This window comes from Monodelphis domestica, chromosome X (assembly GCF_027887165.1).
Source record: "Monodelphis domestica isolate mMonDom1 chromosome X, mMonDom1.pri, whole genome shotgun sequence".
Lineage (NCBI taxonomy): Eukaryota > Metazoa > Chordata > Mammalia > Didelphimorphia > Didelphidae > Monodelphis > Monodelphis domestica.
Window position 1 is genome coordinate 34,414,638 of NC_077235.1, and position 69,721 is coordinate 34,484,358.

The 69,721-nt window shown below is 41.6% G+C and overlaps 2 long non-coding RNA genes and 28 other non-coding genes across 31 annotated transcripts; all 30 read right to left on the reverse strand.

Moving 5' to 3' along the window:
• Window positions 1–4,218: 4,218 nt before the first annotated feature.
• On the reverse strand, window positions 4,219–14,907 carry LOC107650330 (uncharacterized). Of its 2 annotated transcripts, XR_008914745.1 has the most exons (4): window positions 14,548–14,907; window positions 8,301–13,019; window positions 5,506–5,597; window positions 4,219–5,232 (listed from the first exon to the last, which is right to left on the reverse strand). It is a non-coding gene; the product is annotated as an uncharacterized LOC107650330 (long non-coding RNA). The 2 variants fall into 2 exon arrangements; XR_001625483.2 differs by having other exon boundaries at window positions 5,506–13,019.
• On the reverse strand, window positions 4,830–4,888 carry MIR7388A (microRNA mir-7388a). The gene has a single exon (NR_127684.1). It is a non-coding gene; the product is annotated as a microRNA mir-7388a (primary transcript).
• Window positions 6,134–6,190, reverse strand: MIR7386O (microRNA mir-7386o). The gene has a single exon (NR_127683.1). It is a non-coding gene; the product is annotated as a microRNA mir-7386o (primary transcript).
• On the reverse strand, window positions 8,681–8,738 carry MIR7371P (microRNA mir-7371p). Its single transcript, NR_163007.1, has one exon. It is a non-coding gene; the product is annotated as a microRNA mir-7371p (primary transcript).
• On the reverse strand, window positions 10,190–10,249 carry MIR7386N (microRNA mir-7386n). The gene has a single exon (NR_127682.1). It is a non-coding gene; the product is annotated as a microRNA mir-7386n (primary transcript).
• MIR7386M (microRNA mir-7386m) lies at window positions 13,950–14,006 on the reverse strand. Its single transcript, NR_127681.1, has one exon. It is a non-coding gene; the product is annotated as a microRNA mir-7386m (primary transcript).
• A 4,175-nt stretch (window positions 14,908–19,082) lies between the features above and the next one.
• On the reverse strand, window positions 19,083–19,141 carry MIR7386G (microRNA mir-7386g). Its single transcript, NR_127680.1, has one exon. It is a non-coding gene; the product is annotated as a microRNA mir-7386g (primary transcript).
• Window positions 19,142–19,236: 95 nt separating this feature from the next.
• On the reverse strand, window positions 19,237–19,295 carry MIR7386F (microRNA mir-7386f). Its single transcript, NR_127678.1, has one exon. It is a non-coding gene; the product is annotated as a microRNA mir-7386f (primary transcript).
• Window positions 19,296–21,712: 2,417 nt separating this feature from the next.
• MIR7371L (microRNA mir-7371l) lies at window positions 21,713–21,771 on the reverse strand. Its single transcript, NR_163006.1, has one exon. It is a non-coding gene; the product is annotated as a microRNA mir-7371l (primary transcript).
• A 545-nt stretch (window positions 21,772–22,316) lies between these two features.
• On the reverse strand, window positions 22,317–22,371 carry MIR7386L (microRNA mir-7386l). The gene has a single exon (NR_127677.1). It is a non-coding gene; the product is annotated as a microRNA mir-7386l (primary transcript).
• A 713-nt stretch (window positions 22,372–23,084) lies between these two features.
• On the reverse strand, window positions 23,085–23,142 carry MIR7386Q (microRNA mir-7386q). The gene has a single exon (NR_163005.1). It is a non-coding gene; the product is annotated as a microRNA mir-7386q (primary transcript).
• Window positions 23,143–24,771: 1,629 nt separating this feature from the next.
• MIR7371K (microRNA mir-7371k) lies at window positions 24,772–24,830 on the reverse strand. The gene has a single exon (NR_163004.1). It is a non-coding gene; the product is annotated as a microRNA mir-7371k (primary transcript).
• A 668-nt stretch (window positions 24,831–25,498) lies between these two features.
• MIR7386E (microRNA mir-7386e) lies at window positions 25,499–25,557 on the reverse strand. The gene has a single exon (NR_127676.1). It is a non-coding gene; the product is annotated as a microRNA mir-7386e (primary transcript).
• A 93-nt stretch (window positions 25,558–25,650) lies between these two features.
• Window positions 25,651–25,711, reverse strand: MIR7386D (microRNA mir-7386d). The gene has a single exon (NR_127675.1). It is a non-coding gene; the product is annotated as a microRNA mir-7386d (primary transcript).
• Window positions 25,712–26,698: 987 nt separating this feature from the next.
• Window positions 26,699–26,755, reverse strand: MIR7386K (microRNA mir-7386k). Its single transcript, NR_127674.1, has one exon. It is a non-coding gene; the product is annotated as a microRNA mir-7386k (primary transcript).
• Window positions 26,756–28,024: 1,269 nt separating this feature from the next.
• LOC130456085 (uncharacterized) lies at window positions 28,025–42,003 on the reverse strand. Its single transcript, XR_008914391.1, has 3 exons — window positions 35,462–42,003; window positions 29,639–35,367; window positions 28,025–28,609 (listed from the first exon to the last, which is right to left on the reverse strand). It is a non-coding gene; the product is annotated as an uncharacterized LOC130456085 (long non-coding RNA).
• MIR7386J (microRNA mir-7386j) lies at window positions 28,168–28,225 on the reverse strand. Its single transcript, NR_127673.1, has one exon. It is a non-coding gene; the product is annotated as a microRNA mir-7386j (primary transcript).
• On the reverse strand, window positions 29,213–29,271 carry MIR7371M (microRNA mir-7371m). The gene has a single exon (NR_163003.1). It is a non-coding gene; the product is annotated as a microRNA mir-7371m (primary transcript).
• Window positions 29,762–29,818, reverse strand: MIR7386I (microRNA mir-7386i). The gene has a single exon (NR_127672.1). It is a non-coding gene; the product is annotated as a microRNA mir-7386i (primary transcript).
• On the reverse strand, window positions 31,578–31,636 carry MIR7371Q (microRNA mir-7371q). Its single transcript, NR_163002.1, has one exon. It is a non-coding gene; the product is annotated as a microRNA mir-7371q (primary transcript).
• Window positions 32,866–32,925, reverse strand: MIR7386C (microRNA mir-7386c). Its single transcript, NR_127671.1, has one exon. It is a non-coding gene; the product is annotated as a microRNA mir-7386c (primary transcript).
• On the reverse strand, window positions 33,031–33,089 carry MIR7386H (microRNA mir-7386h). The gene has a single exon (NR_127670.1). It is a non-coding gene; the product is annotated as a microRNA mir-7386h (primary transcript).
• On the reverse strand, window positions 35,247–35,304 carry MIR7371N (microRNA mir-7371n). The gene has a single exon (NR_163001.1). It is a non-coding gene; the product is annotated as a microRNA mir-7371n (primary transcript).
• Window positions 36,972–37,030, reverse strand: MIR7371O (microRNA mir-7371o). The gene has a single exon (NR_163000.1). It is a non-coding gene; the product is annotated as a microRNA mir-7371o (primary transcript).
• MIR7387 (microRNA mir-7387) lies at window positions 37,546–37,604 on the reverse strand. The gene has a single exon (NR_127669.1). It is a non-coding gene; the product is annotated as a microRNA mir-7387 (primary transcript).
• MIR7386B (microRNA mir-7386b) lies at window positions 38,663–38,719 on the reverse strand. Its single transcript, NR_127668.1, has one exon. It is a non-coding gene; the product is annotated as a microRNA mir-7386b (primary transcript).
• MIR7386A-3 (microRNA mir-7386a-3) lies at window positions 38,867–38,926 on the reverse strand. Its single transcript, NR_127667.1, has one exon. It is a non-coding gene; the product is annotated as a microRNA mir-7386a-3 (primary transcript).
• On the reverse strand, window positions 39,029–39,089 carry MIR7386A-2 (microRNA mir-7386a-2). Its single transcript, NR_127666.1, has one exon. It is a non-coding gene; the product is annotated as a microRNA mir-7386a-2 (primary transcript).
• MIR7386A-1 (microRNA mir-7386a-1) lies at window positions 39,341–39,401 on the reverse strand. Its single transcript, NR_127665.1, has one exon. It is a non-coding gene; the product is annotated as a microRNA mir-7386a-1 (primary transcript).
• On the reverse strand, window positions 39,508–39,565 carry MIR7386P (microRNA mir-7386p). The gene has a single exon (NR_162999.1). It is a non-coding gene; the product is annotated as a microRNA mir-7386p (primary transcript).
• Window positions 42,004–69,721: the final 27,718 nt, after the last annotated feature.

Below are 69,721 nucleotides of genomic sequence, written 5' to 3' on the forward strand. Positions count from 1 at the left end.
AAGAGGCAGGGGAAGAGAACTAGATTGTCAGATATTTGAAATACTTTTTACCAGTATTATCTCATGATCCTTAGAATCAACCCGGTGAGGTAGATTCTATGATTACTTGAACTCAATTCAGAAAGTATAGGAAAAGCATTCTTTATCTTTCCCCTTAACCAGCTCTACCCCTACCAAAAAGTGATTGAAAAGGGCCAAACAAAGAACAATAAAAAGGAAAGCTATCATCAAAAATGTGGAATGTCAAGTGAAGCAAATCGCCCTGGCCATGTCCAAAAATGCATAGCTCGTCCTGCATTGTAAATGTGTCACCTCCATATCAGAAAGGAAGGGGCAAACTTCCTCTTTTTCCCTCTGGAATTCCTTCTCTTTATGTGGATTTCATATTAGGTGGCAAGAGTAACCCTCTCCAGTAAGAGTCTCAACCAATAATGAGGGGGGGGGGGTTGAAAGGAAGAGTTCCTTGTCCCAACTACCTCTGAACTCTTCTTGGCTATCTGGACGAAGGTTCTTCTCCATCAGCCACTGTTGTGTTGGTTTTATGCCATATCTGATACAGCTGAGGCACAAAGAGGGGACCCTGGTGAAAGGATAGATGGGTTTTCCTTTTACTGCCTTGTTAAATAATAGGAAATGGTAGTAATGGTGTGCTTTGGATAGAATTGGTGGGGGAAAACCCTAAGTATCTCTGATTACCAAGCTGAAGGAGCTGAGAGTTAATTGTCCTTATCCATCCTCCCACCCAGGATTGGAATGAGCTTTATGTTGTCTTAATTTCAGGCAGCAGAATGACCTTAGATGACAGCTATTCCATTCCCCTAAAACACAATGAAAATCTAGAACAAAGCTCACAAATAGATGGTCTCTGGGACCATTTCAGTTCAATTAGTTATATGCAAATGTAAGCTAGATTTAGGTAAAATATCCACATAATTAGAGCTAGCATTAAATAGCTTGGGTTTCCTAAAATAGCAGTACACCTCATGGGATTGCTAGGGTAGTGTTTCACTTCGGACAGCGCCTCCATAGTCATGGCTGTTTACCAACAACCTCCAATTTTTCCTTTCTACATAATTAATGCAATGAAGAACATTGGCCATATGAAGTAGTTGGAGAGATGGCTCATTCTTCTGAGACACCCAAGTCTATCTGCCACTATGTTGTGAAGTGCTTCATGAAATGAAATAAGAGTTCAGCCTCAGGAACACAGGCCTATAAGATCTCAAGCAGGATTTACCTCTTCTATTCCTCCACCCACAGAAATGGATCGAACCATCCATCCCCTATCTAATACTGTAGAGCTAAGAAATGAATGGACAAATGAATGCAATTCACTTCAAGAATGTTTAAAAAGAATAACTTTCATATTCCCCAATTATTCCCCCAGCCAACAAACTCAAACATGTGTACATACACTGTATAACAGTAATATGAAAACAAGAATAGCAAATTCAAATCTGTACAATTGTATAGTTGGTGAATCAGATACTACTGTGGCCAAGAATTGAGGACTGAGCAGTTCCTTGTCCCAAATATCTCTAAAATTCTGTTGTCTCAAAAATGGATGGTTCCTTGGAAGGTTTTCAATTCAGCATTTATTGGTTGGAGGCAAATTTAAGCTGGATGGAAGGAAAATGGCCACATAATGGAGCCAGCCTCAAAGAGAATGGGTTTCCAAACATGGCCATACTTGGTCTCTCCTCTCACAAGATATTAATCTACAGCCACCAAAGATTTGATCTGTGTCCAACAGTGCCTCCATATTCATGCTATTTTAGCTACAGAGTTCCTGATCAATAGCTTCTATGGATACTTTGCTTTATACAGAATTTATAAAATGAAGACAGATGGAGGAATGGTTGCAAGATCATTGCTTTTTCTCTTTAGTCCACTTATTCCTCTGAGCCGCTCAAATCTAGCTTGCTGTATTGGCGAGTGCTCCATGAAATTGATGGAAACAAAGTCCAATCATGTGAACATGGGCCTACAATATCTCCCACAGTTTTTGCCTCATCTAATTCAGTACGGTAGTGAGCATCCTATGCTTTCCAATCTCAGAGACCAAAAGGGACTTCAGAAATCAACCTATCGGTTCCCCTGCCATAAGAATGAAGCTTACCTTCTACATAATGGAGAAATGATCGATTGAACTGAATTAGGGAAAAGGAAAGATGCAGGGGAAGGAAATAAGCAGTTATAGTTGCGTGGCCAACATTCTTCTAAGAGCTTATTACAAATTCTATCCCATTTCATTCACAACCACCTTGAGGTAAAGGCTACAATTAATTAAACTCCATTCAAAAAGTATTTCTAAATGCATTAACTTTGCTCTTCAAATCTTACACCTCAATCAACCCTGCCAATTCTTCCTCTTCTCACAAGATAAAGGGAATTTTAAAAAAACAATTAGAGAAAGAGTCTGGTAAAAAGATGAAGAGTGAAGCAAATTATCTCAATGGCCAGGTGTAAAAACTCACAGCTTATTGTGCTCAGTATCCCCATCACCTCTCCATCAGGAAGTAAGGAGTCTACATCGCCATTTATTTGCCAGAATCCTTATTCTCTGAGTGGACTTAGTGTAGGCAAATATAGGCTCAATAGGAAGAAAATTTCAGAGCTATGTACAATAAGGAGCTGCAATAAGTAGCAGTAGAGACCCCCTCCAATAGTATCAGGTTAAAAACATTCAAGGAAGGTCTGAACCAACAAGAGTAAGGGGAAATGCTTTTCCCAGTCTTCTCTGAATGACGTCTTAGCTATCTGGTGAAAAGGCTCTTCTCCAAGGGCCCCTGATACATCCTTTATCATAATATATATTTATATCTAATATACTTAAGGCACATGAAGGGCCTAAAGTCAGAAGAGATGATTTTACCTTGTTATACTTCTATTGCAGAGCCAAATAATGGAAAACTGAAGCAATTTTGTGTTCTGGATGGTGGTGTTTAAAAAAAGAACCATAATATCCCAAGATCATGAAGGCAAATGATCTCATTAGTGGTACTTATCCAACTGCAAACCCAGAATAGGAATTAACTTCATGTTGTCAAGTCTTCTCTTTGAAAAGTAACCCCAGAGGTCATCTCTGGGGTTACAATCCCCTAAATAAAGACCCAGAAGGAAGAAAATCTTGAACAAAGTCAGAAATAGATGGTGGGTATAAAAAATATTCAATTCATCATGTAGTGATTTAGAGACAAGTTACATGCAGAGAAACTGTCCAAATAACAAGAGCTAGCCTAAAACAAAATGAGTTTCCAAAGATAGCAGAACTTACACCCTCTTCTGATGGAAGATCAGTCAAGACTCTAGATTCACCATCATCAGGGGCTTCATAGAGGAGAGATCCTTTCTACTTGGGTCCTTCCACACTTCTGGTTGTTGAGGTACCAAGCACTTAACAACATCCTCTCAACGCTCTTCTTCTTTGCCTAGAATCTACAAGGGCAAAAATGGTCCACATGAGGCAGCTGGAGAAATGGTGGAAGGATTACTATTTTATTGAGATATCAAGTGCTGAATGAAATTGGTGAAAGGATCAAAAGTCCAATCATGGGAAAAGAGGACTACAAGATCTCCAAAAGTTTTTACCTTATCTAAGCCACCGCACAGTAGAGTTTTCTGATTTACAATCTCAGAAACAAGTCACCTCAGAGATCAACTGATCAATCACCCTGTCAAAGAATTCAGCTCATCTATAACGTAACTGGGAAATTATCAATTGAATTGAATTAGAAGATGGGAAGAAGGGGAAGGGATCAAAAACTTAAGATTGGCAGCTGAGTGTCTGTTGAGCTTTGGACAAATATTCTCATTTGGTGCTCACAACAAGCCTGTGAGGTAGGGGATATTCTTTATTAAACTCACTCTAGGAAATATATATAAAAGGATTAACTTTCATTCTTGCCTAATCTTCCCATTCAATCATATCTAGTGCCCCTCCCATAATGATTCAAAGGAAAAAGGAAGATCAATAGGTCATAAATGCACAAAATCAAGTGAAGGAAATCTCCCATGGGTCATGTCCATACAGGAATATCTCATTATGCATTGTACATGCCACTCACCTTTCTATCAGGAAGTAAGGAATCCTCATCCTCTTGGTAGCTTTCATAGTTCTGTATGTCAAAACAAGTAGGACCAGATATATTAGATTACATTAAAGGTCCCCTCCAACACTACTGTGGAAATATCCAAGAAAAGTCTAGATCATGAGAAAGAGCAGAGTAACCTTATCCCAACTGTCTTTGAACAGTTAGTTCAAGAACCATTATTGTGTTAAATACAGTTTTAGTCGTATCTCCTACAACCAAGGCACATGAAGGCGCATAGTGGCAGGATAGATTTTTCTTACGTTCCAATTGCAGTCAAATGAAAAATTGAATATGCTTTGGATGGCATTGGATAAAAAACGACCCATAGAATCCTGGAATCATGAAAACTAAAAGATCTTAGTTGTCCATATTCAACCTCAAACACACACACACACACACTAACACACACAGTATAACTTTAGAAAAATCACCTTAAGTACCACCCCTCATTGTTCTTTTCCAAAAACTCCCAATTCCTCCTGTATCACATCTCCATCATGAGGGTGGGTAGCATTTGAGAAAACTACATTGTGACCTGATAACAGGAAATCCTCCTGACATTCAAAGCTATGCACAATTTTAATTACCAGCATTAAATGGCCTTAGGGAATTCTCTAAACCACATCCACAGAAGAAAGTTCAGACTCAAAATAATCCAGGATTTAGACAGCAACACTCCCTTTTCCAAGCAGCGCCGAAATCCTTGTAGTCTCATGAAGTTCGTCACCAAATGCCCCAGTTGTACATGACATGACTTTTTATCATTAATTATAAAATGTGATATCTGTACAACTGGGGCCTATGGATGGAGGGCATGTCAGGAGATGGGTTGTCGTAATGCTTTGTCCTTCAGAGCCAGTCTCTTGGATGTTGTAGTAGTGATGTTGTGGAAGTTGCACAATTAACCAAGATGTAGAGAAAATACCCAAATAATTAGAACTAGCCTAAAATAGAATGAGTTTAAGATGGCAATACTTAGATCCTCTTCTCCCAGGAGATCATCAGCCAGAGTGTAGATCCAGTATCATCAGGAGTGTTTAACATGGCAGAGATCTTTTCTGCAAAGTCCTACAACATTTAATTTGCCACAAAGAATCTTCCCAACGTTCTACATGGATACAAATCTTCTGTGTAGAATCTATAAAATGAAACAGTTTTGGCCATGAAAAACAAGTTGGAGGAACAGTGAAAAGAACTTCACATGCAAAATTAATTAGAAAAAGGAACAATTCATTTTATGCCATCTAAAATGTGCCAAGCACTGTGCTAAATGTTTTTTTCAAATATTATCCCAATAACTCTTCCAGGTAGAGGCTACTATTAAAGTCAATTTAATAAGTATGCATAAAAAGCAAAAACTATCTAAGAATCTAAACTAAAAAGTATCTAAGAGTTTTGGAGGTCAGCGTACCTTGTCCCAAATGCCTCTGAAATCCTGGGTGTCTGGCTAGGAGGTTCTTCTCCAAATGCCACTGTTGAACACAAGGTGATGGTCATCATAATCTATAAAATGTGATTCAACAACTGGGTCAGATGGAAGGCATGGTCACGGGAACAAAGTTCTCTTAGGTTACTATGTTCCTTGTAAAGATCCAAATAATAGAAAATGGTAGCAACAGTGTTGTGTTGGGTCACTTATTTCCAAATAGTACATATATATCCTCAAGAGTTGACCTTATCCACTCTTATACATGGGGCAGGAATTGGCTTTCTCTGTGCTTGGACAATGACCTCGGGATGCAGCAATTCAATTCCTCTATTTGAAGTTGAAGGAGACTCTAGTACAGTGTGAGAATGGGCTGGCCAATGTCAAGAGATTCAATTCGGCATGAATTGTTTAAAGGAAAATTTAAGTAAAATGTTGGAAAAATGTCCAAATAATTAGAGTAACCTAAAAGTCAATGGGTTTCCCAAGACAGCTTAACTTTGATTACCAGAGTATTAATACACAATCATTACAGGATTGCCAGTCGCTGTCTGTGTCCAACAATGCCTCTATCTTCATGGATGTTTAGTTGCAAAATTCTTCACCAGTAGCCTCTATGGACACGATCCTTCTTTTCACAAAATTAACAAAATGAAGGACTGTGTCCACATGAGGCGGCTGGAGGAATGGTAGAAAGATCATTACATTCTTCTTATCCATGGAGTTGTAATCCATAGTACTGATGAATGCAGCAGAAGAAAATGAAAAGGCAATCATAGGAATTCTGGCCAATTACATCCTGCAAATTTTTACCTTGTCTAATCCATCACAAGCTAGAGTTTCTTCGAGTTCAAATCTCAGGTGAAAATGCCCTCAGAAGCCAACCAATCCATGCCCCTGCCTGAATAAATTTCAACAACATAGCTCAGAAATGAAAAGTCAATTGAGAATACAATTCAATTCACCCAAGTGTATGCGAGACAATTAACTTCATAATCTCCATTTTTCCCTACTACCCCCAGCACACACATACACATTTCCAGTAGGGAACTTAAAAAAAGAAAAGATCCTATCAAATGTACATGAATGAATGAATGAATGAATATACATAAATGAAGTCCTCTTCCTGGTCATGTTAAAAAAGTGAACTAATTTTGCATTTCATGTCCATAATCACTGTCAAGATAGGAGTGGAATTCATCCTTAGTCCAAAAAAGTCCTAACCTCTTTTAAGGAAATGGAGTTAAGATTTGACAGGCTATCTCTCAACATCCAGTAAAATTGGTTACATAGTTGGCAGTAGGGACCCTGACCTCACTTCCATGGGAGACTTCAAGGAAAGTCTGAACTGTAAATCATGTGGGCATTAAGAGGACAGAACTCCTTGTCCCAAACACCTCCCAAATCCTCCTTGTTTGGCGAGAAGGTTCTTCACCAAATGCCTCCGTTGTACAAGGCGTGACTTTTATCATTAACTATAAAATGTGACGTCTATACAACGGAGGCAGATGGAGATCATTCTGGCAAGAGGAGATGGGTTGGCTTGGTCCTGGGACCCTCAAGCTGAATGTTTTCAAATATCCACACTTAACACTTCAAACACAAGGTCACGTTATGTTAAATCTTGGCATACAGAGTGACCCAAGAGGTCAAGTATTCCATTCTCCCAAATGGATGGTCAATGTAATGATATTCAATTCAGCTTATATTGCAAAATTAACCAGAATGTGGTGAATTTTATGTTAATACGACGGGAAAATGCTTACATAACTAAAAATAACCTAAAATAGAATGTAGGGTGTATAAGGTGTTCAGAAAAGACTAGCTAGCACCTCTGGTGTGAGGACTTGCCAGTATCCCTTTTCAGGACTGCTCATCCACTTTTGAGTTTGAGCGTCCAGCTTTCACCCATCTCTCACTATACCTCCAAGAAGCTCCACACAGTGGCCACACAATTCAGCCTCAAACTCATCAATCAGCGAGTTAAAAGACACCTATCCCAAGTGTGTGAAGACCTCCCTTGGCATAAGGGGCAGATGAGAACAGTTTGTTCCCATGGCCAAAGGTGGCTTGAAGCAAGCTTTGTGGGGCATCTGGAGCTAGGTCAGACAAATTTAAAGTTTCATATAGTGGAAATATCCACATAATTAGAGCTAACTGAAATAGAATTTCAAGACAAGAGGGTCCTTTTAAACCTTAGAGAAATCGATCAGAGTCTGAATCCACTATCATTGGAGGTTTGGCAGGATAAAGAACCTTTCGACAAAAGTCCTTCCAAATTCAGGGGAGTTTAGATACAAATTACTCTACCAACATCCTATATGGATACTATTCTTTGCACAGAATCTACTAAATGAAGAATGCGTGGCGGAGAAATGGTGAGAGAACCATTGCTTTTTCTCATTCTTCCAAGCTGCTCAATTATAGCTTGTTGGGTCAAAAATATGCTGGATGAAGTTGGTGGAAGAGTAGAGTCCTGGAAACTCAAGTCCTCAAGATAAATTGCCAAAGAGTTTTTACTTTATCCAATCCACCATCAAGTAAAACTTCTAGACTAAGAGACAATAAATGGTGACCTCAGAAGTCAACCAATTCATTCCCCTTTCCTGCAGAATGTGAAATTATCTATAACAAAACAATGGTCTGTTGGATTCTTTTAAATTCAATTCAACACATATATTTCAAAGCAGCAATTTTCCCTCCTGTTCTAGCTCTCCCAGCACACACACACACATATACCATAAAACAAAAACAACAAAGAAAAAAGATTTAAATCTTACCAAATACATAGTAAATTTAAGCAAATCCCCTCATTGGCTGGGTCCAGGAGTATCCTTCTTCAGTTTAAATCTATCACCTCTCTGTCAAGAGTTGAATGGCGTACTTCATCTTTCACTCTCTGGAATCCTGGCGCTCTACGTGTATTTGCTAGCAGAAAATTCAGGCTTAATGTCAGGAAAACTGTGGTTTCAGTCAGAGTTATCCATGAATATAATGAGCTGCATTTGGAGGAAGTAGGGTCTCCCTGGCTCAACATCTCTGGAAGTCTTCAAGGAAAGTCTAGAGGAACAACCATCCAGTTTTTCAGGTTGCTGATCCTTGTCCCAAAGGTCCTTGCATACTCTCCAGTGTTTCGCTGCCAAGTTCTTCGCCAACAGCCACTACGAACAAGGAGCTCTTCAGGAGAGAATTCACAGAATAGAGCACCTTGTGCAAATGTGGCAGCTGGAAGGGATGGAGGCAGGATAGGGGCTTTTCTGTTAGATCTGCTTATGCTTCTGAAAGACTAATTGTGACCTGTAGTGCTAGAGAAAGTCTGTTAAAAGAGCAAAGGTACAATCATGGGAAGTCAAGCCTGTTAGACATCTCAGAATATACCAATCAGTGCATCAGATGCTTCTATGTATGACATGCAGCCTCAGAGATGACGGTGATCGAAGAATTCAGCCAATGCATCCTCTGTCTAAAATAGGATGGTCTTTTACAAAATGAATGGTCAATTCTATTCCTACGTTTATTTTTATAACCTTTATTTTGTCTCCTCCCACTTCATTCCTCCACCCCAATTTAAAAACAACAAAATAAATAATAAATCTCTCAGAAGAAACATATACTCAAGAGTAAATTGGCCATGCTCCAAAACAAATACCTCATTCTAAAATTTAAGTCCACTAACTCTTTAAGTTTTGAGGTGAAGACTGGACTCCATATTGGTCCCTTTGAATTCTGGGCCTCCCCAAGTATTTGCTCAAGGAACATTCAGATCCCTGCAAAAGGATATTAAGCTGAATGAGAAGAATAGGAATATGCCTTTTGCCTAAATGAAAGTCTTCAGAGATAGGTCTGGAGAACAAGAAACATGGATTTTAAGAGGCAGTGTATAGTTGCCACCTTCTCTGAAATCATGGGCTAGAAGGTTCTCCTCTAAAAGCTATGTTTAATGTTTAACAAGTTTAACAAAATCTATAAAAATGTACTATTTGGGAAAAAACAAAGCATGAGGGAACAGAATATTTGGTCTGACCTAGTTAGGTTCCAACTGCAGAACCAACCAATCAAGACCTGTGACAAAGACACTTTGTTGGAGGATGGCCTTGGTTGGGAGGGGCGGGGGAAGTCATGGTACTAGGGAATTCTTCGAATTCTCTATGCTCCTATCCAGTATGGGAGGTACCTTTTTGTCACAGGATATCAGAAAGGAAACTAACTTTAGAAGCAATTGTCCAATACCCTTCCCTCCCCAGAACAGAACAAAGCATAAAAATGGGGAGTGCATTTGTGTTCCATTCCACATGAATTGGCTAGAGGCAAATTTAGTTGCAAGTTATGGAAAGCTGTACAAAAAAGTTATTCCAAAACAGAACAGTAAAGGAACAGAACAGATAAAAGGAAGAGCCTTCCTTTATCACCCTGAAGGTTTTTTCCAGTATACTCTTGTTGTGCAATCATCAGGGGGTTGTGTTCAGTAACCATAATTATCCAATAGCCCATCTGTACCTCCTGTTCTTTTCAAATAAGATCCTTCTTTGAGGGTCCATCCACAAAATGAGGTGCTTTATCCAACGGGTGACTGGAAGGAATGGTGACATCATTGTGGCTTCTCTTGCCTTGTCCCAACAGTCCCTCCAAACTGCTAATGGTTTGGCTGGTAAGTTCTTTCCCAGCAGCCTCTATGGATAAGGCCCTTACTTTTGAAAGAATGCACAAAGTAAAGTGACTTATCCACCCAGGGCTACTGGAAGGGATGGTGTTGGGACAGTTCCTTTATCTGTGGATATGAGCGTGCTTTCCTCCACCACTTAGACCCTGAAGTACAGGCTGGATGTGCTGGATGAAGTTGACTGAAAGATGATGGATGTTGGATGAAGGCTGGAGTGCTGGATGAAGTTGACTGAAAGAGAAGCAAAATCACGTGATCTCCAAATTGGAAGATTCCTCAGAGCTCTTACCTGATCCAGTCTTCTACTCCACATCTTTCTATGATTTCCAATTTCAAATGTAAAAGTGACCTGACAAGTCAATCCATAGACTCCCAGTGCAAATGGGGATGTTGATCTACAACAAATACAGAAATGAATGATCAGTTGAATCCAATTTAATGCAATTCAGCAACCATTTCAAACCCTCTCACTAGCTGCATCCCATTTGTACATACTGCCAAAATTTTTAATCCTAAAAGCCAAATATATATGGTGAAATAAAGCAACTGACCTCATTGGCACTGTGCAAATCTCATTCTGCATCTTAAAGCAATCACACCTTAGTTTTAAGGTGAATAATCCTCTAATGATGGTCCTCTCCATACATCGGTAAGGCAAATTTAGAATCTTCTGGACCATCAATCATCAAGGGATATTATAGGGTAGGAATCGTGGTCTTGGGAGTTTTGGTTGCAAAGTGCTTTGCCATCATCCTCCATTATTCAAGCAGCCTTTAGGCAAAATGCAGTATCCAAATAGGACATCTAAAAGGAATAGAAGAGAATAGGTGCTTGAGATAGGAAGTTGTAAGCTATGGTTCTGGTGAGGGCTCGAGGTAACAGTTTGGATGCCCACTCATCAGGGGGTTAGTAGGCTAGCAGACTTTGTCACAACATTGTTCATATTCTTCATTGTTTAGCTACAGAGCACTTTTACCAATGGCCTCAGTGGACCTCATTTTTCTTTGCTCAGAATTGTCCACAGAAGGGTGGAAAGGATCATTGTTTTGTAGAGAATTCACAGAACAAAGAACCTTGTCCAGATTTGACTGGAAGGAAAGGTCCCCAAGAGTTTCTTTTCTCGTTCATATGTTCACTATTCTGAAGGACTGATAGCAGACATTAGTACTGAAGGAAGTTGGCTGGAAAAGCCTAAATGTAATCATGGGACTGTAGGCATGTTACAGATTTTTCAGAGACCTTGGATCCAACTAATGAAGCAATCAATATAGCATACACTACTCCATTCCCCTAGATCGCAGTGACCTAATAGTTCAACTAATCCATCGCCTTGATAAAAAAAAGAACATCTTTTGAAACATAGGTCAAAAATAAATGGCCAATTCAATTCTACATGGATTATAACAAGCACTTAGTTTTCTCATCTTCTGACTGCATACGCCTTCCACATTTCAAAACAAGAACAAAAAATAAAAGCTAATCCTTCATAATGTACAGTCATTTGAAGTAAATTCACTCATTGCAGATGCCCCCAAAACTTCATTCTGAAATAGAAGACTGTCGGCTCCAAGTTAGGATAATATATATACATCTTTGATCCTCAAAATATTGGTTCTCAATATACATAGAAGAGGTCAATTTAGTATTGATATCAGAGATGCCAGTATCTTTTGACATTCAGGGCTTGCATGAGGAAGGAGTAGGACACAAGGAATATCTGGACAAAGCAACAAGAGTTGCAGAAGTGGTTGGTTCTTGTGACAACCATCTCTGTACTCTTGGATATTGAACTGGGAGGGTTTTTCTCCAACAGCCACCACTGCACAAAATGTAACATTTCCTATAATCTAGAAAATGGAGCAGGTAGAACTGGGCACGCGGAGAAAATGGTGGCAAGAATGCTATTCCTGACGTGGAGCTCTTCAATTGAAACTAATAGCTAAGGTATGCATCGGATGCGATGGTTAAAAAAAATTATACCACAGCCTAAAAGATCTCTCTGATGTTGGACTACTTCAAATTCAGTGTAAGAAAAACCTTTTTTGTTATAGAACCTCCAAAAAGAGAGTAACTTCAAGGCCAGCCATTCGATTCCCCTAAGAAAAAAAGGCGGAAAATCTAGAACATCGCAGAGAAATGACATGGATTGGTGAGAGGCAAATCTTAGGGCGAATCAATAGTTATTCTAAACCAGAATCCGTTTGCTACAAAGACAATACTGCTCTCCTAAGATCCTTGAAGGTCTTCAAGTAGGCTCTGGATGCACAATCAGGGATTTTTTTACAGTGTTCTAAGCTAGCTTTGTCCCAACAGTCTATCTGTATTAAAGTCCGTTTGGTAGGAAAGTTCTCTGCCAACAACCTCTATGGATGAGGTCCTTATTTTAGAAGAATCCACAAAATAGATTACCTTATCTAACATGGGCAGCTTGAAGAAATGATGGCAGCATTGTGGCCTTCCTATTACCTTGTCCCAACAGTCTCTCCAAACTTCTTGTGGTTTAGTTTGAAAATTCTTTGCCAATAACCTCTATGAACAAGGTCCTTGTTGTAGGAGAATCCATAAAATGGGAGGCATGGTGGTTAAGTAGTGGCGTTTCTCTTAGATATACTCCTATTTCTCTTGTCAACCAATCATACTGGTAAGTGCTGGATGAAGCTGGTTAAAAGAACAAATGCTGAGCCATGGGATCTCAGCCCCAGAAGATTCCTCAAATTTTCACCTGGGCCAATCCACCACTCAACTTGACACCATAAGAGTCTATGATCTTCTATCTCAAACATGAAGGTGACCTTATAACTCAATCCGGCCATCCATACTTGTTGTAAAGGAAGATCATCTATACAAAGAACAGAAAGAAAGGGCCAGTTGAATTTAAATCAATTTAATTCAACAAATATTGTTAAAGCATTTATTTCCTCTTTCTCTCATTTCTCACACCATGCTTGGTAAAACAGCCAAGAGAAAATAAAATCCTAGTGCCAAATATACATAGTCAAACAAAGCAAATTCCCTTCATTGGTCATGTGCAGAAATGCAAGATTCATTCTACATTTTCAATTCATCACCATTCTGTTTCAGAGAGGGCAGGGTTAGGGTCCTCTGTGCTCATGATCCTATATATATAGTTTTTTTTTCCTTTTTTGAAAGATCTATTTAGGCTCAATACAGTAACAATTGTGCTAGCAATAAGATTATAAGCAATGAACTCCATTTGAAGAAAAAGGAAATTCGCACACTTCTTCACAGAATGAGGAAAGTCTGGACCCACAATCATCAGGGCTTTGCATAGGAGGAAGTGATTCTTAATCATACTCTAGAGCATTCTCAACCTCTCAATTTGTAGCAATGAGAATACATAATGCATCAGATATTTACATTCCGAGTCATAACCGTAGCAAAATTAGAGTTTTGAAGTAGCCACCAAAATAATTTTTTGGTTTGGGGTCGCCGCAACATGAGGAACTGCGGGGTCACGGCATTAGAAAGGTTTAGAACCACTGCTCAAGAGGTTGTTTGGCTACTAAGTTCTTTACATCTGTTTTCCAAGACTTTTTCTGGGCAAGATCCACAAAATGAAGCCTTTTTATCCAAATGAGAGTCTAGAAATGGAGGCTGAATGCCTTTGTTTGTTATACTCATACTTCTGGAGCAAGCAGTTCTAATCTGTAATAACCACCAAGTGCTGGAAGAAGTAGAGCCTGGATAGACACTTGACTGTGCCTCCAAAATCTTGGTTGTTTAGCTGCAGAGCACGTTACCAGCAGCCTCTATGGACCATACACTTCTTTGCATCAAATTTACAAATTGAAGCATATTGTCCATGTGAGGCAGCTGGAATGGTGGTGTTCCTTCTTCTGAATCACTATGTTGTAGTTTGTAATACTAGAGTGCCAAAAAAAGTTGGTCAAAATGACAAGACTTCAATGCCGTGGACAGAACTACAAGACTTCCAAGAGACTTACCTCATCTAAGCCACCACCCAGCAGAAACTATGATTTTCTATGTCAGAAAGGTGACCTCAGAGGAAAAACAATAGATTTCACTACTTGAAGAAGGTAGGTCAAAAATGGTCAACTGAATTCAATGGAATCCAGTTTAAAACAACATGCGTACCCCCACACACAGAAGAAAAAAGTACCTTCTTTGGCCATGGCCCATCATTTACATTTTAAATTCCTCGCCTCTCTGTTGAAAGGTAGCAACTTCACTTCCTATTTTGACCCCCAGAATTCTGATACTTTACAGCAGCAAATTTTGCCTTGATGTCTGAAAAACTATGATATCAACCCAAGCTATCCTTAAACATAATGGGCCAAAGTAAGAGGAAGTATGATTCTTAGAAGTCAACATTAATGAAAGCTTACCTTGGAGAAATTTCCGTGGGGAGCAATCTTTGTCCCAAAGGTTGTTCCACAGTGTTGAGTCTGCAGCGATGCTTGCCAGCAGCTTCAATGAACAAGTAGTCCATTTTGATTTAATTCACAAAATAGGAGCATTTTTGTCCGTAAGAGGCAGATAAGAAAGGATGGAGGCAGGGGAGGCGCTTTTCTGTTTGATGTCCCCAGACTTCTGAAAGATGAATTGTAGCCTGCAAGAACAAAAGTACAATCACGGGTAGTCAGATCCATTAGACCTCTCAGAGGTTTTACTACATCTAATGCACCTAGATTGATGCTTCTATGATTTCAAACCTCAGAGAGGAGAGCAGCCTTGACTAATTAATGCCTATGCCTAAAAACAGAAGTTAGTATATAGTATATATATATATATATATATATATATATATATATATATACTATATACTAACTATATATATATATATATATATATAGGTCAGAAAAGGAATGTCAGTTCAATGCAATTCTATGTGTATTTACACAAGGATTTATTTCCCACTTCATGCCCCTTGCCCATTTCAAGAACAAAAAAGCTCAAGAAATTTGATGAATATACCTAGAAAGAAGGAAATTGGACATGTACCAAAATATTCCCTTTGGAATTGTAAGACCACGAATCAGGAGGCAAAGAGTATACTGAATTTTGGATCTTCCCAAGTATTTTAGAAAGGCAAATTGATGTGAGGAAAAGCCTCTTAACATCCTGAGCTACACACACGTGGAATGATCTACAGAAGGGGGAAATTTATATGGACCCACGAGCACCTTGTGACCTCCCGCATGCCATACAAACACATCTAAGCCTTGTTGGAAGTGTTCAAAGAAAGTCTGGAAAATCATCATGGGTTTCATGGGTAACATCTGATCCCAACCACTCTGAACTCCTGGCAACCAAGCTAGAAGGTTTCTCCAACAACTACTATAGTAGAAGATACAATATTTCAGAATCTATAAAAAGTACCATGTGGTATAATTGAGGTATAGAGGGCATGGTGGCATGAGTTTTCCTTACAGTAAGATTCACTTCTGCTTCCAATCGAGAGCCCACCAACAAACCAGTAGCAAATGTATTGGATGGCAGTACTTTAAAAAATGGTCATAAGAGATCATAGAATGGGAAGATCTTTCTGACAGTAGAGCACATCCAGTGAGAAATCCAGCAAGGGATTGTTGTAGAATCTCAGAGATGAGGCAACTCTTCCTTTCCCACAAGAAAACAAGGAGTAAAACACAGCATAGAAATACATGAATAGAATTCCATCACACATGGATTGACAAGAAGTCTAGTTTGGAATGTATATTGAAAGATGTCCAAATAATTTTAAAAGCAGAATAGGTTTCCCAAGATGGCAGTAGTGCCTTCCTTGCCTTGTTACATGTTCATTACAAATTTAAGCAAGGGGTGGCAGGTAGGTTTCTGGATTCAAATCTGGCCCAAGACAAGTCAAAAAGCCAATAGCTATGTAGCAGGGGCAAGTAGGTAGTTCAGTGGTTTGACAATCAGGCTTAAGAGACAGAGATTCAAATCTGGCCTCAGACACTTCTAGCTGTGAGACCCTGGGCAAGTCACTTAACACTTGCTGCCTAGCCCTTACTGCTCTTTTGCCTTAGAACCACTACACAGTATATATTCTAAGGTGGAAGGGTTTTAAAAAGAATTTAAGCAGTCTGCATAAACTTTTTTTCATTAACCTTATCCTAGCAGACCCTCCATACTTCCTATTGTTTGACAATAAAATTCTTTGCTACCAGCCTCTATGGAAAAGGTCCTTATTTTAGCAGAATCCACAGAATATATAGTTCCTTATCAAACTGGTGCCATGGAATGAGGGTAGGTCAGTGCACTTTCTGCTAGATATAGACATACTTCTCTGCTAACTGTACCCTAAAGTACTGGTGAGTGCTGGATAAAGTTGGTTAAAAGAATAGTAAAATCATGGGATCTCAGGCCTGGTAGATTCCCAAGGGCTTTTACGTGTTCTAGTTCACTTATCAAAATGGCATCAGATTGGAAGATTTCTGGTGTAAGGTATTAGGCATGTGCAAAAATGCAAATCTCATTCTACATTTTAAACTCATCTCTATTTAACCCCAAAGCAAGGGGAGGGCATTGTGATCTTCTCTATGTATTTATAAAAGGCAAATTTAGAGTTGATATTTAGACCGATAGCCAACAGGAGGTTTGTTTGGGGGCAGGGGAATGATTATCTCTGGGTGAACATCCTCCATATACAATTGTTTGACTTTAAAGTTCTGTGCAAACAACCTCTATTGCACTAGATACTCATTTGGAGTAAGACACACAAAATGGAGGCCACCGTCCTAATGGGTACCACTGGGAAGCTAAGTATGATAATCTTTTCTCTTTAGACTGTTCATATTTCTGGAAGTGACCAGTTCTAACCTGTTGTACTAGCGAGTCTTAGAGGAAGCATAAACCAAATAAATGGGCATTCACCAGCGGATTCACAAGTTGTCAAACCATGTCCCAACAATGCCTGCAACCTCTGGCTATGTAAGTGTATTGCATATAACCAACAGCCTCAATGGACCAAACTCTTCTTTGCTCAAAATCTACAAGTTGAAGAATGTGGTCCACACAAGATGATTGTAGGATTAGGGATAGATGGTCACCATTTTGTTATTCTCATGCTCATTCTTCTGAGCCACCATTTTGTACCTTGTCCTAAAGAGGGCTAGAGGAAGGCAGTGAAGACAACCAGGGGACTCAGACCTAAATTTAACCCACCAGACAATGAAACTTAGGGGTTTGTGAGTTCAAATCTCAAAAATTAATTTTAGCAGAATCCAATTCAACTCAGCAAGTACATTTAAAAGTATTATTAACATACTCTCCAACATAAAAATACACAAAAGAAAATGAGAACCATTACATCAAATAGCCAGGATCAAGTCTCCTCCTTCACCAATGGCTAGCTAGTTGTGCATTTTAGGTTCATATCACATCTCTGTCAGAAGGGATATTAGGGTTTCTTAAAGTAGTTTTCCTTGTCTTTGAGGTCTCTCTGGACCCTCTGATGTTTCACTACAAAGAGCCTTGCAGCAGACTCTTTGCCCAAGTTACTCTTCTGTAGAAAATTCACAAAATGGAGCACTTTGTCCAAATGTGATGTCTGGAAAGGATGGGGGGGCCTGTCTGCTTTAATATTCTCATATGCCAAATTGATCACTATTAGCCTATAGCTCTGGAGGAAGTTGGTAAAATGAGTAAAAGTATAATCATAATTGGAAAGTCCTGTTAAGATTTCCTACAAGATTTTATCTGATCAGATGCACCAATCAGTACAGAAAACATTTCTTGTATTGTCACTCATTTTCCATTGTCCCCAACTGCACCCAAACCATCCCTCTTGGGGGAAGTCTTTTATGACATAGATCAGAAATGAATCATTAATTCTAACCAATCTGCAATTATTTTCATAATTATTTCCTCAAGTTCTACTTCATCTCCTGTTCCTATAAGAAACGAAAAAGAAGTCCTTTGTTAAAAAAAAATAAGACTATTGCATTAACTTCCCTTACTGGCCATGTCCAAAAATGCATCCCATTCTAAATTGTAAGCCTCCAAGATGTTGGATGGAAAATGAATAGTGCACTTCACATCTTTGAGTCCAGGGAATTTTAGTTCTTCTGTCCAAGTCTTTGTGAAAGCTATCTATAAAAATTCCATGATATTCCATGCTATTTCCAGCTATTCCATGATAAGCAAGTAGGGATCCCTCATAATCGCACTGCCAAGAGTGGGTTCAAGTAAAGATCAGGCAAATGATCATGAGGGGGTTCTGGGGGTAGTTAAGTGTTACATGTGCCCACCATATTGGAATATTAGTATGTCTGGCTGGAATGTCTGGCTCCAAAAGCCATTGTTGCACAACTGTTTCATACAATCTAGAAAATGGAGCATCTGGTAAAAACTGGGGCACATGGAGGCTTGATGGCAGACTACATGCTTTGCTTTAGTTCTGATCTTACTACAAGAAGCAAATAATGAAAATTGGTAGCAGGGGAGTGTTAGATGACATTGGCAGAAAAGAAACCATAAAATAACACGAGGATCACAAAGCAGAAAGATCTCTCCTATATTGAACCATATCCAAAATCAAATTCAACAAGGGAATTACTGTTTTGTTGTGTTGAATAAGAAAGGAAATTTCAAAGGTCAACTCTTCAGTCTCCCTAAAGAACAAGAAGGCAAGCCTAGAACATAGCATAGTAATGCCTGGTGAATTCAATTCCATGTGGATTGGCTAGAAGCAAATATAGGTTGGAATATGTGGAAAGATGTCAAAATAATGAGATATTATAAAGCAGAAAAGAGATTTCCTAAGATGGTAATAGTGTCATATTTACCTCCGTGATGGGTCTTCCACAGGGGGATCTGGATGCACAGTCATGAAGAGCTTTTCTTTGTTAGCCATCATTGTCCCAACATAGACTTGGTATTTCCATTGCTTGGCCAGAGAGTACTTTCTCAACAGCCACCAAGGATAAGGTAATTTATTTTGCTGGAAGGCACAAAATAAGAGTGCCTTATCCAAGTGGGGCAACTAGAAGGAATGATGGCAGCGCTGTGACCTTTCTCTTACCTTAATCCAATGGTCTCTTTGGTTTGGCTGGTTTTCTTTCTCAACAGCCTCCCAAGGATGAGGCATTTATTTTGGAGGGATGCACAAAATAGAGTGCCTCATCCGAGTGAGCCTGATGGAACAAACGGTGGCAAGAAAGTTAACTTTCTTTTAGATCCTCTCAGACTTCTCGAGGTACCAGTTTGGTGAGTATTGGATGAAGTTGGCTGAAAGAACAAAAAGAAAACCGTGTGATCTCTGGCTTATAGGATTCCTCAAGAGTATTTGCCTGATCCAATCCTACATTCTGACAAGTACATCATTTTATGACTTCCAATATTGAATGCTAAAGTGACCTTGCACATCAACCCATCCAACCCTGGTGTGATGTAGCCAATCTAGGGGGAAAATAACAGAAATTGATAATGGTAAATTGAATGTGATTAAAATTCAATACAAGTAGGGATAGCTAAATGGATCAATTGATAGAAAGCCAGGTGTGGAGACAGGAAGTCCTTGGTTCAAATCTGACCTCAGACCCCAGGCAAGTCACTTGATTTGAACTGCCTAGCCCTTGCTACTCTTCTGCCTTGGACCCAATACTCAATATTGACTAAGACAGCAAGTAAGGGTTTAAATTCCATGAGTATTTTCAAATGCCATTTATTTTATCCCCTCACTAATCATTTCCTATATCCCACTGCATGAAATTACCAAAAGAAATAAAATTCTAACAGCCAAAATGCACAGTCAAGTTCTGTGCCAACAACCTCCATTTCACAACACTTTGTAAAGAACTCACAAAATGGAGCCCATATTAAGTGGCTGGAAGGAGTGGAATTGGGAGAGGTGTTTTTCTCTTTGTGATGTGCACTTTCGGGACCAGCCATTTACAATCTGTAGTACTGAATGAATGTTGGCTGAAGCAAAACCCAGATGGACACCAACCAAGGTTGATAAGGCTGGCAAATGTGGTGTCAGCTGTCATCTAAACCCCTGGCTGTTTAGTTGCAAAGCACTTCACAAACAGCCTCTATGGACCAAATCCCTTTATGTTCAGAATCAACAAATTAAAGAACATGATCCACATGAGGCAGCTGGGGGAAGGATAGAAGGAATTAAGAGGTGGACTGTTGCTTTTCCCTTGAACATACTCATTGGAGTTTGCCCTACAAGGAGCTAGATGAAACTGGAAGGTAACAGAAGCATGATCAGGGGAACTAGTGGGTCTGTACTTTTCAGAATCAGAAGAAAGTGACCTCAGAGATGAAACAATCCTTCCTTCTACCTGATAAAATGAAGCCCTCACATATAACAGAACAGAAATATTCCCCTGAAAAGCAAGTAAATTTAAAAGGATTCTTTTTCTCTCCAACACACACAATGCAATTGAACAATTAAAAAAAGAAGATGAAAACCATCATATCAAATGTGGACTTGGGCAAGTGAAGCAAAACTTTCTCATTGGCAGCATCCTCAAAACAGCCAATCCCTTGTCAGGAGGCAGGTCTGTTTTTTTGCCCACCCCCCGGAATCCTAGTGTTCTCCTAGTACTTGCAAATTCAGGGTTAGGTATTCTGTGCTCAGTCCAAGATAGTAAAACAAATGAGCAGACAGTGAGGAAGTAAGAGTCTTCAGCTTTGACATCTCTGATAGGGAAATCTCTAATAACTATTATCTAGGGTTTTCTATGGAGCAACTCTAGCATAGGAGGTCACCAGGTTTTTTACTACAAAGGTAATTGCCAACAGCCCATATGGACAAGATGTGCCTTTGTAGAAAAATCTACAAAATGGGAATATGCCTTGTCCAAAATGGGTGCTAGTAAGTGATGGAGGCAGGATAGGGGTTATTTTGATGATATTCTCAAAGTCTTCCATAGTTCTTAAGGAAGCTGCTTGAAAGAGCATTAAGTACACATTTTCCCTCATCTAGGGTACAACTTAGTTCAATTTTCAGGTTATTCTGAGTAGCATGCTAATGTCTGCTATACTAATCCATTCCACCATTTAATAGTCACAACACAATCTCTTATCAAATGCTTTTTTAATAGAAAGCAATTTGTGTTTTAACAAGTCTTTATTTTCTCTAGTTCCCACTTCATTCTTCTCTAGTTCATCCCAACTCGGTATTTGAAGGCAACACCAAAAGAGAAACAAATGCCTTGTAGTAAATAGTCAAATGAAGTCAATTCCATTCATAAACATTTATCTCATTCTAAAATGTAAGACTATAAGCTCTTACTCAGAAAGTCAACAGTGTACTTCAGCTTTGATCCTCAGGGATTTTGGTTTTCCCCAAGTAATTGTGAGAGGCAAATTTAGGCTTTATTGAGGAAGACCCTCTTGACCTTCTGGGTTACTATTCACACAAGTATAATAAGAAACATGAGGAATGAATAGAGACCACACACACACATACCTTAATGGAAGCATTGAAAGAAAATCGCTAGACAAGTGATCATCTGGTGTTCCACAGGCTATTGTTTCTTGGCCTCATCATCTGATGCCTTGTTCATCAGGTTGGAAGAGACTTCTCCAATAGCCACTATTGTACAAGATGCAACGTTTCATAAAATCTAGAAAATGGAGCACCTAGTACAACGGGGGAATATGGAGAGCATGGTGGCAGGATGGGTAGATTCTCTTATCTGTACTTCTTATTCAGAGCCAACCAAGTGAATGTGTTTACAGAGATATATGTTGGATAGCATTGTCTGAAAGCAAAAATTAAAAACCAAAACAAAATACATAGGGATTACTTAGCTAGAAAATATTTCTAACAGTAGATCATATCCAACCTCAAACCCAACACGGGAGATGATTTTTTGTTGAAAATTCCCAGGAAAGAAGAGAGCAATTCTTCCATTCTTAACAAAGAAGTGAATCTAAACAAAGAAGTGAATGTAAGATGTCACATTCAAGTGAATTACCAAGAGAAAGATTTAACTTGGAAATGGCAGGAAAGATGTGCAAATAAAGGCATTGTTAAAAAGCAGAAGGGGTTTCCTACTATGGCAATAATACCCTCCTTACCTTTCTGATGGTCTTCTAGAAGAATGCATGGAGAGGTCTTTTAATAGCCATCTTTGTATCAACAGTACAGTCAAACTTCCAGTTGTTTGGCTCGAATTTCTTTCCCAACAGCCCCCCAAAGATAAGGTGTCTATTTTGGATATATTCACAAAATTAAATACCTTATCTGAGTGGGGCTGCTAAGCAGAATAATTGTTTTTCAGTTGCTTTATTACAACAGTCCATCCCTCTGAACTGGCTGAATAAGTAATGATGACAGAATTCACAAAATAAGAGTGCCTTATCACGCTAGGTAACAAGATAGCTGACTTTTTACTCACAATTAAGGAAAATTTTATGATCACTGCCTTTTAAGATTTCAGTTTCTATTTGATACAATCCTCAACTTCATTTCCAATAACCGCATATACAAAACTAGAAGAAAATGAAAATCCTAATGCCAAATATACATTTCTCAGAAGGAAAGAAATAACCGCATGTAAAAAGGCAAATTTTAAGGCCATTTCCTCTCAGTTGTGAGATGAACAGGGTGGAAAATCCTGTCTTTTAGCATCATTTCTGAGAGGCAAATTTAAGGGAGTGATTAAACATCAAAAACCTTCCATACTCATTTATTTTAGCCAATCAATTTCCATCCCAAAAGCCTCCATTGAACACAACATTCTTTTATGCCGAATTTACAGAATGGACCCCATTGTCCAAAAGGTTTGGTGGCTGGGACAGATGGAGGCAGGGCATGCTCAATGCTTCTAAGATCAACATTTTTAAGTGGCAAGGATTTCATGAAGAATCCATACGGATACTAATCGGGGGCTAGTAGCAAACCTTCTCGACAGTCTTCATACTCTGGGTTGTATAGCAGCTGAGCACTTCTCCAACAGCCTCTATGGACCTTATTCTTCTATGTTTTAGATACACATATTGAAGAACATAGTCCAGATGAGGCGGTTGGAGGAAAGGTAGAAGGAATCAGGATTAGCCGCTTCATTCTTCATTCTTCCGAACCACCCATTTGTAGCTTATCATCCTACAGAGGGGGTTAGATGCAGATGGCAAAAACAATTACATAATCAGGGGAACTCAGGCCTACAAGATCTCCAAAGGTCTTTTCCTCATCTGATTCACCAGACAGCAGACATGGTATATCTACAATTTCCAGAATCGGAGAAGAAAGTGATCTCGGAGATCTAACAGATCTCCTACCTGAAGAATCAAGCTCATTTAAAAAATGAAGACAATTCAATTGAACAAACATGTTTGGAAGTAATAACTGCAGAGCAACAACAAAAAAAATTAAAACCATCACATTAAATGTAGCTAATCAAGTCAAGCAAAACTTACCATTGGCCATAGTCTCTCTCTCCTATTAGTAAGCATGGCGATTCCTTGGGTCCCCCAAAACCCAGTGCATCCTCAGCAGTTGTTAGCAATAAATTTAGCATAACATCCGGAAAACTGTACTCTCAACCCAAGGTCTCCGTAAACATAATGATCTGAAGGAGAAGGAAGTAGGATTCCAGACATCTCTGAAAGCTGAAAAGGAAAATCCAAAGAAATCATTATTAATATTATCTGGGGTTTTCTATAGAGCAATCCTCATCCTGAAATTGCCTCCATCCTCAGGCATTTAACCTCAAATGTAATTGCTCTTTTGAGATAGAGGTAGGATATGGGGCTTTTTTGTATGATATTCCCATATTCCTCCACGTTCAGTTATTTAAGACCCAGGCCTAAAGATTATAGGTCCTGGGTTCAAACATAACCCCAGAAATGTCCTATCTGTGTGAGCCTGGAGAAATCACTTAATCCCCATTGCCTAGCCGTTACCGCTCTTCTACCTTAGAACCAATACATATTATTGATTATAAGATAAGGGTTTAAAAAAAGAAAGAAATGGAAAAAAACTAGGAACCTCTCAAACATTTTATATCATATAATGCAACAATCAGTATAGCATATATTAGCATGCTGCTTTAGAGATTACAATAACCTCACACTTCAACTAATCCATTCCCAACCATTAAGAACACGTGTATGCATGTATACGCACACACACCCCAGTCTTTTACAAGATAGGTTAGAAATGAACAGTTACTGGGACTTCAACACAACTCAATTCTTCATTTATTTTTATAAGTATTCTCACTTATATATAATATATATTTATTATATTTGTTATTATATATATCTCACTTATATAAGTATTCTCACTTGAGACACAATGGAGTAAGGTAGGAGGTGACTCACCTCCTACCTTACTCCATATCTGAAAACAAAAAATGAGAAATGCAATCCACTGAAGTAAATTACTCTCATTGGATCTGACCACAAATCTAGCTCATATAGAAAAGCTCTTGGACAGGAGGTGAATTGTGTCCTGCATCTTTAACCCTCTAGAATTTTGGTGTTCCCCATGTATTTGTGAGAGAGAAAACTAGACTTGTCATCCTGGGCTATGCTCAAGCATAAACTACTTGAGGAGTGAATGGGGACTAAATATAGACACACATACCTCAATGGAAGCATTCAAGGACCATCTCCATCAAAGGGCTGAAATCATTCCAATAGCCACAATTGTACAAGACGCAACGTTTCACAGAATCTAGAAAATCGAGCATCTGGTACAACTGGGGCACATGGAGGGCATGGTGGCAGGAAAGATAGTTTATCTTATGCTTCTTCAGACCCAACTAACGGAAAGTGTTTTAAAGAGGTATGTGTCAAGATGGCAGTGACTGAATAAAACACAACATAAATAGAGATAATAAGAACAGAATCACAGATATAAAAGATGTCACTAACAGTTTATATATCTAAGCTCAAACCCAGTAAGAAACCATTTTTCTCAGAAAGGAATGTAACAACTGAGGGCAACCTTTACACTCCTTGACCAAGTCTAAAGCAGTATAGAAATGTATGTACAATTATATTTCATTCCACATGGACTGGGGAAGAGACAAATTTAAGTTAGATGCGATGGAAAGATGTACAAAAAGTTAAGCTAAAACAAAATAGGTTTCATAAAATTTCAGTAGTACTTTTCTCACCTCCTGGATGGTCATCCAGCAGAATCACCAGGGAGTTTTCTTCAGTGGCCATCTTTGTACCATTAGTACCTTTTTAATACCATTTCTTTGGCTCAAAGTTCTTTTCTGAACAGTTGACAAGGTATTTCTTTTGGCAATATTCACAAAATAGAAAGCCTCAAGAGAGGCTCCAAGAGTTGATTTTCTGTTGCCTTAAACAAATGATGCCTCCATTTTGGTGGTTGTTTGTTGAAAAAAATTTCCCAGGAGCCCTCAAGGATAAAGTGTTTATTTTGGCCTAACTCACAAAATAGAAGACCTTATCCAAGCAGGGCGGCTAGGCACCATAGTTGAAGTTCTGTAGCATTGCCCCAATGGTGCCTCCATACTTCCAGTATGGCAGGGAAGTTCTTTCCCAACAGCCTCCTCCAGATAAGGTATTTATTTTAGCAGAATCAACAAAATAGAATGCCTTATCCAGAGTGAGCCTGATGGAAGGGATGATGAAGATAGCAGAAGTGTGTATAAATCTAAAAGAAAGACCAAGTAACCATATATCAAAAGACAAAAAAGGTGAGTGATAGATGAAGTTGCCTGAAAACGAAGCAAAATCATATGTCCTGCTTTTAAGATTCCTCAGAGCTTTTACCTGATAAAATCATCTACTCTATAGAATACATCTATAATTTCCAATCTGAAATGTCATTATGGTTTGAAGGAAACTAAGCTTCAACAAAGATAAAATACGGTCTGTGAAACAGGTAGGAGGTGGGGCTCCATGGATTGAGAGCCAGGCCTAGAAACAGAAAGAAGGGTCCTAGGTTTAAATCTGGCCTAAGACATTTCCCAATTGTGGGGCCCTGGGTAAATCACTTTATCCCTCATTATCTAGCCCATACTGGTCTTCTGCCTTAAAACCAGTGCAGTATTGATTCTAAGATAGAAGGTAAAGATTTTTTTTGAAAAGTCATAATGTTGAATATACATAGAAAAATTTAGCAAGTGACTCATTGGCCATGTGCATAAATGCAAGTCTCTTTCTTCATTTTAAGGCCATCTCTTCTGTTCTGAAATGAGTGAGGTTTGACATCTTTGGTCTTCAAATCATGATTCTATTCATGGATTTGTGAGAGGCAATTTTGAGTCAATATGGACCAGCAATCATAGGAAGGTTTTGAAGTCTTTATCCCTCCAGACCCAATTGTATGGCAATAAACTTCTTTGTCAATAGCTTCCATTGTACATTGGGCAAGATCCACAAAATGGAATCCATTGTCCAAATGAGGCCAGAAATGATGGAGGCTTTTCTGTTTGTAATGATCATACTTGTGGGACCAATCATTTACAGCGTGCTCACTGTCCAAGAAAGCATCCTGGTTGGACACTTACCTGAGGGTTAGTAGGTTAGCAAAGCATGCCCCAACTGTGCCTCCAAGCACATGGTTGTTTGCAGAGTACTTTCCCAACAGCCTCTATGGACCAAATACTTCTTTGCTGAAAATCTACAAATTGAAGAACATGGCCCACATAAGGCAGTTGGAGGAAGGCTGAAAGGAATTTTAAGGTTAGATCATTGCTTCCCTCTTGGATATGCTCATTCTTCTGAGCAGCCCATTTGTGGTTTGACCTACAGAGGACTAGAAGAAGACAACAAAAGCATAATCAAAGGAACTCAAGGCCTAGAAGACTGACAAGACTTTTAACCTCATGCAATTCATCAGAGAGTTCTGGTGGGTCTACAATTTCTAGAATCAGAGAAAAACGACCTCCGAAATCAATCATTTCCCCAACATGACAAATTAATTTACTTCACGTACAACATAGAACATTAATTTTCAAATGAAATCAATTAAATTCAGCAAGTATGCTTAAAAGCTTGAACTATTCTCTTCAACTCACAACACACACACACACACACACACATACACACCCAACAACAACAACAAAAGGAAAAGGGAAACCACCCTATCAATGCATACTTAATCAAATGAAGCAAGATTTCTCATTGACCACATCCAAAAATGCCCATCTCCTGTGAAATGTTGGTTCTTTGTTCCCCTGGAATGCTGATGCTCTCAAGTAAAGTACTTGCTATTAGCAGATTCAGCATCATGTTGGGGAAACTAATCATGTTGGGACTAAGGTATCCATAAACCTATTGAGCTGAAGGGGGAAACCTGAATTCCCACAATTAGAAACCTCTGCCAAGTCTACAAAGAAAAAACCTAGAGGAATAATATTCAGTAGCATTTTCCATGGAGCAATTCTTATCCAAGAAGTTTCTCCATACTATTGGGTTTTACACTACAAAGTTCTTTGTCAACAGCCTTTAGGGCTCATTTTTGTAGAAAATCTAAATATTGGAAACATCTTGTCCAAAAAGAAGTGACTGGAAGGTTTGCAGGGAGGCTAGGGACTTTTTCATATGACATTCTCATACTCCCCAATGAGCAGATGAAATATGTAAAACTTGAAGTTGCTTAAAAGAGCATATATACCTTATCAAAATCCGACCCAAATGCACCAATTGGTATAGTAGATTTTAGGCATGTTACTCAAGAGTATAACCTGAGAATTTTCCTAATCCAGATCCCTGACAAAAAATCCAAAGGTCTTTTACAACGTAGGTCAGAAATGAAAGGCTAAATTATTTCAATCTAATACTTAGTGTAGTTTTATATAAGCATTCATTTTCTCTAGTTCCTATTGCATTTCTCTCCATCCTATCCCTAGCTCACATTTGAAGACAACAAAAAAATTAAAAATGCCTTGTAATATAGACAGTCAAATGATATACCCTCACCTCCATGGTGGTCTTTCTAGCAGACACTAGATAGACTAGATGGACAATCTTCCAGGGTTTTTCTTCAATAGCCATGCTTGTCCCCAAAATGTCTTCAGACTTCCAATTCTTTCGCTGGATGTTCTTTCCCATCAGCCCCCAAGAATAAGGTGTTTATTTTGGCTATGTTCACAAAATAAAACACCCTATCCATGGGGGGCGGATGGAAATAATGGTGATGGAATGGAATAGTTGACTTTTGGTAGCCTTGTTCCAATAGTGCCTCCAGATTGCTGGTGATTTGGCTGAAAGGTTCTTTCCCAACATTCTCCGTGGATAATGTGCTTATTTAGAGAAGCCTTAGCCAACTGGGAGGTTTTTAGCAGAGATCTCTTCATCATAAAGAGTTCGCTGTCAAGTTCTATGCCAAAAGCCAAACGTGTCATTGTAGTGCTAGAGAAAGTTGTTAAAAAGAGCAGAAAATTGGGGCTAGACTTCTCCAAGATCTTACCTTATCTAATGTAATAGTCAGTAGAGCAAATATTTCTCTGATTGCGATTCAGAATTACGGTGACCCCAGGGTTCAAGTAATCCATCCTGCTGAAAAAATAAAAGGTCTTTTACTACATTGAGAAATTATTCATTTTTTCCAATATAATAGTACATATATTTAACAAGACCTAAGACCTTATTTTCTGTAGTTCACACTTCATTCTCCATCCCCCTTTTGAATTCCAAAAGGGTTGGGGCAGGGGGGAGAAGAAATCCCTAACAAATACAGTCAGTTGAAGTAACCCCTCATTGTTACTCTCCAAAAATGGATTTTATTCTGAATTGTAAGCCCATCAGGTCTTTCTTGGTCATCAGTAGGTGAAAAGTGCACTTCATCTTTGTATCTCTGACATGTTTGTTCTCCAAGTATTTGTGAGAAGCAATATTAAGCTTCATGTGAGAAAATCCTTCTGGGCCTCCAGATGTGCCCAAATATAATAAGCTGCACGAGGACGGAGTAGGGACACACGTGCGCACGCGCGCGCACACACACACACACACACACACACACACACACACACACCTCCATGGAAGTGTTTTAAAAGGCAAATCTGGACAGTCATTGAGGGATGCAGAAGATATTTACTGCTTCTTGGCCCCACCATCTCTGAACTCATGGCTATCAGCCTAGACGGGTTATCTCCAACAGCCACTAGTGCACTAGATGCAACATTTCACACAATCTCTAAAATGTAGCATCTGGTACAGCTGGGGCACATGGAGGCAATGGTGGCAGGATAGATGGTTTGTTTTACTTATAGTCCTTAATCCAAGTCAATCAGTTGAAACTAATTCCCCCAAAAACCCATAATACCTAAGAAAGACCAGTCTGACATTTGATTATGAAAAGCTATGAAGCCAGTTTGAGAGGAGATCATATAAACAAAAGCTATTCAGAGATCAACACTTTCATTCCTCCATGAGAATGAGAAGATGAGTCTAGAACATAGAAATGCATGGTGAAGGTTACATTCAGTTGGAAAAAAATCTTAATTGGAATAGATGGAAAGATATCCACATAATGAGTCATTCTAAAGCAGAAATGATTTCCCAAGATGGCTGCTGTGCCTTTCTTACCTCCTTTAAAAGTGTTCCAATAAGGTCCAGATGCATGATTGTCACGGTGCTTCTCTTCAGTAGCCATCTTTTGTCTCCCTCCATACTTCTAGCTTTTGGGCTGAATGATCCTAGCCAATAGCTTCCATGGATAAAGTCCTTATTTAGGTGTAATTTACAAAATAAAGCACTTTATCCAAGTGAGGCTGCTGGAGGTGATCATGGTAGAATAGTCACCTTTCTGTTGTCATTGTCACAACAGTGCCTCAGTGCTTCTGGTGGAGTCGGGCTACAGAATGGTAGTAGAGTTGACTTTCTTTTTGATTTATTCATCCCCTAAAGTACTGATGAGTGCTAGATGAAGTTGGTTTAAAGAGTGAAGCAAAATTTTGGGGTCTTGGACTTATAAGATTCTTCACATCGTCCATGCCATCGTCCAGTCTGGATATCCATTCTAAAATGAGAAAGTGACTACGTGGGGACAAGCTGCACATCCCCAATGTGAAGAAGGAAGGTCATCTACAACAAAAATTAAAAATCACAAGTCAGTTGAATTCCAGTTAAATGCAATTCAACAAGTAATTTTTGAAAGGAATTTTATTTTCTTTCCGATTTCCTATACGCTACTACATCTGAAAAAAATAATTCCAAATGTAATATGGAAAAAATGAAGCAAGTGTCTTCATGTGGCCTATGGACACAAACCCAAGTATTATTCCGCATTTTAAGCCAATCAATTTTTTGTCCTGTTTTGAGTCAAGACCTCAATTTTGGATCTTCTGGAATCATGGGCAGGCCTCTCCATGTATTTGAGAGGCAAATTCTCCATGGTCTGGACCGTCATGAAGGATCATGTAGAAATAATAGTGACTCTCACCAACAATCTTTCTCTCCATATTCTTGGTAGTCTGGCTGTAAAATTCTACACCAATCGTCTCTATTGAACAAGACACCCATTGGGCAAAATCCACAAACTTCAAATGAAGTGACTAGAAATGATGAGGAAAGATAGGTACTTATCTCTTTGTGGTGTTCATAGTTCTGGACCAACTTAGCGGTAGCCTGTAATACTGCTAAGTGCTAAAAGAAGAAGAAATATTTTATCAGTGGATTAGTAGGCTAGCATACCAACAGTCTTTCCATACTTTTGGTAAGCTACGAAGCACTTTACTAACAACCCATAGATGGCTCGTTGCTCAAAAATCTCTCAATTGAACAATATTGCCCATGAGGCGGTTGCTTTTCTGTTGAATGTGCTCATTCTATTGAGGCACCCAGTTGTAACTTGTACCACAGAGGACCAGATGAAATTGGTAGAAACAAAAGCATAATCAAGGGAACTCAGACCTACATGCCCTCCTCTAATTCATCATATAGTAGACCTGGTGAGCCTATAATTTCTAAAATCATAAAGTAACCTCAAGAGGTCAATGCAGTCTATTCCTCTGCCTGAAGAATCAAAGCTAATCAACAACAAAACATGGTGCCCAAATTATCAACTGAATTCAATTTAATTCAGCAAGTACATATAAAAGCATTAATTTTCTCTAACACACACCCACACCCACAACACAGCAACAACAAAAAGAAAATTAACAAACGTACCTAAGTCAAGTAAAGCAAAACCCCTTGTTGGCTGCCTCCAACAATACCTGTCTCCAAGAGGTGGGTGATGTGTTTCTGTTTTGCTTTCCTCAGAATCCTGGTGCTCTGCCAGTACTATTACCAATAAATTTGTCCTTAATGACAGGAAAACTGTGCTGTCATCGATCCAAGTTACCCATAAACATAATGGGTTGTATTAGAAGGAAGTGTGATTCCTCCATCCTGAAATCTCTGAATTTCATCAATGAAAATCCACAGAATCTATTATCCATTGTTATCTAGGGTAGCAATCCTTCTCCAAGAGGTCCCTCCAAACTCTTGGGTGTTTTTCCCTGCAAAGATCTTTGCCAACAGCCTCTATGGACAAGATGCTCTTTTTGGGACAATCCACAAAACAGAGCACCTTGTCCAAATGAGGCGGCTGGAAGGAATGAAGGCAGGATAGGGGCTTTTTCTCTTTATTCTCATACTCCTGGATGACCAATTTTAGCCTATAGCACTGGATGAAGCTGGTTGCAAAAACAAAAAAACAATCATGGGAAATAAAGCCTTACGGACTTCTCGGAAAACTGTCATCAATCAATAAGAGCATATGATTCTATGATTTCCACTCAAGAGTTGACAGTGACCTAAGAGTACAACTAATCCACCCCCTTGCCTAAAAAAGAAAAGGAAGGTCTTTTTACAGCACGGGTCAAAAACAAAAGGTCAGTTCAATTTTCTCTGCATTTTGAGGATCATTTATTTTCTCTAGTTACCACTTCCATTTCACCCACATGACAACAGAAAATCCCTTGTAATAAATAATCAATTGAAGTCAAATTCCTTTATTGGTCCTAGCTCAAAACATCTCATTATATGAAAAGTATACTCCTTACATTTGATCTTCTGCAATATAGGTTCTCCCTAAGTATTTACAGGAGGCAAAGTTAGGTTTGATGTGAATATATGCCCAGTATTCAGAGCTATGAAGTATGATAATCTGCATGAGAAGGGAATATGGGGATACACACACATTCATACTTCTGGGGAAGTCTGGAAAAACAATCAAAACATTCACCGGAATACTTGGTATGCCTTGTCTCTACCATCTCTTGACTAATGGGCTGGAAGGTTTGTCTCCAACAGCCACAGTTGTACAAGATGCAACGTTTCAGACAATCTAGAAAATGGAGTATCTGATACAACTGGGGCACATGGAGGGCAGGGTAGAGGGTTTGTATTTCTTATGTCCCTTCAGTCAACTAATAAAAACTGGTATCAGTGGTATGTATAGGATAGCACTGATTGGAACAAAAACAACATAATATTCAGGGATCAGAACTGAAAGGTATCCAACAGTTGACTATATCCAACTGAAATACCTTCAGAGGTCAACTCTTCCATTCCCCAAAGAGAACAAGGAGTCAAGTCTAGAACATATTCTATAAATGGATGGTGAATGCAGTTATACATAGTACCACATGGTTTGTTTAGAGGTAAAGTTGGAACAGATGGAAAGGTGTTTAAATAAAAAGAGCTATTCCTTACCTCCTTGAAGGTCTCTAACAGGGTCTAGATGTATGTACAGTCATCAAGGAGTTGTCTTTAATGAGCCATCTTTGTCCCAATACTTCCAGTTCTTTGGTTCTTCTACCAAAAGCCTCCTTGGATAAGGTCATTATTTTGGCAGTATTCACAAAATAGTGCGCCTCATCCAAGTGGGGCTGCAAGTAGTCATTGAAGTAAAGCAGTTGACTTTCTGTTGCTCTGTCTCAACTGTTCTGCTATAATTCTGGTTGTTTTGGCTGGAAATTTCCATGCCAACAGTCTCTACGGATAAGGTCCTTACTATGACAGAAAACAAATAAAGAGCCTTATCCAAGAGGGGCTGTTGGAAGGGATGGTAGCAAGATGATAATTAACCTTCTATTAGATATGCTTATTTATACTCTATCAGTATCTTCTCATTTGTACCTATTGGTCAGTCTTGGATGAAGTTGACTTAACAGACCAACCAGGGAATCTCAGGCTCATAAGATTTTAACCTGATCTAATCCCTGGCCCTGTACAGTCCATCATTCTCTGATGTTTCTAATCTCAAATATAAAATTGGCATCACAGGTCAAAAACACATTCATACCCAGAGTGTGAAGGAAGGGATAAAATCAGAAACAAATGGTCAATTGAATTCAATCAGTATTTTTAATTATTTCTTTTCCCATACCCCAATGTAGGAAGAAATAACACCCTAATGCTAATATAGGAAATTCCTTCATTAGGCGACACAAAGGCAAATTTCATTTGACATTTTAAACCTATTACATCTCCATCCTGACATGAGTAGGGGAGAAAGAAATCATAATAAATATATAGTCAAGGAAAGCAAATTACCTCATTGGCCGTGTCCAAAATTGCCCGTTTCCTTCCACTCATGAGGAGTTACCATTCCTCACCTTCACTTCTCTGGAATTGTGGTTCTGTGACGTCTGGAGAGGGAAATTTAGGCTAGGTTAGGAAAATTCCACTATTCAAGTGAAATGAGCTTCATTCATATGGAAGTAGGAGACCTCCCCTTACCTCTAAGTCTGGACATCAGGAGTTTTGCAAAGTAGAGTTCCTTGTTCCAACTGTCTCTGAAACCTTGGTTGCCTGGCTCAAATTTTCTTCTCCAACAGCCACCATTGCACAAGATGTTAGGTGCAACACCTGGTACCAATGGGGCAGATGGAGGAAATGGTATCAAGACAGATGAGTTACCTCTCAGATATTCCTATTGTTACCATTCCTCACCTTCACTTCTCTGGAATTGTGGTTCTGTGATGTCTGGAGAGGGAAATTTAGGCTAGGTTAGGAAAATTCCACTATTCAAGTGAAATGAGCTTCATTCATATGGAAGTAGGAGACCTCCCCTTACCTCTAAGTCTGGACATCAGGAGTTTTGCAAAGTAGAGTTCCTTGTTCCAACTGTCTCTGAAACCTTGGTTGCCTGGCTCAAATTTTCTTCTCCAACAGCCACCATTGCACAAGATGTTAGGTGCAACACCTGGTACCAATGGGGCAGATGGAGGAAATGGTATCAAGACAGATGAGTTATCTCTCAGATATTCCTATTGTAGAGCCATTCAATTGGAATCAGCACTGGTGTAGATATGTTCATAAGCAAATACAATATCCCAGAACCATCTAGCTGAAGGATCTCAAAGTTGAGCCTTCTCCATCCTCATACTCAATATGGCAATTTATTTCATGTTGTAGAATCCATCCCTCTATGGGGCGTTACAGAGATAGCAATACTCAACTCTGAATGATCTTTCAAACTCTTGTTCATTTCTTGTAAAGTTCTTAGCCAACAGCCACTATGGATGAGGTTCTGCTTTTGGTAGAATCTATGAAATAAGAATCCACCTACAGCAGCTGGAAAGGGAGGCATAGTTGCTTTTCAGTTAGAATTGCTCAGTTATAAATGAATAAATTTTAATTTTCTTAGTTGTGACTGCTTTTCAAAATTGGTTGAAAGAGTAAAAATGTCATCATGGAAACCAAAGCTTTTAAGATCCCTCCAAGTTTTTCACCTCATCCAATCAGCCATAGCAGAAGCTTCTGTGATTTCCAATCAAGAGACAAAAAGGGATCTCTGAGGTCAATCCATCCATTCCAACCAAAGAAATGAAAAGACAGTGGAATTAAATTGAAATCAATTTTTTGCATGCATTTTCCCCCCTTCCTACTTTCCTGATCCCAAGTGAACAAAAAAGCCCTAATATTCAGTGCATCTCATTCAGCATTTTCAGCCCCATTACCTGTCCAGCAGGTGGTAGTCAGTATGCCTCACCTTTGGTCCTCTGGGAAAGGTTCTCCACATTTAGGAGAGAAGAATTGATGTTTGACTTGAGGAAACTGATCTTTTCAATCAGAGCTGTCCATAGGTAGAAATAGCTGAGTGTTAAGACAGTCCAGAATCATCAGGTATTACAGAAAGTAAATGTTGTTCAACCATCTCTGAAATCTTGGTCTTCTGGCTTGGAAGTTCTTCTCAACGGCCACCGTTGCACTAGATGTATCATTTTGTCATATATGAAATGTAACACCTGGTACAACTGAGGCAGAGGGAGAGTGTGGTGCCAGGAAAAATTTCTTAGCTGTGCTTTTATTGTGGGGTTCACCTGAAAAAAAAACACCATTCAATGAGATGAATAAGCAGAAAACTATCTCTTGAGAGCTGACCTTATCTGCCCACACATCCAGAATGAGACTTACCTTTTACTCTATAGAATCTCAGAATTGAAGGTGAGCACATTCAGAGGGTATCCCTTTTCCCCTAATATTGGAAGGAGGAAAATCTAGAAGATAAAACAAACAGATGGTCAAAGTGATTACATTCAATTCAGCATTTATTGGTTAAAAGCAAATATGAAATGAATGTAGGGGGAAATATCAAAATGATGGATAAAATGGCCTAAAGCTGAATGGGTTTCCTATGAAAATAGTGCCCAACAACCTCTCTCCTCACTACTAGGCAAGAATCTGGATGGAAGTGATCCTTCTCTAAACAGCCCTTAGTGACAAGTTCTTCCCTAGCAGCTTCTACAAAAGAAGAACAATGTCATGGGAGTCAATTAGAGGAATGGAAGAAAGATGGCTGACTTTCCAACTGATATATAGACCCTTCTGGGGCAATCATAGTTCATAGGACTGGCGAATGCTAGAAGAGGGAAAAGCAAAATTCTGGGAACTGAAGGCTTACAAGAGTCAACCACTCAAGTAAGTTCTATCATTTACTACTTTAGAAATGACTTCAGGTTGACTTCAGGTCAACCAATCCAACCCACTTTGCCAGAGGAATGAAACTCAGCATAGCTCTGAAATGGTCAACTGAATTCACTTCAGATCAATTGGATATGTATTTATTTTCATTGTTTTCTCTTTCAAACTGCCCTTTCCACATACTGTATAACAGTGGAAGAAAAATTAAACCATTACGGCAAATGTATACATTTCATGCTGCATTTTAATCCCATAATGTCTTTGTTAGAAGGTAGGTAGACAGCATGCTTCATCTTTGGTCCTCAGAATCATGGTTCTCCCAATATATTTGTGAGAGGCAAGTTTGAGAAAGCCTTGATGCCAAAAAAAGAGAAAATGCCAAAAAAAAGGCTGTCAAGTCAGAATTGAGGTTAGGCATGAGCCAAATGTGCTCCTCCAACTTCCTGGAAAGTCTTGGGGAACAATCATGAAATTAGGACAGTAATGTCTTATTTGCTTGAATGCACAGTTCTTTCCCAAGAGCCTCTATGGCTAGGATCCTAAAAAAGAGATTTGCTCTTCTGTCTGATATGCCCATTCTTCTGTCCCAGCCAATTGTAGTTTGTAGGCCTGAATAAGTACTGGATGGAGATCACTGAAAAAAGATAATGATGGGACTGAGGCCTATAGGATTTCTCAAATTTTACCTCCTCCAATTCACCACTGAGTACTATAGCTGATTTTTTTTTATTTCAATCCAAGTGATGAAGTGACCTCAGATCAACTAATCTATGCCCCTGCTTGAAGAATGAAGGCCATCTAGAACCTAACTCAGAAAGAGTTCCCTTTTTTTCTTCCTCCATTCCCCACTTCCATTTCCCACACCAAAGTAGGGATCTCCACCTACCTGGAAGTCTTCAAGCAAAGTGTTGATGAGGAAATTATGGATAAAGAGAATGGAGTTTGTATCCCTAGAGTCTCTAAACTCCTGGTTTTCTGCTACAAATGCCCTTCCCCAAATACCTCTATTGCACAGGAAGTACCTTTTTCAACAGTCCATAAAAGGTAACATCTGGTACAACTAGGGCAAATGGAAAGCACAGTGCCAGGTTAAATGGGCCTCTATCTGTTATAATTCCAACTGCAGAGCCAGCCCAAGTGGCAAATGGCAGCACTAGTGTGTGTCGGATTAGATTGGTTGAAAAAGAAACATCCCGGGATCAAAATGAAAGACATCAAGAACTGACCATATTATGGAACCTCACACCTAATATGTTATAGAATTTCCAAGCTAAAAGTTGGCCTGTTTTTCCATTCTTTTAATCAAAGAAGGAAATCCATCTAAACAACAGGCTGGAAGTTACACATAAGGTATAATAAATTCACTTCAACATGCTTTGGTCAAAGACAAATGGTAAGAAAATATCTATTCCTTAAGATTCCCTAAGGTGATGGCAGTAGTACTGCATTACCACTGAGGGTCTTCAGGCCAGCACAGTAGAGATGAACGATCCTTAAGTATTTTGTAGAGTGGTCCTGGTCCAAACATTCCTTCTTCATTCTTTGCTGTTGGGCTGAAGAGATGTTTGCCAACAGCCTCCATTATACAGGATATTCCTTTGAATGGAAACCACAAAATGGAATACCTTGTACAATGGAGGCTGCTAGAAAGGATAGTGACAATTGTTTTTTCTGTTATGTCTTCCATTCTTCTGAACCAACTGGATTGTAGCCTGTAGATGATAGTTATTGAAAGAGCAAAACTATTAGCCTTGAAATTTCTCTTCTTCCTGCCTCTTCTCCATTCCCACTGAACAAAAACAACAAATAGGAAATGTAATGAAAATGGTCACAATAAAGACTTACTTCCCTCACTGGTCATGTTCAGCAATGGTCTGTATTTTCAGTCCATGGATTCACTCAAAAAGGGAGGATGATGTCTTTAGTCCTCTGGAATTGTGGTTCTCTTCAAGTATTTCTGATTGGCAAATTTAGGTTTCCGGCTGTCCATCAGAGCTATCCATAAGAAGAATGAGTTTTTCATGGGAATAAAGGGCCTCCTTTGGGGCCTCCCCCATCAAGTGAAGTCTGGACAAACAACCATCAGGATTTTTAGAAGATGCGTTTCTTGCCTTAATCATCTCCATATGCATTGTTTTTTTAACTGGAATGATCTCCAACAACGTTCTGTTAATGAGAATCCCATTTCACTATATGAGGTGGCTGGAAAGTAGGATAGACAGTCACCACTTCAGTTTTCTCCTGTAGCAAAGCAAGTCAGGTGTGAAATCTGTTACATTTGTTGAGGTTCATTGAAAAAGCAAACATTAATACTTTGGGATCACTGAGCTAAAAAATCTGATGAGAATTAACCTTGGCCATTCCCACACTAAATATGGAAGTTGACTTCATGCAGTGGAATCTCAGAAAAGAAAGTGGCCTGGTGGCCAATTATTTCATCCCCTAATAACTGAGAAAACTCAGCAATGAATGACGAGGGCAGTGTTGGTCAATTCGACACGAGGCAAATTAAGCTGCAGTGTATGGAAAAAGGTCCAAATAATGAGATTTATTCTAAGCAGAATTACTTTCCTGAGAGAGCAATAGTATACTCTCCTTACCTCTGAAGTCTGGATGCACAGCTTTGGGTTTTCGTGGGGGGGCCATCTTTGTCCATCTCCTGGTTCTTCACCTTAGAGGTTCTTTGCCAACAGCCTCTATGGATAAGGTGCTCATTTTGACAACGTGTACAATAGAGTACCTTATCCAGCTGAGGCAGTGGGAAGGGAAGAGTTGCCTTTGTGTTTATTTTTCCCAACAGTCATTCCCATATTTCAAACTATTTGACTGGACAATTCTTTGCCAAGAGTCTCCATAGATAAAGCTCTTCGTCCTGCTGGAAAATTCTTTGCCAGCAGCCCCCGTAGATAAGGTGATTATTTTGGCAAAATCCACAAAATAGAATGCCTTATCCACGTAGGGCTGCAGGAAGAATTGGTGGTAGGACAGTCTTTCTGTTGCGAAGTCCCAGCTCTCCTTCTGTACTTCTGGTTGTTTGGCTAGAAAATTCTTTGCCAACAGCCTCCGTGGATAAAGTGATTATTTTGGCAATATCCACAAAATAGAATGCCTTATCCACGTAGGGCTGCAGGAAGAGATGGTGACAGGAGAGTTGTCCTTTCCACTGCCTTGTCCCAACAGTCCCTCAATACTTTTCGTAATCTGGCTTCCGGGTATAATGTCCTTTGCTTTGGGGAATCCACGAAGTATTATGCCTTAATCCAAGTAGAGCTTCAGAAACAGATGATGGCAGGAAAGGTGACTCTTTGTTGCCTTGTCCAAACAGTCCCTTCATACTTCTGGTCATTTGGCTGCAAAGTTCTTTGCCAACAGCCTCCGTGGATAAAGTGATTATTTTGGCATAATCCACAAAATAGAATGCCTTATCCACGTAGGGCTGCAGGAAGAGATCATGGCAGGCCACAGTTCCCTTTCTGTCACCTCCCAAAAGTTTTTCCATACTACTGGTTGTTTGGCTCGAAGACTCTTTGCCAACAGCCTCTATGGACAAGGGCCTCTTTTTGGAACAATCCACAAAATGGAGGACCTTTTCCACATGGGGCGGCTGAAAAGGACTTTCTGCTATGTAAACCCATACTTCTGAGCCAACCAATCACAGTACATAGTGAGTCCTGGATGAAACTGGTTAAAGAGGAAAAGTACAATCTTGAGAGGTTGGGCCTCTTTAGATTTCTTGGAATTTAACTCTTAGATCCAACTCACTATTCAGTACAGTAGGCGATTCTGATTCTGATTATCAAAGATGAAAGTGACCTTTGGAAGTCCACCAATCCAAATCCAAGCTTTTCTACAACATAGTTAGAGAATGAAATGTACTTGAGAGGCTATAATCCCTCCATTCCACCTCCTTGAAAGTCTTCTCAAAATCTGGATAAGCAATCATCAAGAGTTTTTCAGAGCAGTCACAGTCAACTCCATAGTTCTAGTTGTCTCGCGACAGTATTTTGTGTCAATGGCCTCTACTGCCCAAGATGCTCATTTTGAACACAATCTATAAAATGTAACATCAAGTAGAACTGAGATGGACTTTTCTTGCTTTTGCTGCTCCTCCTCTAGAGTCAACTAGTCAGTTAATTGAAACTGGTAGCAGATTTGGGGGTCTAAACTACAGAACTGGACGTGCCTAAGAGGAACGGGGGATGAGGTGGAGAGTATGATGCACCTTGATCAAATTCATGGGTGAAAAGAGTAGGAGAAAGATCTTATTTTTCTGACCAAGAAGGGCTAACAGAAGAATGGGTGAGGTGATACAAAAAGGGAATGAAATGGAGAGAGACTCTTTCCTCTGAGATTGTTATACCTCCACTAACCACCTGGTTTAGAAGGGAAGTCAGAGCTCCTGAAGGCAACTGGCATCAAGGACCATGGGGAGGGTGAGGTAGGACCCAAAGACTTAGAAAAAAGGGGGGGAAATAATCAAAAGGAGGAAAGGGGTTAGAATTAGCTAATTTGGGGGGCAGCTAAGTAGCTCAGTGGATTGAGAGCTAGGCCTAGAGATGGGAGGTCCTAGGTTCAAATCTGGCCTCAGACACTTCCCAGCTGTGTGACCCTGGGCAAGTCACTTGACCCCCATTGCCTAGCCCTTACCACTCTTCTGCCTTGGAGCCAATACACAGTATTGAATAACAATCCCACTCCTTATCTCACAGGGCTACTATAAAGAAAGCTTTTCAGAATTCTTAAATATAAATATAAGCTTATATAAATAAATGCATTTATGAATAAGGTAAGGGTTTTTAAAAAAAAGAATTAGCTAATTTGGGACACAGGGAAATTTCAACCCTTAGGCAAATTTTATCCTCATTACTGCCCTCAGGAATGGATACTTCTAAGAATAAGTCATAAGAGGAAAAAAGGTGGGGTGGAAGGAGCAAGACCTATTACACATAAATTGGTTTGAAAGGGAATCTCAAACTTTTTTTAATCCCATAAGAAATACAAAAAGACTCAAGAGGAAAAGACCACCAATCAAGAGTTTAGAATAGACAGAGAGGTGAGTTTAGAAATAACAGGGAAGAGAATTAGTGAAGAGAACAAAGTATAGATATCCTTTCTAGGGAAAAGTGCAGAAAAAAGAAAGTACTACTAGACAAAGGGAATTGGAAAGGAAGAGAGGAAGGCTTTTAATTAACCACTTAACCAAGAGAGGGAAAGAAGAAGAGAAGAATTAGATAACTAATTAAGTGAAAAAGGAATCAATGTTAAATGAAAAAATTCCAAAACTAGGGGAGAGACAAATAGAAAAGAAAAGAATGGAGGAGAAAAGTGCCTGTGGGAATACCGAATTCAATAAAGTAGATTAAGCAAAATTAATCAAGAGACTAAATTCCTGATTTAAAGCAGAAAGGGAAACTCAAAAAATCATAAACAAAAAAGGTACTTGGAGCCACTCAAAACCAAATTCTCACATAATTTTACATGTGAATATACTAAATTAACCTAGTAAAATGAAAGAATCACTTAAGAAAATAAAACCTCTGGCACTTACAAAATATGAATCTCAAATGACAAATCTTACATAAAAGGAAAATGGTAGTATGGAACAAAATATACCATGCCAAGGAGTTGTGGATCATGCCAGAGAAAGTAAAAACAAAAATACATAATATAAATAAGGAAGTTACATTATGCTGAAAGGAACCAGAGACAAATTGATATCAATAATAAACATTTAGTCTAAAAGGCATAGCATTGAAATTTTAAAAAGGGGAAAAAATGAATTTCAAGACATAATAGGAGTTCCTCTGAGGTGGACAGAGCTAACAGAAATGTAAGAACTGAATAAATTTATGGGAAACCAGAGCTGAAAGATTTATGGCATCTTCTAAATGGTACTGCTAAAGAACTTACATATTCTTAGCACCAAATGACAAAAATTAATCACATTAGAGCATAGATTAAATGTAAATTTTTAACTTCTTTTTTTTTATTTTTTTTTATTTGGTCATTTCCAAACACTGTTCATTGGAAACAAAGATCATTTTATTTTCTTCCCTCCCCCCCCATCCCACCACCTCTCCCATAGCCCACGCTATGGAGCCCACCCCATGGAGCCCACCCCAATTCCACTGGGTATCACGTGTGTTCTTGATTCAAACTGTAAATAAATTTTTAAAAGGCAGAAACTTACTTTATTTATAGACCATAGCACAAAATCAGTTATAAGTGGATGAAATAACAAATCATAACTATATCAAAAACAATAACGACAATACAGTATACCAAAATTTCTGGGATGTAGATGAATCAAAACTTGGAAAATCTTATTATATCCAGAATATCACACATTAGCAAAACAGAAAATAAAATTAAAATGTGCATTTTTAATTTAGAAGTTCAACAAAAATAAATCAAAACTCCAAATAAACACAAAAATGAAATGATGAAAATTGAGTTAAATGGGAACTAAAAATACTATAGAAATTAAACAAAAGTAAAGACTGGTTCTTTGAAAAGACTAACAAAATTAATAAACTTTGAATTAAACTGGTTAAAATGAAGACAGAACAAAAGATTGGATGAACACAAGGAAGATAAAAGAAAATCAGAATAAAATTAAAAAGCTAGTTTGTACTGTTTATATGCCAACAAAACCAACAACACAAAATTAACAGAACACTAAATAGAGGTCAAGTAATCCAGTCTCAGAAAAGGAACTAGAAGTGAACAAGTTATAAAGCAATTAATTAGCAAAGGAAAAACCATTAATCTTGATGGATATGAAGTTCTATCAAACCTTTAAAAGAATAATTGATACCATTATTGGACAAATTATTCTTAAAAAACAAAAAAGAAAGCACGCCCAGCATATAGCTTTTGAGACAAATAAATCTTAATACCGAAACCAGGGAAGACTAATTATAGAAAATCATTAATATATAATATATAATTAAATATTAAAACCAGGGAAGAATAATTCTAGAAAAGCATTAATATGTAATAAATATATTATTGAATATTTCAATAAATAATAAGAAATATTAAGAAATAATATTTATAAATAAAATCCTATGAAATTGATCCAAGCAATTGATCTAAGAATTTACTCAGCATTAAGTTGAATTTAGGTCAAATTTAGATCAAGGATGCAAAAAATGGTTCAACATTCAGAACACTGGCATAGCAATAATATTAAAAACGAAAGTATCCCAAATGACAGAATTTAATGAATGCAGAAAAAGCTTTTGACAAAGAATATTCATTTTTGCTAAAATGCCTTCAAAGCAGTCATAGATCCTTTCTAATATCACATAAAATAACTAAAACTAAAATCAAACATCATCTACAAGGAGTATACACTAGAAACTTTCCCAATAAATACAGCAAGACTACAAGGATTCATTCTTTCCCACTATTATTTGAAATAATTGTAGAAATTCTAGCAATATCAAAAGAAACTAAAGGTATCAAGAGAAAAACCTGTGATGAGTGACATAATGTAAGATCGTCAATGAACTGATCCAACTATGCTCCCTCTTTTTCCATTTTGTTTTCTTTTTATAGTGGGGAGAGTATAACGGAGTGATATAAAAATAAAATGGCAATAAATAAAATTATCTGAAGCTTTTTTTACCAATATTTGTACACTGATCGCATCAATTATTCTTGTAAAGGTTGATGGAACTTGTTACCAATTGCATAAATAGCAGAAATAATTTTGACAAAAAGGAGATGTGATTGGAATAGGGTTCCCCATCCCCCACTGAAAGAAAGAGAAATATAAAGCCAGCTAGCTATATGTTGAATTTATTATACACACACACACACACACACACACACACACACACACACACACACACACACACGAAGACGTCCAATCGCATGTACAATCCTATTCTCTGCCCTAAAGTATATGGAAAAGATCCTTTTATTTGCCGTTTAAATTTGGAATCAAAATAAAATGAGAATTTTGAGAAATAGTGGCAGAACTGTTCTGGAGAAAGTCATGCTTTTCAGGAAACTGGGGCGAAATTTATAGCAAGTTTCTACGAGAAAGGCCTCATTTCGAAGATATATAGTGAACTGAATCAAATTTACAAGAAAGAGACGTTCCCTAATTGATAAATGGTCAATGGATATGAATAAGCAGTTTTCAGAGGAAGAAATGAAGGAATCGAAGCCATCAATAACCATATGGAAAAATGCTCTAAATCACTAATATGAGAAATTCAAATCCAACAACTCCGAAGAAGGTACCATCTCCGACCCACTGGACTGCTGAGAATGTCCTGCCTTGTTCTGTGATTTGTTTTTCTTGCCTTCTCAATGGAATGGAATGGAGGGGGGAGCAGGAGACAGAAAATTCAGAACTGAATTTTACAAAGAGATAAAGTCATGCTTTTGCTTTTTGGGGGCAGGAAAGGGATGAACCTGGGCATCAAGATTGACCTACGAAAAGGCATTTCAGAATACTATCTGGAGCAAGAGTTAACCTCAGTGGGGAGAGGGGGGGAGTGGAAATAGTGGGGTTTCAATTTATTTGGAATGACAATGGATCCCAGCCACAAAGCTATCCACTCCCTCATCTCTGTCAGTCACCACAGGCCATGCTCAAGGAAAGGGCTTTAAAGGCCTTCAGATCTAATCATTTCCATTCTTTAAAACCCAGCAGGCCCCAGAAGATTCCACTTACAACAAGGATAAGGTCCAGTAGTTCTTTCCAGGAAAATCCAACAAGTGCTCCTGGAGCCCCCTCCTCATTATTGGTTTATAAGTTTCATTGATATTAAATTAAGTTCTCATTGCAGCTCAGAGAGCATTTATAAATAATACATCTCTGCCTCTGGCCACAGCTGGGAAAGTCAATTAATTGAGCCAAATTTGCATATCAATTCAGCTTTGGAAGGAAGTGTACCTTATTCAAAAGAGGGTACTTTTTCCATTTACTCTCTCCTAAGTGAGCCTAGGTTGGTAGTTTGTTCTCAAAGTACTTCAGTGATTTTGTTTCCAATCATCCAGTAAAAAGTAATGCAGGGGGAAGCTGGGTGGCTCAGTGGATGGAGTGCCAAGCTTAGGCGGGGGGGGGGGGGGGGGGGGGGGGGTGTCCCAGGTTCAAATCTGACACTTCCCAGCTGTGTGCCCCTGGACAAGTCACTTCACCCCCATTGCCCAGCCCTGACCACTTTCCTGACTTAGAACCAATACATGGTATTGATTCTAAGATGGAAGGTAAGGGTTTAAAAAAATAAAAATGAAATGAAAAAAAGCAATGCAAAATTAATAATCATCTGGGGCTTAAGGGGACAGTCGAGTGGCTCAGTAGATTGAGAGCCAGGTCTAGAGGTGGGAGGCCTTGGATTCAAATCTGACCTCAGTCACTTCTTAGCTGTGTGATCCTGGGCAAATCACTGAACCCTAATTGCCTAGTTGTTACCACTCTTATACCTTAGAACCAATACAGTGTTGACTCTAGGACAGAAGGTAAGGGTTCAAAAAAGAGATAATGAAAATAAAAATAATGATCCTCTTCCAGAGGGTCTAGAAATTGAAACAAGATCACATGCTGTTGTGACAGGAACTGGCCAATAAGGGAAGGGGAGGAGAGGGGATGGAGGCAAGGGGCAGGGGCTGGGGCAGGGAAGCCCAGTGCAAGACAGGGATTGCAGTGAGGAGAATTCTTCTGGTTAGCTACTGAGATGGAAAGGAGAGCATACAACAGGGCCCCAGTGGAAGAACTCCCACTGTTATGGTCTAAGGTCAACTCTCTGAGCCCCAAAGGGTAGATGGTGTGGGTCCTTTGCCTCCCCATTCGATTTCTGAAAAACATATTCAGAAGATGGAAGCCCAGGTTGGCGAAGAGAAGATGGATATGAAAGTCTGGTCCGGGAAGGTTATCGGGAGCACCAAAAACAAGAGTTGCTTGTTTTGTTTTTTAATCTATATTGAAGAAGGGGAGGATCAAAGCAGAGAAAAGAAGCCCACTGCTTCTGGATGGGATAATAGTAATGGAGAATAGATAAAAAGACAGCTAGCTTCCCAGCTCTCAACTTTGGCCATTTCAGTTTTCTCTGCCAAGGAGAATTATCTTTAGCCTGGAAAGGACAGACTGAATATGACTAATAAGGAATTGAACCTCAAGAAGATAAATGATAAGAGAACAAACTAGCTTCCCTTGATGAGTTCCAGTGGTAAGGCACAAGCCAACTATATCCCCAAGGTACTGAAAAGAGAGCTAACAGATGATTGCTGAACCATTGTCATTGATCTTTGAAAGATGAAAGAGAATAGAAGGTGGGCAACAATATTAGGGAAAAGGGGTCTTTTGAAAAATGAGAAAATGGATCTTTAGCCTATATAAGCCCAGAGTCTGACTTTCCGAAGGGGGAGAAGGATCTAAAGCAAGCTTTCAATCACCACAACCCCAATGAAAATAACTAGCAATTTGCTCTATGATAGAAACCTTTCTTGGGTAAAAAATGCGTGGATATTCAATCAAAAGACATTAGAGTAAGTGTCGAAAAAGTCTGTTCATTTGGAAAGAGGGGGGGAAAAAAGCCTGGATGAAATGAGATGATCCTACCGGGGAAGTACATGCATTGGCGGTAAATAAAATACTAAACAGAAGTGCTTTAATTTGTCTGGTACAAGCCAGTGTAGGACTTGTATCAAAGCAGCAGCATTCCAATAACAGATCTGCTCAGTTAAGGAATGGATAACGGATAATGCCCAGGAAAAAGGAAGAAGTGTGGGATCACTAAAACAAAGAGAATTCCAACAAAGACTGCTTGCCCCTACCCCTTCTCTCTACACCTCCCCTCAACCTGGCCAATGCCTCACTGGTTTTAATCCCTTTGTCACTTTGATGAGTGGAAGAGGTACCTGAAAGTTGGTCTAATTTGCTTTTCTCTGATTGTTAAGTAGTTTGAACAATTTTCAAGTGATCGTTAGCAATCGGAGATTTCCCAATTTTAGAATTACATTTAACCATTTTTCCATCAGCTAATCTAGTTGTTATTGGATACACGTGTACCATAGAGTCCCCCCTCCTACGCCTCCCTCCAATCTTTCAAATTTATCTATTGTCTCCTACCACTTCTTCCAATAGTTTGCTAAGATTTTTTCCTCTTCTCTAGTGTTGAGGTAAACATATCATTCCTGTTTCTTCCATTTTTCAATGGCTTGTTTTTGCAAACATTGATCCAACTGGAATTGATTGCAATATACAGAGAAGCAGTGGAGCATAGTAGACAGAAAGCTCCATTTGCAGTCAAAAGACCTGTTAGCTTCCAAATGCTGGCTCTGTTCATTCACAACCCATGGCCTATTTCCCCTCTCTTTGGGCCTCAGTTTCCTTATTTTAAAAATGAAAGCACCAAACTACAGATGACCTCTACATTCCAAATCCAAGGATCCAGAATCCAGTAGTGTCACGTATGCATGTAAACATGTTTTTTCACTGCCCAATATTTAAAACTAAAAAAAAATTCTTTCCCCCATGCTTTGTAACAGCATTTTGTGTCTTCACAAAAAGAATAGGAATCAATTTTCAAAGCACTTCACATCTTATTTTAGCCTCATGAAAAGCAAGCTCCTTCCACTGATACTATTATCCCCATTCTACAGATGGAGACTTAGGTTCAGAGGTAGTAGAGTTTTGTAGTTAAGTGTCCAGAGGGCAAGATTTGCACCCAAGTCCAAGCTCTCCATCTTCTATACATGCTGCCTTCCCTCCTAATATAATCTGACAAACTTTGCTGTTCAGTCAACCCTAGATAAACCAATCAACCAGCCTTTCTTTGATGCCTACTTGGCATTAATGGCTAAGGTGTTGATGTCTAGTGCTCTACTCATATTGATTGGGAATTGGCAACAAAACTGAAGTAATGAGATCCCAATCTTAAGGCTAGAATGGCCGAATGGTTGTCAACTGACCACTCCACTCTGCAGATGAAAGAACTGAAAGGGATTGGGTCAAGTGGGTTAGCACCCCTGCACCCTGTCTCCCCTGGACCACCCTCACTTATCATAAATTTTGTATTAATTTGGTGGACCCATTCATCCTCCCAGGAACATAAATCCAGTTCTCCTGTTCGTCTCCTCTAGACACTATGGAGACTGTGGGGAGATGGGCAGGGCTTTAGCATAGATCAAGTCCCTGGAAGATTATTCCATTCTACAGGGAGCACACACCGGGATCCTCGAGAATGTCAGCATTTCAGAGAGCATTAGTGGTGATATTATGGGGTGTGATTAGGCGAAAACAAATCCATCCTTAAAACTCTGATTCCCTATTCTATGTGAGGTACTAAAAAATGACCCAGACTCTGCCCTCAGGGAGCTTACCATCTATTGGATGAGAAAATTGGACATATACATTAGAACTGTGATGCAAAGGTAGGCCAAATGCTTCAGGAAAATTGCAGGAAAAGCTTGCCTCAAAGGATCATGGAGGGGATAGCACTGAGCCAGGTCTTGGAAATAAGAGCATTCTCACCAGGACCCCACAGCTTCCTCTAACAATGGACAGAGGGACAAATATAAAAACAGGGACAGGACCTCCTGGCGGAAAGCTGATGTGCTCCAGGCACACAAAAGGGCACGTGTTGTACGACTTAGCTTTGCCTTGCTGTAGTTGGGTTGGGGGGCTAGAGGACATCAATAAAACATTTTCAAAACAAAGCCCAAAGTGCTGTGTCACTGTTTGGGATCCCTAGCCCCAGTACCGGGGGGGAGGGTGGGGCCCAAAATCCCTTTGGAGACTCCCAAGATGCCTTTATTCTTCTGGATCTGACTAAGTGACAGATTCAAGCCAATGTCAACTCAAGGTGGGGGAGTTGGAAGGTCCACAAGTGCTAAGAGAATAGGAAAGCCCAATAACAAGAGAGAGAACATTCATCGTGGCCTGCGTCCAAAGCCTATTGAAAGCTAAGTTAATGTGAAAAATCTCTTTAATCCCCTTTCCAATTATTGCAGAGCACACTGCTCCAACCCATGCTCTTTTCTGTTATGAACAATTCAACTCAGTTTCCAGTAATTCTTGTGCCTCTAACCTCCACTGGCTTCATTGGGAGAAGGCAGGTCACTGGGGAGGGGGAGAACTTTTCTTCAACCCCCCCCCACTATTCCCATGACAACCCAGCGAAAATGATTATGCAGGAGCATTACTTAGCCCAGGTAAAGGGCAAGCAGATTGATTCTTGGCATCAGGGGCCCAAAGAAAAATGTACCATGTGCCAATGTACCAAATGTACACACAGGGCAAAGGACTGGGGGTCAAATGGAGACACCCAAAAGGTAGGACCCTAAATGACACCCCAGGTACAAGGGAGAAACACACACTTTCTCATGACATCTCTACCTACCTTTCCTTGCTCTTCTCTTCTCTTCCATTTTGTTGTTGTTCCCCAGTTGTTCTTCAGTCGTTTTCAGTCATGCCTCTTTGGGATCTCATCTGGAGTTTCCTTGGCAGAGACACTGCAATGGCTTGCGATTTCCTTCTCCAGCTCATTTTGGAGATGAGGAAACTGAGGTAAGTAGAGTGAAATGACTTGCCCAGGGTCACATAGCTAAGGCAGTGTGTCTGAGGCTGGAAGATGAGGCCTGACTCCAGGCCTAGCACTCTATCTACTGTACCACCTAGCTGCCCCTTCTATCTATCTCTCCAGACTCTCTGCTAAAGCTCAGATGGAGGGAGAGGATCATGGGATATATTAGGATTTTTTCCCCTTTCCAAAAAGTAATTCTTCAGGGGCTCTTAGGTGCATACCCCTAGGACTATGAATAGATGGCAGACCCTTACCCTCTGTAAAGAGACCTCTTCCTTTCTCTGTGCCTTAGTTTCCTCAACTGTAAAATGAAGTAGACTAGACAAGATTCTAAGGTGGTAGCATAGGATTTAGAACTAGAAAAGAGCTAAGAGCTACATCATTTGGTCCCTCTACCCCATTTTAGAGATAAAAACTGAGATGAGAGCAGAGATAGCTAGGGTCCTGAACATAACCCTCTGCTCAAAGAGAATCCAGCCAAGACTTATTTAGACCTAGAAAGCCCCTTCTCAATATTAAAGATATAAACTCACATTTCCATCCCCCCAGGGGAATCTTCTGGGGAGAAATTGCATTATGGAAATAATGGAACCTCTCATTTGTTCACTTTGGGGTTCAGTCTCCATGCTCCTATTTGGCAGGGGCTTGGGCAAAGGATTTGTAGAATTTGAGGAGGGGGGCTTAGAGATCACGGGGCTTGCCCCCCCACTTAATAAAGGAAAAAACTGAGGCTGAGAACAGGGACCCCAACCCCTTGTAGTTGGGACTGCATAATAGGCTTCCTTCCCAGCCTGGAAGCTACCCACCCCTCCCAGTCTCATGCCCCCGCCTCCCAGGACAGGCTCTCACCTCCCCCAGAGACTGCTGGCTGGGCAAGTCAGACAGGGACTCGGAATAGTGACCTTCAGTGAACATTGCCTTTGACTGAATGTTTGCAATCAAATACCTCAGTCAGGTTTAGTGTCATGTGGCCAATTCAGCTCCCTATGGGCATTTTACTCATCAAGCTGTTTGGAAATGTCTTGTCATTTTCAATTGTGTTTCAACTACCCTTGCCTCTTACTAGCTGTATGACCTTGGACAAGTCACTTAAGTTCTGAGCCTCATTTTTTTTCTCATTGGTCAAATGAGGGGTACCAAGCCAACTGAACAGCAAGAAAGTCAAGTTCATGCCAAATAGAAATTAAGCCCAATCAGAAACCTCCTTTTCCTTCTGTTGGATCAACCAAGCACTTGCTTACAGAGTGCCTATTCTATGCCAAGCACTGTGGTAGGCATGGGGCGGGGGGAACAAGGACAAAAACCCCCAAAGTCCCTTCTTTGAGAACTCTTAAATTCTACTAGAGAAGACAGACTAGAGAACATTACCAACTGGGAAGGGTAGGGAAGCCTTCCCAGAGGAGGTGAACCTTGAAAGAAAGCATGGGAAATGAGAAGGGAGTCCTCGGTAGGAGGGAGACAAAGTCTGGGCAAAGTCAAGTTCAAGGACTGTCTAGGAGGTTACCTTGACTGGAACAGAAAGAGGAGAGCAATAACATGATTTAAGGCTGGAAAAGGCAAGTGGGAATCAGGTTATACAGGGCCAAACCTCTCTGGCTGAGAAACAATAGGGAGCTACTGAAGATTGTTGAGCAAAGGAGCACTCTGGTCAGAACAGTGCTTTTGGAAGACTTCTTTTGGCAGCTTGGAGAAGGAAGACAAGAGGCAGAGGAAAGAACTAGAAAGCTACTAAAACAGTCAGCTCCTGCCACCCGCACCTAGTCACTGTCCTCAAGGAATTTACCACCTATACTTTTGCTTCTTTGGCTTCTAGAATCCAACACTGTCTGCTGACTGAACCAGCTTTACTGACTCCCTGAAGTCAAGATGTTAAGGCTCTTGGACCTCTCCCTCTGTCACTATCACTAGCAATGATTTACATACACTCTGGTCTTCCCCTATAGACCTGATCACTTTGCAGGAGGGAGAAAATAAACATTTATTAAGCACCTACTGCATGTCAGGTGGGATGCTAATCTCTTTATAAACAGTTATATCATTTGATCCCCACAATAAGCAGGTGCTGTTGTTAATTAACCTCCTTGCCTCAGTTTCCTCTAGTTTAAAACTGACTTTAACCCCGGCTGCTTCAACACTAAATGAACCTTTGTTTCGCTTTGATTCCAAAGAATTTCAAAAACTAATGGAACATTCTCAACAAACAAGGAACCAAGCAGCCCCCTAGAATCCTAGAATGAATCCTGACTGCTGGAGGGGGGAGGGGGACGGCACAGATGGGATACACATGGGGAGAGAGCATTTCAAGGTCTGTCTCAGCCCTTCCCCTAATCTCTCCCTTGTTGGCTTTCTGCATCTCTAACTTGAATGCATCTTGTAGATGAATGTCAAAATCCAGGGAAGCGGCGATTAAGGTAGAAATGCCATTGTCCTTGGAGCTCTTTGTCAATTCATCAGCTAAAATAACTGCTCACAGCTCAGTCAATTGAGCTGCTGTTTTCCTTGTCTGATGGTCCGGCGGCCCATTCCTCCCACCTTGTTTTCATTAGCTGGGGCCATGATGCTCCTTACTATGTGGGTGTTATTCCTTACTCTGCTACAGTTGCTCTCTATGACCTTGGGCAAGCAGTAGAAGCAGTTTAAGTATTGCCTCTGACACTTATCTAGCTGTGACCTTGGACACTTCACTTAGGCTCTCTGTGCCTCAAGTTCCCCCAGCTATAAAATGAAGGACTTGGACGGGACTGCCTCCAAGATTTCTTCCAGTTCCAATTCTGTGAATAAAATTCCTTCCCTGGGCCCCAGTTTCCTCCTCATGTCAGGTTAAATGAGGGACCTGTATAAGATAGAGGATTGAGGGGCAGGTAACAAGAGTTCAGATCTAGTGGTTTTCTTACCTTTGTCTTAATTAATACTATGTATTGGTTCCAGGGCAGAAAAATGGTAAGGGCTAGGCAATGGGGGTGAAGTGACTTGTCTAGGGTCACACAGCTAGGAACTACCTGAGACCAAATTTGAACTTGGGACCTTCTGACTCTCAATCCACTGAGCCACCCAGCTACACCCTAGCCCCAGTGGTTTTCTGATTCCCTGAGCAATCCAATCCAATAGGCATTTTAAGTGCCTATTATGAACAAGGCGCTGTTCTAGGTGCTGAAGCAACAGAAACGATCTATACACTAGAGCAGAGGTAGGGTATCAAACATGTAATAAACAGATGTGGACATACATGATAATCTAAGGAAGAAAATGGGAAAAGTATTAACTAATACCCAAGGGGCAGGGAGCAGCTGAGTGGCTCAGTGGTTTTGAGAGCCAGGCCTAGAGACAGGAGGTCCTGGGTTCAAATTTGGCCTCATAATTCTAGCTGTATGACCCTGGACAAGTCACTTCACCACCATTGCTTAACCCTTAAGCTCTACTGCCTTGGAACCAAGACAGTATTGATTCTAAGACAGAAGGAGTTTTAGGAGATGAAGTGGACTTTTGGAGGAGAGAAAAACTAGGGCTAGGGTGGGTGTGAGGGTGTTGGAGAAAGGCTAGTCCCATCTATAATTCCTCAGGAAGTACTCCAAAAGGCCAGCTATACTCTAAGAGGAATTGTTCTTTGAAAATAAGTCTCCAAGCCATCCCAAACAAGTCAAGCCCATGTCTGACAGCGGCCTCTAGACTCCAGATTTCCAAAGGGAGGGGGAGGTGCCACCAAAATCCCATGGGCACTTTTCCCTGGGAAGAGCTTAAAAGCTCTGGGGAAGAAGGGGGAGTCCCCGTGGCCCAAGCTCCCCTGCAAACATTAAAAAGCTTCCCTAGTGGGCTCCAGAGGAGAAAATGGCATGATAATTCAAGGCCCCACTATAATCCTATGTATTAGGAAGAGAGAATGGCAAATTAGGGCTCTCCTGGGAAGAGTAAGTGGGCATGAGTTAAAAGGCTAGATTATAGGATAGGGGATGTCGGAATTCATGGGGAAGGGGGGAGGTGGAGCAGCAAGAATCAGACTGGGCCAAAAAGGCTCCCTGAAGGCATGGGGAAAGGGAGGGGCTCCTTAAGGCATTGGCAAGATGTCAGAAGAGAAGAGAAGGCATTTTAACTGGGACAGATGCTCCAGGCAGGGTGGGATTGAGTTGGGGGCAGAAGGGAAGAAGGGCATAGCCTGTGGGCACATGAGAATGGAAAGGAAGGACTGGCTTGGCTGCTGAGGAGTGGCTCATGCCCTCCTGACAAAACCATCTCTATCCTCACAGCCTTACCCCTTCTCGGATGCCCATTCTTCCCAGTGGTGAGGCAGTAAAGGTTGGGAGTCACTTAAATTCAATTAAATATATGCTAAGCCCCACTATACATTAGCTATCCGAAAGAAAAGGTAAAAAGTGAAACAGCAGCCCATTAGGAGGGCCGATGATTTTATACACAGATAATGCCAATACAAAAAATAGATCTTGATATAGAAAGTAATGGAGGGGTCAGCTGGGTGGCTCAGTGGATCACAAGCCAGGCCTAGAGACCGGAGATGACCCTGGGCAAGTCATTGACTAGCTCTTACCTTGGAACCAATACCCAGTATTGACTCTAAGATGGAAGGTAAGGATTTAGGGGGGGGAGTAATGGAGAGAGGGGCACACTAACAACTGGGGGAATGAGGAAAGGCCAAATGTAATCTGGACCTTGAAGGGAGATTGAAAGAGGCAGGCGGAGGAGTGAGAGCATTCCAGCCCATGCAAAGACATGGAGGCAGTAGATAGAATTCAAGGACCAGCCAAGACAAGTTTGGCTGGAATACAGAGGGAACAAAGGGGAATAATGTGAAATGAATCCTCTTCCACTCCTCTTTCTCAGTCATTCTCTATATATAAATTAGGAACCTAATCCTGCCAGTTCCTCCATTAAACAGCTCTCACACCTGCCTCCTCATCTGTTCTGACCCATCCAGCCTTTGCTCCCTTCTCTCTACCCTAGGCCATCTCAAGCTAAATTACAAGTCCTCTAAATGCCTTCCCTGTTTCTGGATGTCTTCCTATCCATTCTAGATTTGACCATGTCCCTCTCCTCAAACATTCCAAGGCTCTCCATTGACTGACCATGGGATCACCCTGGCTCCTATGTCTGACATCCAGGGCCCTGGAAGCAGCATGGTCCTGATTTACAAGCCAGGACTTGGGTTTGAATCTCTACTGCAGTTTAGATCTAGGGGGGACCTTTCTGCCTCAACTCACATGTCTCCTGTCTCTATCGCTAACCCTTTCCCCAGGATTAGGTCACTGCTGTGGTCTTCCTTCGTAGCCTTACCCTATTCAGATCCCTCTTAAGACCCGGCTCCTCCAGGAAGTCTTTCTTAATCATCCCAGCCCACCAAGACTTGGCCATTCTGCAAATATTGATTAAACACTTAATTCTGTGTAATGAAAGCTCATCGTTCCATCCTCTGAACCCCTCAAACACGTCCTGTCTGTACCATCCCTTAATCATCTACCACCTAATATACTGGGAATTAGGCTCTGGGTCTGTCTTATTTCCGACTGTAGCTTAGTAGTTTCATTATTCCTCATGCTGCCTATGCCATTGCTAGGCACATAGTAGGTACTCGATAAATACCCAGTTAAAATGAATGAATTAGACTTGAATGCCAGCTAAGGACCGTAGCCTTCTCATTGGAGCAAGGGTGGTGACAAACAGAGCATTTTTGCCAGTCATCAATCAATCGGGCAGTGATGCTAGAGGGCAAGTCTGTCTAGACTCCTGTCCAAAGGGATTTATTATTAGAAGGCTCAAAAGGACCATGTTATAACATATAACATGGTTCTGTAGTGTGTATGGCCTCAAAGGAGAATAAAATTGCATATAAAAAATAAAGTTGCACTCCAGTGAACTTCAGGAAATTAACGGCCACCCAAAAATCTTCTTGATCACATAGTTTGGTTCAGGCTGGCAAGGGAGTAGTGTGGTACAATGGGGAGAGAATTTGGGTTTGAATTCTGGTTCTCCCAATCAGTGGCTACAGTGGAGAAATCACTTTTCCTCTAGGTCTCAGCCTTCATCCTGTGTCAAATGAGGGAGTTCTAATCTTTGAAAATATTTGGCCAACAGACCAGAAGGTCAAGTGACTTGCCCAAGGCCACACAGTGGGTTGATGGCAGAACCAAGATTTTTGAAAGCCAAGGTATTCAATCTGGGTGAGGGCTCTGCCTCCCCACCCGCCTGTTTTGCTGCCTCCTGACAGATATCTATGACAGTCTGAAGCTGCATTGATGCTCTAAGCTGTAGATTAGTTATCTCCACATCACTGGCCCTTCTAGCCTCCTGCTGCCTTGATGGGGCTATTAGTGCTTCTGGCTGAAGAGTGAAGAGCAAGCCAGGATTTCTCAGTCCATCAGCCAAGTTGTTGGGCAATCAGTGTGAGAAGAGAAGAGCAGAAACTTTTTAAGTCGGCCTCCTGCTTCTGCTACAATAGTCTGCTTTAGCCATTTTGATTCTCCAGGCCTCAGCTGAGGACCAAGGGAAGGAATGCATGTGAAATGAACATCACATAAATACCCCATCTGGGTGTCAGATCTTGGCTCTACCACTATGCAATTGCAGGTCACCTCTCTGGGCCTCAGTTGTCCTCATCTATAAAATAGGTCCCAAACTAGACATACATTGATTGTACCCTGACGGAGAAATTTCACAGGAGAGAACTTCATCCTGAAAAAGCCATCTGTGTTGTCTTGTTCTAACTTGGAGCCTTGGTAATTAAAAATCCTGACCCATCATGCACTGGAGCATCAAGCCAATGCTACCCTCTCCAAGAATCTCCTAAATACATTCTCTAATCATAGCTGCCTTCATCCACAAGAAGTGATCGAATGCTAAACACCATGCTGGGCACCTTGGGCAATACCAAGTCAAGTAAGGTGTGGTTCCTGCTCTCAACTGGCCCTGCTTATATATCGCCCATTAGGGAAAATGAGACATTGACACAGCGCTAAGAGCTCCGAGCTTTTTCCGTCTGTCCCACCTTGAGGAGTGGTAGTATCCCCATTTTACAGATAAGGAAAATGGAAGCCCAGAGAAAGGTACATAGATCCTGAGTGTGGGGGTTGAGTCAGGACTTGAACCCAAGGCTAAAAGGTTCCCCAAACCTCTCCCCCATAGCGGGTGGCCCCCCAGAGAGCTGCGGCATAGGCGTTCTGCCAAATGTGTGGTGCAGAGAAAATGCAGCAGCAGGAATCCAGAGCCGGGAGAGGTCTTCAGTCCTATTAGACTAATTGAGTCTGAGAGAAGGCCAGAGGATGCAAAAGACATTGTAATTAAATGAAGCCGATCGATGCCAGCCTATAGCAGGAAAAAAACCTTCCAAAGCCATTGGCTAGGACAGTCACAACTGCCCTGCTGGAGGAGCCACAGAAATGAATTACGGTTGCAATTACGCAAGTGATAAAATGCTCATCTAAATGGGGGCTGTCAAGACTTCATTTGGTTAAATGCTCTGCCCAGAAGCCAGGCGGCCACCAGCCACTACATCACTGCCCATTTTTCTAGCCTGTAGGTCACATGATTAATGAGGACCTTTATGGGCTCCTCTAGATAAAGGCAATCCCACTACTCAATTGGGTCTAGGTATAAAGCAAGAAGGGGGTGGAGCTAGTGACTGAGCTCCATCCCTGAACCTGCTTCCCTCCTTCCTTCTCAGTCATACTTTGAATCAGAGGATTAAGAGCAGGAAGGTGCCTTCCTTTCAAACCATTTTGCCTAAGCCCCTCATTTTACAGGAAGAAACTGAGGCCAACTAAAGGGAAATTACTTGGCCAAGGTGACACAGATAATAGGGCTGAAGTTTAAACCCAAGGCCTCCTCCCAACCTGCTCCCCAACCCAACCAGCACTGAGGAAGACCACCACCTGCCACCATGACAGGTGAGTCCATGGGATCCCTCTCTGGGAAGGGTCTAAATGATAGATTTTAGAGGAGTGTCTTAGATCTCAGAGAGCATCTCGCCCAAACTCTCTCATGTTACAGATATGGAAAAAGGCCCAGAGAAGAGGAAAGGATTTATCCCCCAGAGAGGAGGAAAGGATTTATCCATGGCACACAAGTTGCCAATAGCAAAGGCAGGATTTCCCTAGCAGGCTGATAAAGTGCATATAATCTAAAGCTAATATGGTAGATGACAGAATCTCTTTGAAAAGATCAACAGGACTGAACATTAGAAGAAACTGATAAATGTCAAAGTCAAAAAGATGGGTTCAAAAAGCCAATTGCACAAATAAAGGATGGAAGATGTTTGCCTGGGCCAATTTACCGTAAAGACTTGGGGGGGAGTGAAATCAGAGGACTACAAGATCAAAATGGTCTGGCTCACAGGTCATGTGATCTTGGGCTGCATTAAGACAAACAGGGTATCCAAGGAAATAAGAATAGCCTCTGCCCCAGTCAGCCTCTAACCCTAACCCTGGGAAGGACAACCAGAATGGTAAAAGGCCTCAAGGGCATCCCACAGGAGGATTGGTTGAAGGTCCTGAGATTATTTAAACCTGAAGACTTAGGGAGTATGTGAAAACTTGAAGTATGTGACTGCTAAGATGAATAAGGATAAGACTTCCTCTGCCTGGACCCAGGGGGCAAGCAGAGCTAGGAACAGAGATTGATTTGAAGAGAAGAGGCACCCAAGGGCAGGGTTCCCAACTGTCAGAAAAGGGAAGAGGGTGGAGCCTGCAAATCATAGACAGATGGGTGAGACTATTTAATCCCAGGCAAATTTCTAGGATAGCTAATTAAAAGGATGGTTCATGAGAACATAGAAAAGAAAGGAGCGGCACCAACAGCCTTGGCACATGTCCTGCCTGCCTTCAGTTCATTCTTTTTTTGGATCGGGAGGATGCCCCCAGAAAGCCTGGATTTCGCCAAAGTCTCTGCTGTCCATTCTCTCATGTTATTTTCGCAAATAAGGCAGAAAGATGGAGGCTATGCAATCACGCAGTTAAGAGACAAGAGTTAGTGAAACAATCCCAAACAGAACCAATTTTCTCTCCAGCCTCTGCTCTGTGAAGCCTTCCCTGCCCTCGTCTACCTTTAGAGCTTCCTCACATTACCTTCCATTTATCTCTGAATGTGTTGTGTCCCCACCTTCTTCTAACAGTAAAATGTGGAAGGAGAAGGTACACAGGAAGGTAAGGGATCTACACGTGTGTGTATGTACCTATACACAAGAACTCGTGTGAGCGCTCACCTGAAGGCAACTCCATTGTTAAATTTTCAACAGGAAAACTAGCAAACTAGCAAACAAGGTTTGATGGATGGTCTTGTTGATGGAAGTCATGAAAAATTTTAATAACATAGATGGAAACTTGTGGCATAGAAGCATTTTTTGATAAGAGCTGGTAGTTAAACATTTACCAGCCCCCCAATCTATATATACATGCATATGCAACATTCATGTATGTGTATGTACACATTTTTATGCTCATTTTCCATAGTAGTTACCCATTAGATATTCTCATTGAAGATAAGTAGCCCATCTCCCCCTCGGCCTTCTCCAACATCCCCAGGACTGTGGATACACCCCCCCCACCCCAGGTCTCTTTCTTGAGACCAGCCTAATCACTCTGCAGCCTGTAGACCAGCTCTGGCCAGGGAGGCTATCCCTGTGTCCTAGTTTCCTCATCTGGAAAACTCCTGTGGCCCCTTGGTCCCAGCATGGCAACGGGGTTCAAGGGAGATGCCCTCTCTGGGCCAGACACACAGCACTGACTTGTCTGGCTGCCCTGACTCTTCTGAAGTGCTGAGTGCAGCCTTGGGCTCCTGCAGCCAGTCCTAGATGCGGAATGTAATGGCTTAGCAGCTCAGTGGTAGCCCCATACTGCACTTTAAATGGATTGAAAAGAGAGCAAGCAAATTTTACAGACTGAGTAGTACTCATACCATCAGCCTCATTCATCCAATCGGGCCGGCTGCCTGCCATTCATTATTGGTCCACAAACAGGAAGGATGTGCCTACTATGTGCTAGATATGATTTACAGGCCCTGGAGAAACAAAGACGAACAGAAAAGAACTCTCCTTATGCTAGAGCTCTCCTTCCTGGGGAGGGGGAGAATATTTAAATCATTTGAGGAGGGAAAAGGCATTAACAAAGCCAATTAACAAGCATAAAGGCTCCCCACATGCCAACCCTGGGGATAGAAGGGCAAACAAAAACCAACCAACCAGCCCTCTAAGACTTCCTAATGGGGATTGGACCACCACTCTAGTCTGAGCCCTGACCATCTCTGACAAAGCCTAGGCTTGCTTCAAATCCAGGCTCATTTCATTTCCCATGTGCCCTTCCAGTTCTTCATCTAGGATTCCATCCTGGCCCTTCGTGGGTGACCATGGGCCTGAAAATTAAGAGGCGGCATAGGGGAAAAGTCAGGAAGGTGGAATTAAGTCCTGCCTCAGGACCCTTCGTAGCTGGAAGAACCTCTCAAAGTCCCAAGATATTCCCAGCTGAATGGCTGTTCTGCCTTAGTAAAAGATTTCCTCTTTTCCACAAGGGGTTCTCTCTCTCTCCCTTTTAAAATGCAAATGCTCCTGGCTGGGTAACTCATTAAGGCTTTTTCCCCCAGCTAGGAGGTGAAATGATTTGATGGGTGACTTTCTTCCTAGGGTGTCTAGACTCCAGCAGGCAGGAGGGTTAGAGGATGTGGGAATAGGAAGGAAAGGCGATACAACAGAAAATGTGCGAGGTAGATAGAGGTGGGCCCAAACAGACTTGATGACCTGAGAAGAGTCCAGGTGAAAACCAGGCCCACCAAGGAGAAGCTACTTGCCCAGAGTCCCAGTGGCAGAGTCCCAGAGTTCTTTTTTTAAGCCCTTACCTTCTATGGTAGAATCAATCCTGTGTATTGGTTCGATGGCAGAAGAGCAGTTAAGGGCTAAGCAATAGAGGCTGTGTATTGCCCAGGGTCACACAGACAGCTAGGAAGTGTCTTGAGACCAGATTTGAACCCAGAAAGTCCTGTCTCTAGGCCTAGCTCTCAATCCACTGAGCCACCTAGCTGCCCCCAAACCTAGAGTTCTCAAGACTTGTTTTGCAAAGAATCACAGCCTGCTAGGACCAGTCAAGAAGCACATCTTTAAGTACTTAACTCTGTCTGGCACTGTCCCCAAGGAGCTACAGCCTATGGAGGGAAAGAACCTAGAAAGAATTATGTACAGAAGATCTATACAAATTAGGTGGAAGAGAATGGCAGGGGGATAAGGGAGCTAAGGGGAGGGAGTGGGGAAAGGCCTACAGCAGAAGGTGGGAAGCAGAAATGGAAAGGAGAACCTTCCAGCCCTGGAAATAGTCAGCACAAAGGCATGGAGAGGGGAAGATGGAGGACCAGCAAGAAGGACAGTATAGCTGAATCAGAGCATGGAGGGGAGTGTAAAAAAGCCGGCACAGTAGAAAGGAGTCAGGCTGTGAACCAGGAAGGTTTCACACTGCTCCTGGAGGCAATATGAGAGCCATGTTCACATCTTACTATGCTCAGGTCTGGCCAATCACCCCCCTCTACAATAAATGGCTCCCTATTACCTCTAGGATCAGAGAAAACCCTGTTTGGCTTTTAAGGCTCATCACAACCTAACCCTGCCTACCTTTCCAGCCTTCTTACACCTTATACCCCCCCCACTACCTCCACCATCATTGCCAGTGCCACCACCCAACTCTCTGGAGAACCAGTGACACTGACCTCCTTGCTTTGTCTCCAGCCTCCAGGTATTTTCTCTGGCTGCCACTCATACCTGAGATGCTCTCCCTCCTCATTTCCACTTCCTGGCTTCTTTCAAGTCCCAGCTAAAACCCCATCTGTTCCATGAAGAAGCCCTTTCCCCATTCCTTAGTTGTAGTGCCTTCTCTCTGCTCGTTAATTGCAATCTGTCCCATCCGTATAGAACTTGTTTGTACATAGTTTGCCTCTGAGCTCCTTGAGAGCAGAGAATGCTCTCTGCCCATCTCTATAAGCCATAGGGAAGGTGTGGCGGGGTCCAACCTCAGATCTGTTTCAATTCCCTTGGCAGCTGAGTGGATGGAATGGGAAATGACTCAGGAAGAGGCCAATTAGAAGACCATTGCAACGGTCCAGGGATGAGACAGTTAATACCTGCCTGAGTGAGGGTGGAGGGTGTGACTAGAAGGAGGGGGACCCAGAGATCATGAAAGTAGAAAGAACAAGATTGGGGATGAATTTTGGATGGGGAGGGTAAAGAGTGAAAGACAGTGTTGAAGTGGGAAGCTGGATGGCTCAGTGAATTGAGAGCCAGGCCTGGAGATAGGAGGTCCTGAGTTCAAATCTAACCTCAGCCACTTCCTACTAGGCAAGTCGCTGAACCCCCATTGCCTCACCCTTACTGCTCTTCTTCTGCCTTAGAACCAATTGGTAAGGGTTCAAAAAAGACAAAGCTGAAGTTGAAAGCCTGGGGGAGCTAGACTATAGTGGTGACCAGCCAATCATTTTAGTCTGGGGGGGGGGGGAGATGAAGGGAGTTCCATTTCAGTGGGAGGATATCCCATGGGGCTAGGGGCCTGGTTTGTTTTGCAAAATGTCTGGACTTAGGGTGAGAGAGAAAATGGTAAAAAATGTAGATTCAATTTAAAAGTTAAAAATGTAGATTCAATTTAAAAGTTAAACAATGACCAGCATGCACCACACAAGGAGTGGAGTGGTAGTGCTAAAGTTTAGGAAAGGAAGGGGGTGGGGGAGGGTGATTGTGTTTCTGAATCAACACTAAAAGGAAAAGAATATCCTAAGATGCAAGGAAATGGAGATCAAGTCAGCAGAGGGCCCAGCTAAGGACAAGACCAAGATGGGCCCCATTGTCTGGGAGAAGCCAGGCTAGGAGGAGAGCCTATGGATGCAAGTCCAGTAAGCTGGGGGACGGGTGAAAGGCAAGAAGGGGTTAATAAACAATACCTGGTGCTTGTCTATTTGAGTTTTAAAAGCTGGGGACCCCCCTGGGCTTAGAATAAGATGCCCGCATTCTAGTATTCTAGTCCCAGCTGTGCCACAGTAGGGCCACCCTCAAACCAACTGCCTGTGCTAAATCAGTTGAGAAGGGACAAAGAGTGTAGACCTCAGGACCTCAAGGCTCATCAATGGGGAAAACAGTGGAAGGCCACTGTCTGAAGGAACAGAAGACAGCTTTGGATTTGAATGAATGATCCTGGCTAACTTGGTGCTAAGCTCAGTGATTTCTGCCAGCTGGAGGAACAGAAGCCCTGGTAGGATCTGGGTAATCTTAGACAACTTCCACTGCCTGAGGCTAACACCATTCTAGGATTTTTATGGTGTATGTAATAACAGCTCTGCTAGGTGCTTATTGCCTGTGTGACCCTGGGCAAGTCAGTTGTAGTGCTTGGCAGGGGAGTAAAGGCTTAATGAATGTTTTTTCATTCATTCACTTAACATCTCCATGCCCTAGGGCTACTTTCCAAGACACTAAGTTGGAGAGCCAGTGCCCTCTTGCAACTGTAAAGGGAGTTTCCTCATTAGGACTTCCCTTTGCCAATATAACCATTGATTTAGTGGGAAAAATAATAAATCATATGGATTTGAAACATTCAACAAAGAAAAGTGGGAGCAGGAAGCATAAAGAAATTACTAGGAGAAATGTGGGGAGACCAGCCAAGATGGTGGATTGGGGGAAGAGGGACACACATCCCAAATCCCTCCACAATTACAACCAAGACCTCAGCAGAGCCCCTGACTCAGTAGTGACAGAAATCCATGGGGAAAATGCTAGCTTGTCTTTCTGGACTGAGATCATAAATTCTATCCATTGGCAAGTGACTAGGGCAGGTACTGTGCAACAGCTATAGACCAGGAATGTATCCCAGGGCTCTGAAAAGCCGGGCCAACAGCCCAGGACCACGAGGACAGATCCTGGACTTGGCACCACCCAGGGACAAGTTAATGTTGCCTGGATTGGAGTTAGGCAATTCCTAACAACTGAGAAACAACTAGAAAAGCCTAGGAGGGCAGAGATTGGACTAAACCTCAGATCACTAGAGTTCACTAGAAATTTACAGCTCCCCCACTTAAGCTCCATCTGGGATCCTTTAAGAACCAGGGACTCAATAACCAAAGATCCTGGTCCCCAGGACCCAAAATAAGGCCAAGACCATATAAAGCCACCATAGCATTCCTGCCAGAAGTACAAAAGCTGGACCTAACACCAAGTCTCAAATAGAGAAAGATGATAGAATGAACTTTGATATCAGAAATATCTAAGATCACCCTAGTGCAAATACTAATAATATGTAAAACCCAGTAAAATTGTTTGTTGGCTATAGGAGGGCAGAGGGAAAGAACATGAATCATGGAACCATGGAAATAGTCTAAATTAATTAAATAAACTTAAAAAAAGATATCTAAGACACAAACCCAGTAATTCCAAATCAAAAGAACGACATAGTTTAGTCACAAGATCAAGGAGAATTCATAGAAAATGAGTTTAAAATTATTAGAAATGAAACGAGAGGGATGGAGAAAAGAATTGGAAAAGAAGTGAGAGTTGAGAGGAAACATTCAGAGAACCAACAGCTTAACATAGGAGGTTCAATGACTCCATAAACATATAAACAACCAAAAGATAAAAAAAAAACAAGAAAAATATAATGTATCCTCTTACAGAAAACAACCAACTGGGAAACAGGTCTAGTAGGGCTAATTTAAGAATCACAGGACTCCTGGAAAGCCAAGACTAAAAAAAAAAAAGCCTGCCGGGAACTCATCACAATTTAAAAAGGACCCAGATTCTGTAGAATAACAATAAAGGCTAGCACTTGGTAGCTTGGGAGGTAGCAGGATTTGAATAGTTCCTAGCTGAGAATGGTTTTTACATTCTAAAACAAAGTTTGATTGTTATTTTGAAATGGAAAATCCATCCTTAGTTGGGGGGAGGAGCTGGAGGTCAACAGGATTTGGCCCTCAGGGGGATAGTCTAGTTAAGATGTCTTGTAATAATCCTTTTTAGATTTTGCCTATCTTAAAAAGAAGGGGGAAGAAAAGGGGAGGAAAGGGAGATTATTATTTTAAGAAATTATTATTAGGATCCTAGAATTGGGAGATCATTGGGTCAGCCTTCCTTCTAGCGTGTGCCTTTCCAACACAACACTTCAGTGGCAAAGAGCAAGGTCCCGTGGAGGGATGAGGAAGTGAGAGGCTCCTTTGGTTAAAAAATTCTAGCTCCCTTCCATTTCTACCCATTGTTCCTAGGGCTCTCAGGGGCCAAAGAATACAACTGTTGGAGAGCTCACCTCCCCCACAAGCCACAGCCACTACCACAGCCCAGAGTTGCTCCCCTCCTGATGCCTAGCCAAGGTCTTTTCTAAGCTAGTTAACCTCAGTTGCTTCTCATTTATTTTATGGCTCCATCTTGTCAACAGCAGAACCCAGCAGCATTCCAGGTATGGGCAGGACACTAGTAGACCTACTACTAACTGAAGACTGACTATGACCAGTTATAAAAGACTTACTAGCAGCAGCTCTGAGCTCTCCAGTGTGAGTATTCCACCCCCCAACAATGTGGATTACAGAGCTTCCTCCACCAGTCTTCACTAGGGGGCCACTCAAGGTGTGCACTCTTCAGGGATACCAATGGAAGCCAGGAAGACCCACCCACAGGTTCATTGTGCCCTTGTGCCCAGCCCAGCTTCTGTTTTCCTCCTCCATGTCTCTCCTGCATATTTCCTTGTCTAGAACTTGTTCCCCACAGCTGCCAGGCTTGGGCATCCCCCGCCCCATTACACTGAACCCTGGGAAATTTCATGTTCCAGGTCCCATCCCTAGCCTGTTGATATTATTCTGAATCTTGATTCTGCCATCATATTAAGCACCCTCCTAGCTTTGTGTCATCCACAAATTAGATAAGGGAGCTTTCTCTGGCTCCATCTAGGAAGGGCTTTATCAGTGTTTTTATCAGGAGCCTTTCTCCCCTGGGCCTAGGGGAGGGGTGGGAGTAGACTGGAGTAGAGAAGTGGGCAGTGTGGGTGGGAAGGCCAGCAGAGTGGCTGGGCTCTCTGCAGGGCCAGGCACAAGGGGCACCTTACTTGCCAGAAAAGCAAACCCTGAAAGAAGTTGAAAGCCCTCCTTGGACTTCTCTGAACTAGGGGTAATCCCCCTGGCCAAAGAGAGGGTGGGAGAGGGGGAGAAGAGAATCCCTCTGCACCACGTGGTTGAAGAAGAGCATGGGGGATGGGATGGGCAGCCCAGGAAATGCTGTGAAACTAGGCAGGGGACCCAGGCAAGAGAAGGTTTTAGAGCTAGCTAGGGCCTCCACTGGAGTCTGTCTCAAAGTTAATGGCTAAGAGGCCAGAATAGAAAGCTTCAGATTTAACCAGGAGACTTTGGGATATTGGGGGGGGGGGCAGAGGCAGCCTCAGATAGTTTAATGGACTATAAGGGCCTAGAAGGCCGCAGCACATGCAGGAGCTTAAAAAGCACTCAATGAATTTGAATGGAATGACCCAAAGGGGACCAGCCCAAGTACAACAGAGGCAGGCTAGAACAGATCAAGAAATACAGGGTGCCCAAGAGAGGAATGGTCTCCTGAAGGCTTACTGGAGGTCTAAGCAAGGAACTAACTCCTCACTTATGGGGGGGGGGGGAGGAGAAGGGAGGAAGTTTCTGCCTTTGATTAAGCCAGTAGGGTATGGCCCCTCATCCTAGTTCTGCTCCTAATTTTTATCTGTAGGACTTTGAGCCTCAGTTTCCTCCTCTGAAAATGATCTGCTGTTCTCCCCTAGCCCTAAATCTATTCTTAGCCAGTGGCCACAGAAGGCCCTCAGAGCCCACAGGTCCCAAAGTGAACTCAGTATAACTCTTTTCCCCTTAATCCCTTCCCTCCCACTTCACAACTCTTCCACCACCTTGAGCAAGCCCTATTGATTCTGCCTTGGTGTCTCCCCTTTCCTCCTCTAACCCCGCCACCACCCTGTTACAGGCCAGGCCCTCACCATCTCCCACCTGGATAATACAGCAATAGCTGCTGGTTGAGCTCTCCCCAATCTAGTCCATCCCCGCCTCCACTCATCCATCTAAAGGGCAGAGCAGCCTAGAGGGACTACGGCGACTCCCCCAGCCTATTCCCCAAACTCCAGTGGCCACAGACCCTTCCAGGATTAAATAAGAAATCCTCTGCTGGCCTTCTAAAGCTCCTCTTACCTTTCCAGTCTTCTTTGCTCCATCCAAGATACCGCATCCAGCATTTTCTCCGGGCAGGCCATCCCCATTCCTGGAATGCTTGCTTTCCCCTCCAGGCTTCCTTCTAGTCTCAGCTCGGATGGCCTTCCCTAACCCTACTTAATATCAGTGCCTCCCCTCAGTTTTGATGAGCTCCCCCTGTGGACTGTGAGCTACTTGAGAGCGGGGATTAGGGCTGGTCTTTTCCCTTCTCCCTGTGGCCCTCCAGGACTTAGCACAGGGCCTAACACTTAGGGAATGGCTTAATAAATGCTTGTTCACTGCCCAGTCCTGTTCTTTCTCCCCTCACTTTCTATTAGTGTGGAGGGCGGCACCTCCCCCCAGCCCCACCACTCCCCCCACCACCCCCCACCCAGCAGTCAGCCAGGCTGGGAACCTGGATTCCTCACCCTCTCTCACTGCTCACATTCTGGCACTTCTGCCTCGAGACCATCTCTTATATGTCTCCTCTCCTCTGACACTGCCACCACCTGTTGCAGGCCCTCATCACCTCTTGCCCAGACTATTGCAACAGCCTGCTGGTCTTCTCCCTGCCTCAAGTCCCTCCCCCCCACTGCAGTCCACCCTCCACTCAGCTATCAAGTGATCTCCCTAAAGTGGAGGTCAGGCTCATGTGACTCCCCCCACCCCACCCCACCCCACCCCATTCAGCAACCTCTTCCCTCCAGGGGTCCCCTCTTCCCTCCAGGATTAGATGTGAAATCCTCTCTCGGCCTTTTAAAGACTGGCAGAAGACAGCTCCATTCTCTGTGGCTGGCCCCTGCGCCTGGAATGCTCTACCTCCTCTCCTCTCCTCATCTCCTTCCTGGCTGGCCTGGATTCCTTCACATCTCAGCTAAAATCTCAGCCCCATCCTCCTTCATCCTAGCACCCTCCCCATTTATCCAGTCAGTCCCCACCCAGGGGATTTGTGCATAATTGTTTGCATGTTGTGTATTCCAGCAGCCCTCCCCCATTAGATTGGGGCCTTCTTCAGGGCAGGGACTGCTTTGGGGCCCTGGTTTTCCCCCCTTCTTATTTGCCCAGCATTTATTAGCACCCAGCATGGAGCTGGCGAATTGTCTAACTCCTCTCCTGCAGAGATGCAGGGGGGCCCCCAGAGGCCATGCTATGGCCACAGGCTCACTCCCAAGAGGACTGGGGACTCATGGAAGTGGAGGGAACAGTATTGCCAGGAAAATGGCCATCGACTACTAGGAGAATGCCAGGGAGCTGAAGAAGTTTCCAGAGGGTAGTAAGGTCAGCTCAGTGAGCTTCCAGAACATTGTGAGAGCACCACCCACGCCCACACACCCACACCCAGAAGGGCAGAAACTATTTTTGGCCTCTCTCTCCCCAACAGATGACTGGCCCATACAGAGCACACTTAAGCGTCAACTGTTGAATTAGTGAAAAAGTCGCTGGCATTTGGGAGGTCTTCATGTGGATAAGGGGAGACTGCCGTCAGCTGGGCTTCTAGGTCTAGAACCGGATGGGGAAACCTTAGAGAAGAGGTGACCCCCTCCCTCCTAGTGTTCAGATGAAGACCCTGAGCCAGGGGAGAAGGGACTTACCTGAGGACTTCCAAGTGGTCAGGCCCGGCACTTCTCGGTCTCTCTCAGGAGCCACACTGCCCAGGAGTCTGGGCAGAGAAGTAGCATGGCAGCAGGTGCCTGAGGACCCCACAAGAGGGACTGGAGTGCAGGAGGATTCTAGTTCTTCAGAAGGCTGGCAAGGGCAGGGTATGGGCTTCTGTCCTAAAGGAAGGGAGTGGAGGGGCAGGCAGGGCCTTCCGCATTGGGCCCCCTACCCAGCACTTGGCTGAAGAGCTGGGTTACTGGAAGCCAGGGCAGCTAGGCTCTTATGTAGGGGAGGGAAGAGAACTTGGGGGTGAGAGCTATGAATAAGACCTGAGGTATGAATGAGAATGAAGGCATGGCATTCTTGGGTGGGATCCTGCATTCATGTGAGAGCCTGGGGTGCTCAGGTGGGGGGGGGGCAGGTTCTCAATTAGCATTCAGGTGTTTACCATAGCAAAGGTTCTGGGAAGGCCCCCCACTCCCAGCATGCCCAGCAGGAACAAGATGTGGCCAGTGGCCAGGGACAGTTCCTCAAAGACCATGATTTCTGCCCCGCTAACCCTCACCCCAGTACTCAAGACCCTAATGGAACACGCCAGTCTAGCCTACCAAACATTTAAGTACCTACTACGTACAAAGAAAGCCCTGTGCTTGGAGCTGGGACCCCTAAACCAAAAATGCGAGATGAGCAGAAGACTTACATTGTACAGAGTGGGGGGTTGGGGGGGTCATACAATACAAACAGGAAGAAATCAAAATAAAATCAAAGGAGAAAGCACTTACGCCAGCTGTGGGCCTTGTAGGGTTCAGGTAGAGATGGAGGTATTCCTGTCCATTCCTGCCAGGCATGCATGAGGGACAACTGGTGCAAGAGCCCAGAGATGGCTAGGAAATGTTGCTGGAGGGCAGGGGTTCTTCAGCTTTTGTGTGTGGTGGTGGGCCTCTTTCATAGTCTAGTTAAGCCTAAGTTCATTTTCAGAATAATGTTTTTAAATGCACAAAATAAAATAGAGAGTATTACAAAGGAAGCCATTGAAATTGAAATATAGTTGCCAACACATTTAACAATTTTAACATTTTAAAAGTTTGGGGCAGCCAGGTTAGAAATTCCTGGGGGAGGGGGGCAGCCATGAGGCCAGACAGGGGGAACCCAAATTAACTGGGGAAGATTTCCAGGGTTTGGGATTGTTGATTGTGGAAGTGTTTGCCCTTGCCCATTGGAGTTTGCTTTGGAACTAGTGGAGATTAATTGGTGGTTTGGGGCTGTCTGAGACACCCTTTGGTCACCAGCTTTGTTTTTTGCCTTAATTGCCCATTTTGCCTCCCCCCCCCCCTTTTCGATGGATCCAGTTATGACTCTACCCACACATGCATCCTCACCCCAACCCCAGCCACTAACAGTTGCCATAAAGCAGAGCCATCTGGTAATTATGTGTGTTCTGACCCACGTCTCC